This window comes from Ruditapes philippinarum, unplaced genomic scaffold (genome assembly GCF_026571515.1).
Source record: "Ruditapes philippinarum isolate M1 unplaced genomic scaffold, ASM2657151v2 ctg1630_1_1_1_1, whole genome shotgun sequence".
Classification (NCBI taxonomy): Eukaryota; Metazoa; Mollusca; class Bivalvia; order Venerida; family Veneridae; genus Ruditapes; species Ruditapes philippinarum.
The window spans coordinates 362885-423452 of NW_026864902.1; the positions used below are offsets into that span (position 1 = coordinate 362885).

General features: G+C 31.9%; 1 protein-coding gene and 1 long non-coding RNA gene across 6 annotated transcripts; both read right to left on the minus strand.

The window, feature by feature from the left end:
- Positions 1–1712: 1712 nt before the first annotated feature.
- LOC132727217 (uncharacterized) lies at positions 1713–22255 on the minus strand. 4 transcript variants are annotated; one of them, XR_009625315.1, is made up of 3 exons: positions 11893–12172; positions 2477–2770; positions 1713–2037 (listed from the first exon to the last, which is right to left on the minus strand). XR_009625315.1 is itself a non-coding variant. In XM_060712638.1 (3 exons), the coding sequence occupies exons 1-3, from the start codon at positions 10107–10109 to the stop codon at positions 1981–1983; spliced, it is 366 nt and encodes a 121-aa protein (XP_060568621.1). In that variant the 5' UTR covers positions 10110–10197; the 3' UTR covers positions 1713–1980. The 4 variants fall into 4 exon arrangements, 3 of the variants coding, with proteins under 3 accessions (XP_060568621.1, XP_060568620.1, XP_060568619.1); XM_060712638.1 differs by lacking the exon at positions 11893–12172 and adding an exon at positions 10095–10197; XM_060712637.1 differs by lacking the exon at positions 11893–12172 and adding an exon at positions 7336–7600.
- A 23819-nt stretch (positions 22256–46074) lies between these two features.
- On the minus strand, positions 46075–49857 carry LOC132727219 (uncharacterized). 2 transcript variants are annotated; one of them, XR_009625317.1, is made up of 3 exons: positions 49562–49857; positions 47152–47324; positions 46075–46694 (listed from the first exon to the last, which is right to left on the minus strand). It is a non-coding gene; the product is annotated as an uncharacterized LOC132727219 (long non-coding RNA). The 2 variants fall into 2 exon arrangements; XR_009625316.1 differs by lacking the exon at positions 49562–49857 and adding an exon at positions 47544–47866.
- Between the last annotated feature and the right edge of the window lie 10711 nt (positions 49858–60568).

The window sequence follows — 60568 nt, forward strand, 5'->3', positions numbered from 1 at the left end:
ATCATGTTTACTAAGTTAATCGGATAATGCAGTAAACTGAAATTATGCAGTACACGTAATGGATGAAATGGCATCTTGTTACATCTTTTTTACATATCTTACTGCTTTGTTACATTTGCCATTGACAATTTATTCTATTATTTATATTTAAGCTTATGTCTCTTTAAGAAAGATTTGTGAAATGTAGTTGTGCGCTAGAATGATAAATGTTATTTCTTACTTACTTGTGACAAATCATTTAAACAGAAATTGAATTGTGTTTCAGGGAACGTTTTTTTTTTTTTTTAAATATCATTCATATAAGTTCATTACTTTCCATGAGTTGAATAAAATCATATAAGTTCTATTGCCTGGCGATACATTTTTATTTTATTGAACGATTGAAAACGTCAGAGCCGGTGTTCACGAATGAAATATAATTTGACTTTCAGATTATGCAGATATCAGTAATCAATCGCATTTTCCTTAAGACGGAGTCTATTTCTGACGTGGTACTTTTTCCCCACTCGGTGAAATGTTTCCCGATCTTAAACTTAACTTAACAAATATCCTGTATATATTACATGCGTTCGGGGTTTATGAAATAATTATCATTTCACTGATCAACACATAAAAAAGATATTATGCATAAACGACCTAAAACAAATTATTTGAAACGTACTTTTTATTATTCTAGTATGGAGTTATGGAACACTATTCCTTTAAAAATAAGAAATCTTTCAAGTCTTAAATTATTTAAATCACATTTCAAACATTTATTATTATCTAGAGATGAATTATAGAAAATTTACCTATACTATAATATAATATTATGTCTGTCTTCTTTGTTGATTAAGATTTACTGAATGTTGTAATCTTTACAATTGCTTTAATATGTCCGTTGTTATGTTTATGTTTTATTGAAGGCCTTGTTGAAAATAAGATTTTGCATTATATGTGTTGTATCTAATGCTTTGATGTATTGTCTTAATAAGTTACCTTCGTTAAATAAAGAGTTTATTATTATTATTATTATTATTATTGTTTTAAATATTTGACCCCGTTACGTTGTTTCAGTGAAATACAAGCGTTCACAGTACTGGACTCCAACTTAATGACGTGCCGTCGTAAATGACGTCACGTTGTATTATAAGTTGGCGCCCTTTCCATTTAACCCTTTCTTTGCACATAATTAAAAAAAAATTGTAAGATCGAAATAACACTCGTGAACACCAAAAGTTTATATTTCAATATACCTTTTTGTGATCACTCGGGGAAATATATTCCGATCTTACACTGAACTAAACAAATATCCTCTATATAATTTTGATAAAATATAAATTCACTGTCTACTGAAAAGTAAAAAACATCTGTATCACTTACATTTAAAGTGGATCTGTCTAGGTAGGGTATTTTCCCAAAACTACTCTCTTTTTGATTAAAACCAAGGAAAAACAGAAGAAAAATTTGGATATTCTTTCCTAAGTAAATAGATTTAGGACCTTCATATAATATGAGAAAACACTCTGCAGAAAGTTTTTGTACAAACCTCAACAAAATTGGCAAAGTACATGCAATATTTAACCAATAATAATTTTTTTATGATCATATTCACCATTAATACTGTAAAAAGTACCAATGTATTCATGTATTCAATATATCGTAGAATATGACCGCTGACGGCCAGGAACTAATATCATTAAACAAAATTATTAAGAACAGTTAATAGTAAAAAAAAACATATTGGTTTTATTTTACTTAAATCTTTATTTGGTACACAAAATGACAGTAAAACATTAAATCTTTTTGACGTCGCTGAACTTCTATGTTTTGAATAATATTTTAAAATACCATATAAATTTTACAGTTCATTCTTTGTCTGTTGTTTTTTATCCAGATAAAAGACGAATTTAGGGCCTGAAAGTTTTAACTTAATTTCCGGACCTTAGAAAACCATAATTTTAAATCATATAAAAAAATGGCTGGTCAAACATTTAGGTTTCAGTCGTAATCAACATCTTTTGTTGTAATACATTTCTTTGCTGATCTTTTTTCTTTCTGAAAATACAAATAGTGATATGCTGAAATAACTATATTTATTCAAAAGCTTTATCTCTAAGTTTTTAACTGTTAAGAACATAAAAATCTTAATGCGAAAAATAAAAATAGTATATAACAATTCACTACAACTCAAACTATGTACAAAAGTATCTAAACCTGCATCAAATGTATCTAAACCTGCATTTATCTGATATCATTCAGCTCATATTGATATTATATTAAATTAAAACAACATTTATTTTTATGTTTGTTCTTCCATTAAATCATCATTGAATTTGCAAGTTACACTGATATACCGATAAACAAAACAAGCTGGAGCTTGTCTGGTGAAGAAAAAAGAACGTCTAAATTTGAAACCTATGGCTATGACAGTAATCCGACATCGAAGCAAAACAAATAAAATGTTTTGACAAAAAGAAACCTTTGCTTTTTTTACCTCCAGTATTAGAGATATGTACTTCAAAACATTGACTTCCATTCTGTCTAAGCATTGCCATAAATTGTTTTTGTCCCTAAACATCTTTGACAGTTCATAAGGAGAGTCAAAAATAGACGATTCTTTTTCAGTAGCAAACATGGAAGGAAGAGATCTTCCATCTGGCTGACTTTTGAAAATTGATGATCTTTTTCCTCCACCCCAATGTGTAGAAAAGCTCACTTGACAGCTGACTGTAGTAATGTATCCGAGCAACAACGCGGATACTACAAATATAAGTCCCGATGTAGACATCTGTAATACAGAAATAGATGATATTAAATGTAGGTTCAATACTGACTGACATTTAGATGAGTCGGAGGATATAATTTTTCTTAATGTGTATTAACGGTGCTATACATGTCTTTGGTTTCAAATTAATACCTTCAATTGTGAAAATTGATGTTATATATTAAAGCTTAAAGGACTTTAACCGCGGTTATAAAGCATGACAGGACTGGAAATGATTTTTGAGATTAGATTTAGGTCTATGCAAAATTTCAAATCTCAGAATAATTGTGAAAATGACCCACAATTAAAAAGCATTTCAACAGTATGATTTTCAATTCATTTCATTTCTTAATTATCTTTTGCTTATATTTCTGTTTTTTTTTCAGCTTATATCAAGAAAAAATGGTTTTTTCGTGTAAAACCACTAATATATTTAACGTCTGTGAGATTTTATTCCCGTGAAGTTCAAAAAACAGTTTTGCTACATCACTTTAAAGCTCACTCTAAAATAAAATTTCTTCTGACAAAAAAAATATCCTCTACAAAATTATTTTATGATTTCATATAGTACATACCGGATTTTGAACGAGCGCTGGTTAAATACTTCATTTTTCATTGAAGCTACCCGAATTTAGATAATACAGTATGCTGTTTATCACATATGTACAGTGAATAAAAATAATGAGTGGATAACAATTTGAACGCTGTAAATGCTAATATTTTATTATGCAAATGTCGGTATAGAATAGTATGTTTTATTCAATTTTTGTGCCGTGATAAATGTAATATACGTAAACAATCAAATACTCGCTATCTCATTGACGACATGACTTCACTTCACTTCACCTGTCTCCCAAAACAAATGTCCTAAATATTTGATCTGATTTCAACTTTATTTCATTTCAAGTTACAAACGTATTTGTTTTTAATTTGAATCGAGGAGGAAAAATAATCTGTTTCATGATGAAACGGTCCATTTCAACGCTAAATTCGCTAACTGAAAGGGCCGCCAAAACTACATTTCAAACACAATTATAACAACTTCACGTTTTCTGGAAATCTTAACCAAACCAACATTGTTCTCTAAATATTGATATTTGGTGTTTAGTTTACAAAATATATAAAATCAAAGCACTGAATGTACTGATGGGGAGGCTATGACAGAATGTTTCAGACTTATAGTTTCTTTTCTTTTTGCTTAAAATGTGCTGTTAAATAAGAATATATGCACATTGCGCCATTTATCGTTCAACCATTCATATATATGGTTAATATGGTTGACTTTTCATTTTGTTAATATTCCAGAACATTTCATTGAGGTCTACATTCGGATTGTTAATCATGCAAATTTTGAAAAACCTAAAAAACATTCATAAACGACATACCAGCAGGTATGACGACTGTTCATTATAATATCATAATACCATTTTACAACTGACGGTTCCTTATCAAAATATTCTAGGACTGTTTATCATAAATACTTTATGTCATTTTAATATCATTGAATGATAATAACAACTGCAAGTTAAGCAACATTTTAATTGAACATAAAAATTATACATATTTACATGTACCAAAATTGAGATCAATCAGACACTGTCTTGTGATGAGTATTAATATTCATTCTCTACGGACAGAAAGTTGTCTTCTCCCGAAGCAAATCTCGAATAAAATTCTGGAAACAAAGTGATCCCTCAGAAGCATTAATCACAACAAAATTACATAAGAATTGCAGACTTGGTTTGATTGAGTCTGTACATGAGAGATAATGAATAAGTGCAACATCCCTCACGCCCCCTAGCACCGGCTTGAGCGGTACTCAATTCTCAACACTTAATAGTGCTGGCATCAATGATCCCGAAGGACCAGAAAATATAACAACACTGAAGTCGAATAAAATCACGTTTCAGAAAATTATTCCCATTTCATTACTCGTCGCTGGCTTTGACGGCTTCGGATAATAAAGCTAAATATTTCTTGGAAAAATACATATCTGCAAAGCTTATTCAAAATTGAATCAACCTAAGTGAAAATTGATCAGGAAGTTGTATCTTCTTTTTTACCGCCAACACTCAACCAACTTATGTTAATCGATAGATTTTAAACCTCGCTAGCTTGAAATATATACTGCGGAAAATCTGTTGTTAACAGGGTGTGCGGTTATTACGTAGGGTTTTCCTTTTCGACCATTTCCCGCAAATAGATGAGAACATCGAAGCGTCAGTGCTATGAATGGTGTTATAAATAGCGTGTTTTAGAGGTTTTTGTTGAAACTTCTCCAAATCCCTCCAGGGATATGTACGTCGCGGAGAAGCCACACGGCAGGTCAAGGTCAAGTCATCTCAAGTACCAAAGGTGATTGGTTGACCTGTCGTGACTTGCTCTGGAGGTTTGGCGCTAATAGATGCCGTTTTTGTTGTCGTCAGTCAGAAAGTTGATGCCTTGACGGTATTGTCGTCTCCTTTACCACCAAAGAACGAAGAATGGGCTTCCAGGAAGAATCTGCTTGAAAAAGACGTTCCAGATGCTATAATCTCGGACATATGGTTATTCCGGCGCCGAGTATAAATAAACTTAAACACACACACTTTTGTTGAAAACAAAACAAAAAAACAACAACACATTTTCTGTAGTAATTTTTCAAGTGTTGTAAAATGAATAAGAAATTCCTCTTATGCCGCCGATTATTTTTAGAACACAAACATAAAAGTTCTTTTTTTTTATTTTTCAAATAAACATTAATCACTTCAGCGCGCGCAAATATCGTTTTCAAATTAAAGTTTCGTAAGAAGATGTATGTTAATGACTTTCCGATGCTCGACTGTAAGTAATTGTATATGTATGCGTTTTTTTTTTTTTTTTTTTTTTTTGTTTTTTTTTTAATTAAAGCTTCTTATTCTTTAAATTTTTTATGTATCTCATAATCTGTATTGAAAATTTGAATTTTATTACACATGGACTATCAAATTATGATGTATGCCCTAGAATTGAATAAACTTTCTAATTACACAATACGGGGTCATACTGATCTTTGCGTCTTTCTCTTAAATAATTATTTCCTTGTTAAAATATATTTGACCACATATTTCTGTCAATTAACTGTTCACTTTACTTCCGATTTTTGTTGTACGGAAACACATGTTTCTATTTGTGTTTTCTAATCAATTCGAATCTATAATCAGTTTAATGGGATCACCACCGGGTAAACGACTACTAGGTACTTTGGTCATGTTTTTTACCCCAAATATTTGAATGTTTCTATTGGGATTAAAATGAGCATAGTTAACTAAACAACTGGTTGTATAAATCCCTGACCTGTCTAATTCTAATTATGAGATTAGTGAATATATAAGACTTTCACTACAAAATATTCCTAAACAAAAGAGCACATGTTTAAATTTATTCCTATACAAATAAAAGATCAGAGTAGGGATCTGTCAATTGCCAAAGATACTTTTATGTTAAAAGTTTGATTAATGAATTATAAATGTAAGATGAAAATATAAGTATTGCTTTTTTATTTTGCTAATGTAAAATGTAATATTGTGCTGGAATTTTGTCGGAGGGTCCTTAGGGGTTTTGTAGTTAAATAGTTTTTTTTCGGCGATAATGGTTCAAGAATATAATGTTTTCAAACTATATGTTCATCACCATCAGTGAATTTTTAGTTAAATGTATGCAAGCTATATGATATAGCGGTTTATGAGCGTTTTCCGCGTACAGCCTCCTGGGGTGTACTAATAAGTTAGTTTTCCTTAGTTATCACGCAAGCATGACCCATGTCTCTGATGTAAGCGACAGTTTACAATTATTTGACTTTAAAAAATATTAAGGACTATTAATGGTTTATAACAACAAAAGAACATGCATGATATTGAGAATACGGTGTTGCAACGTTCTAGTTAATGACCCGTCATAAGCAGTTGGTCGCTGCGTAGTAATTGGAAAATTGTTATCAAAAATAATAAAGAATATTTGCCACTAAATTAATGCATTTACTTATAAATTTTCATTTATGCTTTTTGTTAAAAAAATATTGATAAAGTTATTATTTTGAAGGGTTTTCATACCAGAACTATTTATTACAGACGTACGTATGCCTAAACCTGATTACCGCGGCAGTATGACGTCACGGAGTAGTGATTTAAACAAAAATCAAGAATTTTTCAGAGAATTATTATCTTTACAAATTGCAGATATGAAATTAAAGAATGAAAATATTTTCATATTGTAAATGTCTGTGATGAGTGATGAGTCAGCTTAGAAAAAATCAAGGTACTATTTTTTGACCTGATTACCGCGGCAGTAAGATTTGACGGACGGTTATTAACATTGGTCGTCATAGCCTCCCAAAAAATGAAAACACTTAACACATGATTTTAGCGACATGCACTAGCTCGAAAGTAGAGATAGATCGATTAACCGTATTCCTCCGAAAGCTGTAGCTCTATCGTTTACCAAGCGTGATATTATAACCCACACTTATAGTGGACTTTGAAATACCCTTCTAAAGTGAGCATTGAGACATATATCTATTTTATACTGTAAATATATTTCCAAAATTACATGTATCAATTCTTCTTTTTTACCTTTTCTTCTTGCATATCGCAATATCGCTTATTTTCGTATATCCAAAAAACTATTGTTACCTTCACAAAAAATCCTTTCCACTTATTTATCGGTAAATAGTGAAAGCAACTATACAAAATAAAGTTTCATATGATAGATACGTGGATAAGATTACAACAAACTGACGCCCAATCACTATATTCCAAATTCGTAAAACAATTAATTATATACTTGGATACTTGAATACTTGGATGTGCGACTATCGCAAAGATTCAAAAGTGGTACATTTTGCTAGCATGTAGTAAATATACTATGTGATGATAATATCTTTGATGAACTAACTATTAAAATCAGTCAGATAAAATCTTTCAATGCATATTAAATGTTCACAGTCTCATTTAATCACTTTAAATATCTTAGTTAAATATCATCTAGGGAACTATTTATTGCAATCGTTCTACTTGATTTATTGAAGTGTTGAATTGTTTATGAAGTTTAAATACGTAAAGCCCATTTGATTCCTTTGGATGCAACAAATATAGTCCTGTGTTATTGATTGTTATTTTATTAGATTAACAGATATGCTTTAAATGCGATTACAGAGAACTTTAGGATTCTAGAAACCCATCCAAATATAGCCGTAGTAATATTGTTTTTCAACGTGATTGCAACATCAAATCTGATAATCACATGCACAAACCAAAAGGGTGTCGATAAATTAGACGTTAAAATGCAACTGCTGATACTTGAAAATATTATCCTTACTCATGCCAATAATTAATGATTCTCATTATGGGCTCGTTTTGCAAAGCCTTTACAAGCAAAAACTTAACCAAGAATTTCTTAGTCGAAAAAGGGGCATAATTAATATGCAAAAAGGAAAATCAGAGTTATGGGATTTGTGCCAATCATGTAAGATAATCACAGAGAACAAGTGTGTGAAGTGCCAACCCATTCCCTTCAGTAGTTATGGAGATACTTGAATTATTCGCTTTGATTGGCTTAAGACAGGCGTGTACAGGAAGAACTTTTCAAATCTCGTTAATTGTATTTATCATGCAACTGCTATGGTAACTGGCTGATAACACTTGCCTGATAATTATTTTTGATATCAGGTAAGTGACCTGATATCAAAATTAGGCTCCGCCCACAATGCCGAACTGTTCAGAATGTATATGGGGCGCGCCATTTAACAGCGCCATTTTGATATACGGAAGTTTTACTTTTAGTTTAGAGGTAAACACAGTTACTAGTAGCAGACGAAGCAAATTTATACAAGAGCCACCGCCGGGCGGGGGCAACGCTCGACTTTTTACTTTAAAAGCAAACAAAGAAATGTTTGAACAAAATCTTAACGTTTCCTTTTTATAAAATTAATCAGTCTGTCTTGTCACATAAGTTTTGTCTATATATTTTGTATATATAAATATACTAAATTATATATATATAAACACGCAATTCTATAAATTGAAAATTCTATGAATAGAAACATGCAATTCTATAAATAGAAACACGCCATTCTATAAATAGAAAATTCTATAAATAGATACACGTGGTAGAGTCACGTGGTGGAGTCATGTGGTAAAGTCACGTGGTGGTGTCACGTGGTAAAGTCACGTGGTGAAGTCACGTGGTAAAGTCACGTGGTGGAGTCATGTTGTAAAGTCACGTGGTGGTGTCACGTGGTAGAGTCATGTGGTGGAGTCACGTGGTAAAGCCACGTGGTGGAGTCACGTGTTGGAAGTCACGTGGTTAAGTGGTGAAGTCACGTGGTAAAGTCACGTGGTGAAGTCAGGTGGTAAAGTCACGTGGTAGAGTCAGGTGGTAAAGTCACGTGGTGGAGTCACGTGGTAAAGTCACAACAAGGTGTTGTCCTAAAGTATGTTCAATGAAAATTTCAATAATTTGAACTTCAAAGTCAAGGACATTAATAGCTGAAAGTCAAGGTCTGTCTGGTTATTTTTAAGGTTTATCCTTGAAGATTATTATGTTCAAGTTTGAAGACAATCCATTCAAAAATAACAAAGTTTAAGCCAATAACAGCATGAACAAGCAAAATTTGGACTTTTAACCTTGAAGGTCAAGGTCATTTATGGATGAAGGTCAAGCTTAGTGTGGTCTTCTGAAAGGTCTTGTCCCAAGGGTTGTTGTGGCCAAGTATGAAGACAATACATCAAGAAATAAAAAAGTTATGATCCAGTTACAAGTTTGCGGACGACAACGGCAACGGCAACGCCGACCCGACTATAACAATACCTCTACTTTTTTTCTCAAAAAAAAAAGTCGAGCTAATAAAACAAGAGCCATCGCCGGGGTCAAGGACAAAAATGGCCGGGTTGCATTTGTATACCAAATAACATGACTCATGAGGCTGTGATGTTACAAAAAATTTCTACCATTGACCATTAAAATGTTGAACATTTAAGTTTAACTTATAGAGAATAACATGCTACTGTATTTTGATATCAATTTTATCAGGCAAGGCTGATATGGGCTAGAAAGGGCGAGGCTTCCCGAGCCCTTTCTGCCCATATCAGCCGAGCCTGATAAAATTGATATCAAAAGACAGTAGCATGTTTTTCTATTTATCATGTAACACATAAAAACTGTCAAAATAACAAAAAAAAATCTACTTTTAAACAGCGAATTTCGTAAAAAGGGGATTTTTGTTCAAAGAAATAATTCTTGACAACAAATTCCTCCGCATGGCGGCCATTTTTTCTTTCGACTCGGATAAAAGATACAACAGAATGTAGGCCTAACATGATAAAATTCTTACCTTTAATTTAAACATCGATCCAAAAAATCCCTTAGAATCACATAAACTTTACTGCACTTTTTGTTTGTCTTGAATTGTCAAATTCAAAGTTCACGATAATTTCAATCAAACAAAAGGCAAATCGGCTATGAAACACAAGCTACACAAATATGCGTCTTATTTTTTAAACGAAACAATTTGTTCACTTATTAAAAAATAATCCGGCAAAATAAAGTAAACATTTATAAGTTCTTAAAGAAAATCGTCAAGCCTGTTCGTTTTGTTTACATGTAGCCCGGGTCTCCACGATACCGGTGTACATATTTTATACAAGGTGTTTTTCAGATAGAATTTTACTGACTTGAAAAAAAGAAGGAATTAACAACTTCATTAACATTTCATCCTCTTAAAAATACATTACATAGTTCTGTTACTTTGAAATTCACGCTCACTACAAATGTAAACAATGGTCGACCATTTTGTATGACGTAGATAAACAGACATCATGCTACCGGTGCAGTGGTAAAAATGTTGTTTATATGGAAAGCCATTGCACTTTTAATAGCAAAAATATCATTTTAGCATTCTTGTATTCCTATCTAAAAAATAAGTTTAAAACAACATAAAAACGTGTGTTTAAATAGTTTACTGTTCATCTTTTATTACCCCCAAGGGATCTCTGTATTAGAATCTTACACTCCCAATTACAGGTGTATATTATACCATATGGCTGGCTTCAAAAATACCCCCTTCACTTTATTTTAGTGTTGTTGTGATTTTTTGGTCCTTTTATATCATTGAATCTATTTTATTTCTATATGATGAAGATAAAATATCAATATGGCACTTAACACAGACTTCCTTAACAGACTAAATGAAACTGACTTTTCAATTTTTCACAAACAGTTTTATATGCATCAATGGCTTTCCATAGATTATTTTTTTCCCGCCAAAAATGATGTCAAAAGGTAAGTTGACATGTAATGGAGGTAAGAATGACGTCAACACCTGTTATTTTTTATTTTTTGGGGAAAAAATGTGTTTTGTAGAGAGACCGATTTATGCAATGGAAGAAAAGGATAGTAAATAAAAAATAAGGTAGGATATGTAAAATATTTTCTTCAGAAACTCATTAAAATGTTTAAAAACTTTGAAATAGCAAATATTACTAGAGCATGTCAATATAAACACTCGGTAGGTGGCGTTGACAATAATATCGCGAGATATGTGAATACACCGATACCGTGTAGCCACCGGTATCATGGGGTTCGAGTAAACTGTATAGTATGACGTAAAAATTGATGATGTCATTTGCGATATGAATTATGACGTCACTCATTTAGTTGGTGTTAAAACTATTCGCTGTCTAATTTATTCGTAATTGAAATCGAAATAATAAATAAATAAGTATTGCATCTTGATTCAAGACTTGTAAGGGTATGAGATAACATTGTAGAATTCACATGCTGATGAAAATGAGAATATAAGCAATTGAAAAAGGTCCGTTAAAAATGGGCGGGGCTTATTTTTGATATCAGGTTACTGACCTGATATCAAAAATAATTATCAGGCAAGTGTTATCGGGCAGTTACCATAGCAGTTGCATGATAAATTAACTAAGTCGGTAAACAGGAATTAAGTGGATAAGCGATAGACCTGAACTTTGGACCACATGTTAATTAAGGCAGTCACAATACCAAATATCAAGAGGCTGTGATATGTAGTTGCTGAGAAAACTGTTACGGAAATTTCCTTCCATTTACAATTAATGCTGAAAATTTAACTAAGTCAGCAAACGGGAAGTGGATAAGCCACATACCTGAAATCATATCCCATTGTATGTGACTAGATGTTGATGCTGTATACCAAATATCAAGAGGCTGTGATGAGTAGTTGCTAAGAAAATTGTTACGAAAAATTCCTACCATTGACCATTATTATGAATTTAACTAAGTCAGTAAACATGAAGTGGATGAGTGACAGACCTAAAATCGAATTCCATTGTATGGGACAATGTGTTAATGCTGTATACTAAATATTATGAGGCTCTGATAAGTAGTTGCTGAGAAAACTGTTGGACAAAAATGGCCCAATTCGCCTGCCTGCCTGGAATCAAGTCTCAAAAAATGATGGTAAACAGTATTTTTTTTTTGCAAATAATTATGTAAATTCTTTTTAAAAACCAGTATTATAGTCGTAACAGATATCGCATTAGTGTTTAAATATTAAAATATTTTTGATAGTGTTTACTTAGGGGTATCATGTTGTAGACAGGTTCTAACCCCCAAGCATCTGTGGTTTATCATATTAGGACACCCCTCTACAAAAACTTCTTCCTGTTCACATGAGTGGCTCTATACACAGGTTTAATCGTAAAATTAAATCTTGTAAAATGTTATAAAAAAACAACAACAACAAACAGCAGGAATCTCAGGAAGGTCAGAATTTCACGTGGCAGACTGTTTGGCCAAAATTTTCATGAGTCAAATCAGTATTTTCTTGTGTTATTTTTCTACATGAATCATTTTCATGTTTCAAAAATTTCTGTTTTGGAAGACATTTTGAGTAGATTTTCAAGTTTGAATTTATAACTATTGTAAATTTTAAATCTTAGTTAACAATATGATAAAGATAATTAAGTATTCAGCACCATGGAAAATTACCATAATTACTGTTCCATTTTCACTTACATTTATTGAGGTCAATAACACATGTGTACATGTATAATTTTAGAAATCATATCACGGGAGGTGATATTTACATAAATACTGAATGTCATGCCAAAATACTTCACAAATAATTAACAAAATACCTGTTTCAACGAAGCACACCGATAATTGTATTCATCTTCGCTTCTTTGTTTTGAAATACGAGTTTATGTTACAAAATTTCTCAATTTCCTTGTGCAAGGCCGCCATTTTGTAATACTTCCGGTTTAGTTTTGTTTATAGGTCAGATTGATACAAATGTTTTCTGAGGCAAAATTGTTGACTTGACATGCATTATTTGATTATTTGAATTGTATGTTTGTTTTCAGAATGAAATATTATGACATAATTCGTTTATCAGTAAGACCGGTGTACACATGTTGAATATGATTTTTCCCACAAACCGGAAGGATGTATTAAAGTAATATCCGTACTGTAAATTAAACTTTTATCTCAATCAGCTGACTTTTGTGAAAAAATACAACATTTTTTTTGTTCACTTACGTTTCTTTGTGCAATATCTTGCACAATAAAATGTGCAAGTCAATGTCAAGAACCGAAATATTTTACATTGTATTTCGGAAATGACACAGTCTCCTTTCTGATGGTGTTACGAAATTGATGGAAGAATCCATTATTGAGTGGGGAAATCAACTTCACTGTAGCTCTCAAATTTGTGCTATTCTGATTGACTTTGTTTTGAATTAACATTCACATTCAACAACATTTTCATCTTTCTAATGTTTTAATAGAAAAATCTTCATAACAATGTCTGTTGAGACAAAAAATACAAGATACACTATCTCAATTTATCCCTACAAAGACAGTCTATATAATCTTGCAATAAAAAAACCCTTTAAACCCCAAAACAGAGACCAATTTTCATCTCTAGACCATAATTTAAATATACTTTGTAGAAACCAACAAGTTAATGCCTTGTGTGAGAAATATCTAAGCTCAAGCCCTTTCCATTTTGATGTATAAGAACTTTTAAGTTTTTTCTTTCAGTTGCCATAGCAACCAGAGTTATGCATGGAATGGCATTCTTTGAACAATCTTGATAGAGCTTCATACAAAGAGTATTCCTGCAAAGTTTCATTAATATTGGCCAAGTGGTATTATAGAAGATGTCGTTTGAATAAAATGTGGACGGACGCCGGACGACGGACGCATTTGGTTGGCCATCCTAAAAGCTCACCTGCACTATGTGCAAGGTGAGCTAAAAATGGAAACACGCAATTCTATAAAAAGAAACGTGCAAATCTAAAAATAGAAACGCGCAATTCTAAGAATAGAAACGCGCAATTCTATAAATAGAAACACGCAATTCTAAAAATAGAAACACGCATTTCTTAAAATAGAAACACGCAATTATATACATAGAAATACGCAATTCTAAAAATAGAAACACGCAATTCTAAAAATAGAAACAACCAATTCTATAAATAGAAAAAAGCAATTCTAAAACTAGAAACACGCAATTCTAAAAGTAGAAACACGCAATTCTATAAAAACAGAAAAAGCAATTCTATAAATAAAAACAGCAATTTTATAAATACAAAAAAGCAATTCTATAAATAGAAACACGCAATTCTATAAAAACGAACACGCAATTCTATCAATAGAAACACGCAATTCTATCAATAGAAACACAAGTTCTAAAAAAGCAATTCTAAAAATAAAAACACGCAATTCTATAAATAGAAACACGCAATTCTAAAAAAAGCAATTCTAAAAATAAAAACACACAATTCTAATCAATAGAAACACGCAATTCTATCAATAGAAACACAAGTTCTAAAAAAAGCAATTCTAAAAATAAAAACACGCAATTCTATAAATAGAAACACGCAATTCTATAAATAGAAACACGCAATTCTAAAAAAAGCAATTCTAAAAATAAAAACACAATTCTAAAAATAGAAACACGCAATTCTAAAAATAGGAATTCTAAAAATAGAAACACGCAATTCTATAAATAGAAACGTGCAATTCTATAAATAGAAACACACAATTCTAAAAATTGAAACACGTAATTCTTAAAATAGAAACACGCAATTCTATAAATAGAAACCCGCAATTCTAAAAATAGAAACATGCAATTTTATAATTAGAAACACGCAATTCTATAAATAGCAATTCTAAAAATAGAACCACGCAATTCTAAAAATAGAACCACGCAATTCTAAAAATAGCAATTCTAAAAATAAAAACACGCAATTCTATAAATAGAAACACTCAATTCTAAAAATAGAAACATGCAATTCTAAAAATAGAAACACGCAATTTTATAATAAGAAACACGCAATTCTATAAACAGCAATTCTAAAAATAAAAACACGCAATTCTAAAAATAAAAACACGCAATTCTATAAATAGAAACACACAATTCTATAAATAGAAACACGCAATTCTATAAATAGATACACGCTATTCTATAAATAGATACACGCAATTCTATAATGTTGTTGCGTTGATGATGATGATGATGATGATAATGATATATATATATATACTTTAATTAAAGTTTTGGCTGAAGATTTGCGAAGAAAGCATTGAAAGCGCTACCGAATATACATAAAGTTTGTTATTTCTCAAACATTATTATTTTATATACATGTACACACACCAATAAATATACGTTGTACATGGTCATTTATTGCACAAATCTGAGAAAATTCAGTAAATTAACCTTCAAGGTCAATGTCATTAAAGAACCCAAGACAATTTGGGTTTGATAAACAACAAGGTCTTGTCCTTAAGAATGTTCTGTTATAATATGAAGTTGATCCCTTCAATAATAGCAAAGTTACAGCCAGTTACAGCCAAAACAATGAAAATTTCAATAGTTTGACCTTCAAAGTCAAGGTCATTTATGAGTGAAGGTAAAGGTCTGTCTGGTTATTTTTAAGGGATATCCTTGAACATTATTATGTTTGAAGACAATCCATTCAAAAATAACAAAGTTACAGCCAATAATAGCAAGAACAAGCAAAATTTGGACTTTTAACCTTGAAGGTCAAGATCATTTATGGATGAACGTCAATGTTAGTGTGGTGTAATGAAAGGTCGTGTCCCAAGGGTTGTTGTGGCCAAGTATGAAGACAATACACCAAGAACTAAAAAAGTTATGATCAAGATACAAGTTTGCGGACGGCATCGGCAACGGCAACGCCGCCGCGACTATAACAATACCTTTACTCTTTTTTTTTTCAAAAAAAAAAGGTCGAGCTAAAAATGGCAAATATGTTATTACTCATCACACATTACATAACTGAATTTCAATATTAATGTCATTTTGCGTGTTTAATGTGCTATATCTCCTTTCTGAAGAGTATTCATTTTCAGTGACGATAGCGCATGGGTTCAAACCCCAGAAGATGCAATAATATTTTTTTCAATTTTTCTTCTTTTCGTTAGTGAGATTTTTATTTTCTTTCTTAATTTATATCTAAAATTTGTAGACATTTTATGTTGAAATAGCATAACGAATTAAAATGATTATAATTTAAAACCGGCAAGGTATACTTTCTCTATATTTTGCACAAATGTTAAGAATAATTTTCTAGATAATTATTATTAATAAACATTTGATGGCCCGATTATATTTGACAAAATCGGATGTTTTTCTTACCCCACCCTCTTTTTATTTGATGTAAAATGACAGGTACCTGTCTCAATAAATAAACAAAACAAAAAATCTATTCATATACAATTTGCATTGATTTACTTGAAGTTATTTAAAAACTATAGTTCATTATAATCACTTTTAAAGTAAGGAAAATATTAAATAAGTGAAACTTTTCTACAGATAATGAAAACATAATTGTTGTTGTTGCTGTTTAAAACCGATATAAAAGTTAAACTTTAATTGTTAATATCTTTCAAACAAGATGGTAAACTTTTGTAATTTTTTGTATTTATATCTAGAATATAGTAAAATGTTTAATAATATAAACTTTTAAAAGTCTTTTTAAAAAGTGTCTAATACCTTAAATAATGTCTTCGCTTTCTGAAAAAACGTAGTGCTATAATATTATAATTATATATAAAGTGTAACTTCTGAAAACCGAACAGTTATGGGACTAATTTGGAAGTTTCCGGAATTCAGAAGTTCGGACTTATCTGAACGAGTGTAGGACAAAAGCCCCCCCCCCCCCAGACGAAAGCCCCCCCCCCCTTCTAAAAATGACAAGGTGGACAAACCCCCCCCCCCAATGAAATTTACACAGGACAAAAGCCCCCCCCCCCATCAAAAATACAGGTAGGACAAAAGCCCCTCCCCCCCCCCAGTACAGCAAACAAAAGCCCCCCTAAGGTTTATAGACCAGACTGGTTTATAGACCAGACTGATAACTATCTTTTATCACACGCCCAGTGTTAGGGAACTTGGGTTATACTTCAAATAAATCTAGACAAGTATGCGCCTTCCACTTTTATTTCCTTGATAAGCGTTGATAAATGGTTCTCTGAAAATATTCATTTACATTTGTACTGTACAATATATAATAAACATAAAAACATATCATCAATGAATTATATACGAATTACACAATAAATCAAATTAGAACTTTTGTACCTTTAAATTTAAATCTTAATGTAAATTATCTTTTAAAACAATTGCATTTGTCTTGTCTCAACACATCAAGTTCTGGAATTAAACTGACGAGATTCTCAATAACAATGTTTCATGGACGGGGGGGGGGGGGGGGGGGCTTTTGTCCTACCTGTTTTTTGAGGGGTTTTTTTTTTGTCCTATGTGTAAATTTAATGGGGGGGCTTTTGTCCACCTTGTCATTTTTAGATGGGGGGGGGGGGATCTTCACAATGTAGGATTCAATTTCTTAATTAATTTTCACTCTTTAATCAAGTGTTTGACAGATTGTGATTCTAATAGGTGTCAAGATAAATGGTTACTGCTAATTGGAAGATAAAGCCATTTTGAATGTTTTACAAACATCAGTATAATATTCATTTACACCTTTTTCAATTTCTGGATTTTGGAAGTAAATTTGAATGGAAAAAACAACAAATTTTACCCAAAAATCGTTCGGAATTCAGAATTTACAAGTTCCATAATTCAGAGGTATTAATTACATAGAAAACAGCAGAAATTTTGGGACCTTAAAAAAGTTCGGATTTCAGAAGTTCCGGAATTCGGAAGTAACAATGTATATATTATAATTGGACGAATCTATTTGTTTATTGCATCAGAAAAGCATCGTTTGGTTTATTGCCCGGTCAGTTATAAGCCAATCAAGTCAAAGGTAACTACATTATACATGATACTGATTAACAGTAATTGAGCGTGAGTGAACGACCCTAGTTGTTAATGAATTTATCGATTACGGCAATTAAGTCGGCATCATGTATGTACATGTCATCAGCAGCATTGTTTTCTTACGATTTTGTTTCTGAGAACACTTTTATAGATCCTGTAACTCATTTTTTTTATAGATTTATATCATGAATATAATGCTCAAATGAAGATTTATCAATATTATAGGTTTCAAAAAGCATATTATATTATAAGCATAAAGATATTATCGAATTTACATTTCATGTTAAGAAAGGGAGGTAATTAGAAATTTGTTTTCGATAAAGTCTAAGAAGAAATGAATGCATATATTTTAATGATTACATATGTGGACAAATATTTGCAGTACATATATATTTTACATATTCTTCGACGTTCTATATATATGCATATAGTCAAATAATGCAAAAATCAGTGAAAACAACAACAACAATTACTTTTATCAATATCAGATTACAGACATGATTCATTTTGTTTTATATTGAAATATGGGTAAATAGATGGGGACAGATATATACAATGTTAATAAGTAAATAACATGTCAATAAATTTAACACAATATTTAAAACTATGTAGACCTTGTTAAAGATCCTGTAACACATTTTTTTGATGGTTTTATATAAAAAAATATCATGCTTAAATTAAGATTTATCAATATTGTAAGTTCCAAAAAACATTATTTATAAAGATATTACCAAATTTAATATTTCATGTAAATTAATAGAGGATATTTGTTTGTTTGTGTGTAAGATGAAATTTTATTTCATCGAGTGGGCTTTAAAAACAGTATTCTCACGAGTGGCGTAGCCACGAGTGAGAATACTGTTTTTAAAGTTCACGAGATGAAATAAAATTACATCTTACACAACAAACAGACAAATTTTCTTTTTATTTTATGCTTTTAAACAAGTTAAAACGAAATTTCCATAATTTTAACGTTTATATTAAAATCTGTTTCCCCCATTGAGAGCCCCATTTAGAGGGAATTTCTCATTAAAAACAAGAAGTCTTGAGCTGAAAAATAAGTCCGCCAGTCAAGGTTAAATGATGGTGATATTTATTCATTTTATTAAAAAAATATGATTGATCGCTTGTTTTAATAATAAAAACAAACAATTCTTGTAGGAGAAAAAGTCCAACCATCCATCCATTTTTCTGTTACTTACTGCGAATTTATATTAGACCTGGCTTTGTAAAATGTAAGCGGCAGCCATTTTTTAAAGTTGTGTATTTCATGGGAGGAAAATAATTGTGTAAGATTCAGGAGGATATAATTTGGATTTGTTAGTCATACACCTTTTTAAACGAAAGAAAACTTATTTGAGGATTGTAACAGACAAAAAATAAGTGTTGACAGAAGTGAAAACATTCAGAAAAGGAGCTAGGAAAATGGAAAACTTGGAAGCTTGCTAAGGCATTGTAAGGAACGCTGGGTTGTTTTACTTATTTTACGAGTGATGGCTGTCAATGCTTTTCAATTTTTCATAAAGCATACGGCAGTTATTGCTCGTAGGATACTTTAATATGCCCAAATGTCATCAAGAGCAGTTTAGCATGGGGAAGGAATGTATTTTTCAGACTGTAAAAACGAAACAAAAAAATTTAGAGACAAAATTTTGTGATTGGAATTTGAAGGAATAGAAGTAAGTTTTCTCTCTTTATTACTTTTGACATTTAAGTTATTTATCTATTTCCGCTTTGCTATTTTTTTTAACAGCCTGATATTGTCAGAATTGTCAGTAAAAATAAAATTGAGGTACCACATGGGGAAAATCTTAAAAAAGTAGTTTCGTCATTGAAAAAAGTGAAATTATATTTTGATAATTTTCACTGTGAAATTATCAAATATAATTTTCACGGATAAATCAGTAATCCACTGAAAAGCATAAAATAAAGGGAGGTAATTAGAAATTTGTTTTCTGTAAATTCTAAGTCAAATTTTATAATAAGAAATGAATGCATATAATTAAATGATTACATTTATTATGTACAAATATTTGCAGTACATATTTTACATATTCTTCGATGTTTGAAAATCGTTGTATTAGCATAATGATATACATATATAATTTCACGTCAGTGTGGTATACAACCTCGTGATCAGGTAAGTTATTTCATTGACTAGTGGATATGTTGGGAGAATTATACCACGAGAAAAAACATAGTGGAAAACGTATGTCATTGACATTGTACGTCGTTGAGAAGACATCGGCAGATGATTGAAGAACCAATGCTAGATGGCAAGTTTGCATGTTTTCTTCAGCTCGGGGTTACGTTTAATGCGACACGACTTAGCTTTCATGAAGTTAGCTGCCGGTGTCCTGACTAAAGCCGAGGGGAGTGGCCCTACAAAGTAGGCTCTGAGTCGACGAGGATGGTGTGCTAGGGTGCGTGAGCCCCTAGCACGGTTAGACGGATTGAACGGCAGGCCTTTTCCTGGCACAAACAGCCCTTTTAGAATTAATAGTTCCAGTTGTAGGTTTTAAGTTTAAGATGTAGCAAACCTATTATAATTACACTTGACATGAGGTAAAACGGCGAACCTCGATTCTTAAAAAAAGATTCTGCCGTGGGGAAATATATGACAAATAATTCATATAAAATGACATGAGACAAATGTGCTTTCTTGTCCCTTAAAAAACATGAGACAAATGTGCTTACTTGTCCCTTACAAAACTTGATCGGAGCACATTTGTCACACAAATGAGTTCTTTGAGGTAGACATTTGAGGTCCCATTTGTCTCATGTGGAACAAATGCGACCGCATCGGTCTTACGTAAGACAAATGTGTTCCGAGACAAATGTGCTCCTACAACGCTCGCTTTCTTCATTCTAGTCACTTTCGATAACGACTGTTAAGCAGTATCCACACTAGCCATAGCTTTCCATCCACCGCAGCGGCGGTGGAGTATTCGTCGCAGAAGCGGTGGATAAAAAATGGCCGGTTGATGTTGTTGGTAAGTTTATGACTGAATCTAATATTATACGGGAAGCACCTAGTAAGACTGGAGCCCACATAATTATGTACCCGTCCAACTTATTACAATCATACAATGTAATTTATTGCCATTTATGCAGACACTTCCGTACAGTTTGACGACCCCTTAATACACCGGCATCACATCAAGCATAATTAATTTTCATGTATCCAGTAACGCAGGAATGTGCAAATAACGTAAAAGTAATGCCGAATCTGTGCAACGCTTTTGTCAAACCGAATAACACAGAAAGTAAACGAACCAAAATATTTTATTCTAAATAAAAAATAAAGAAATGGATAAGCGCATACGGCTGCTACGACATTATACTTTAACCAGCATTACTTTTTTTCAATAGTATGTTTACTTCTTTAGATCATTCGCGAGAAAGACAACCTGATTACCGTTTTGAAGGTGACTTTTGTGTTTCGTCTAATAAATAAGTACATTTAACATATTTAAAGCATGATTTTTTCATATTCTTGTATACTACAAGTGTCGTATAACAATAGAAGGAAGCTGGTAAAATACGGTAAGAATTAGCTACTTTTAATTAGATAACATCTGTTGCTTCAGTGCTTCATTCACGAATTCGGCGTTACCTCGTAAAAATGTTCTTATTTACGTTTTATGTGCTAAATTAAGTGTAATATGACACGAGTAGATTGGAAAATGTCTCCGGTTCACCGAATATAAAAAATCATATTTGACTTTATAAGAAATAAATATGTAATGAATATTGAAATTCACCAATAAATGCCATTTTCCGAATCATTACCGGTAGTTTTTTCAAACAGTGATAGAATGAGAAAAACACGGATAATTAATTCTTACACATAAATTAATCAGTTATATAAATAAAATGTTGCTAATGTCTCGGTTCACATTTATACTACTGCCTCCGAAAATGTGTTAATTAAATCTTCGCATCTTTTAATGTCTTAAAGTTCTTGAATATCATGTAATTTGGACAATAAAATATTTTGTTGTAGATAAAACATGAAATCATACAATCTATATCATATCTAAACAATGTACATTAATAAACATGCCACATTGAAAGAAAGCAAAAGTGAAAAAAAAATCGCAAATTCAAACCTTATTACTCCTTTTCCAGAATGTATTCGTGGTCATCACTTGCTGTTTTAAAAGAAATACTACCCTACCATCGTCTTTAAATATTGCCTCGATTCCGTAATATAAACTAATGAATAAATAATAGGATCTCTAATTAAAACACGGCTGTACACGATACCGAGTGACATTTTATACCTCCGAGTAGCGCTAATCAACAGCTGACGAAAAAATTAAGATGTAGGCCCAAACTCCTGATTGTCGTTTGGAAACTTCATGTTTTGGCAATTAATGAAATTACCACGGAAACGAAATTTGCATTTTTAATAAGTGAATCGAAATTAATAAAGAAAAGTGGATACGATGAATAAAACTCTTTTAGAACATTACATGGCAAGAAATATTAACAATGTGTGTTCGCTCATCCCTAATACACCGTGTATATCCAGTAACGGCGGAATGTGAAAATAACGCACGATTCGTGCAAGAAGTAACGCAGAATTGTGCAATAAATGGCGGATACCTGACAGGATTTCCAACGCAGTAAGAAAACTGGCCTATTTTACCGAACTGAAAAAAAATCAATAGCGCATACGGCTGCAAAGACATAACTATTTATCCCACATCAAGATTATTTCCACGAAATTGTTTACTTTTCAAGATCATTCGTGAAAATGATGGCTTGACCACCGTTTTGAGCAAGATTTTGACTTTTGTCTGCTCTTATAAGTACAACAATGCATATTATACCGTATAATTTCGATTTTTGGTAGGCAAGTGACATAAACCTAACTTCTTGTGATATAGAAAGTTGAAAATAAACTGATAAAATGTGATACTAGACGTTTTATGAGGTAACGCCGATGTACGTGAATTGGGCTTCGCGGTAACGCCGGAAAATGTTATTTTTTCTTATACATGGTACAGAATTATTACACAGGTTTAACGCCTTTTATTTGCGACCTATAGTCAATGTATCTTCTTCGTAACTTATTAAGAAATATATGATAATTAGATTACAATAGTTTCCTGAAATAAAATTTGTGAACATGTCTGATATTGTTACAAAATAAGAACAATAAAGTTAGTTTGCAAATAAATTGAATATAAAAATAATAGAAAACAATCAAGAGAAGAAGTGTCTGTTTATTTCATGCCTGAAATAATGCGCCAGTAAAACATATACCCTTTATTGTGTTGGCTTGAAACCTAACCAACACACATTTTTTGGCAGTAGCAACTTAGAAATTCAACAATTTGTAGTTTTGATATATTGTTAATTGAACTGTTAAGCAAATGATAAGAACAAATATTTTTTTTAGAACTATTTTACCACTGAAATTATATATACATTGTATATTTATTACTAACCACATTTATTCATGTTAACATGAAATGTGTGTAATAAAAGAAATTTGACCTTGACCTTGACTTTGACCTGGGCCGTTCGGTCTCTCATTAAATTTATTTATTTATTTATTTATTTAAGTCTCATCTATATACATGGTACAATATAAAAATCAAAGCACAGAATGCGCTGAATTTGTTTGGGTCTCAGAATGTTAGAAAAGTGAAGGTTGTAAGATTATAATCCAATTTGTTTTTGTATAGTGCCACCAATGTTTTTCAGTATTTTAACTGTAGTAAATTTGCTATTACAATCTTTACGCAGTGATCTCCCCTGAATTTTTCGGCGTTAGTTTACATATAAAGGAAAGTAACGGCTTCAAAAAGGCGGACTACTTTCGGCATTTGCAATTAACAGCATCAGGGTCTGAAAATTCGCTACCATTGTTTGTTTGGTCTGACGACCCAAACAAATAATCAAAGTGCTGACGGCACTGCAGTTGGGACATTCTTGAAGGATCAAATTAACCAGTTTTTACTATTTCGGGGGCAGATAATTCAATGAGTGAAGGGTGTTGCCGGTTGATAAATATAAAGTGCACAATTCAGTAAATGAACAGTAGGTGATACAATTATTCTATGACATAATTCAAATATAATATTTAGGTTACATGTACGTGAAAGTCCATCACAAACCATTATTGGCCCTTTTTGACAAGAGCAACAAGTGAAATAAGAGCTACCAGAGGAAACTGCAAGCTCGACTTTTTTAACACATGACATAATAAAGGGAGACAAAGCTATGAAAAAATAATTGTGATATAAATATATTAAATTTTCTGTATCAGTATCAAGAAAACACTCAAATGGTCAATATTTTTGCATCACGTTATATGAATGTGGCCATGTCATTAGAACTTATGATGGCTTTAAAGTGTTCACTGCACTTCTCATGCTAATCTCTTTCACTGTATGAAGTTTCAATCAAATTCATTCAATATTTTAATCCTTTCTCTGAACATTCAAAAACTAAGTAAAGTAGAATTTTGGTTATTTGACACAGCACTTCTGCTCACTAGTCTCTACAACTGTATTTAGTTTGAGTGAGATATCATTGAAAAGATTTACTCCAGACAACCAATATTTTAAATGTTGATGTATTATAAGAGATGATAATTGTAAAAATTAAGCTAGGACAAATTATGGTTCTTTGAAAATACACTTCCTTTCACTTGAATGTTTTCGCTGTGTAAAATTTTAATCAAATTCCATCAACTCTTTTCCAGTATTTCTCTTGGCAAGCATAATTAAGTAAATGTATTATAAAGGGAGATAATTAAAAAACTAAGGAATGCAGTTATGGTTCTTTGACACTTTGGCAAATTTGATTCTGTACAACTGGGTGTAGTTTCAGTGATAGTTATGAATAAGCATTTTTAACTAAATAATTCAAACATAAAGCAAGGTATTCACTTTGTGAAGTTTACATAAAATCCCTTTAATACGTATCTAGTTATATTCATATTCAGAACAAGAGTGTGAAGGAAGGATGTCTATCTAAGTTCACAATGTGGGTTTTTTTTCTTTAATCATCTAAAATCTCAAAAACACCATAAGAAACATATTTTCCTCCCATGACTTCCCAACAAGTACAAGTATGTATAGAATGAACACGGATATTTATCCATAGTATTAATTGAGTCCATACAGACAGATGGTTAAGACCGCAACTGTATTCTCTCCCTTTTGGAGAGCATAAATTATAATAACATGCTAAATCTTTGTATGGTTCTATATCAGATACCAGTCCGATGAACCTTGCTTTTGTCGGATTTCATTGACATACAGAAAGGGGTCAGCCTTTAGTCCCCCTCTTGGTGATAACAGAAGGGGACTAATAACAACAATTTATTCTAGTTTCAATTCTCAGATTTATTACTTTTCATTAAACCATGCAAGCTAAGATACATGCTATAACTTATGAAGTATGCTAGCTCTGAATATATTTACACAACATTGCTAAACATTACACAATATTTTAATACATTTTGGAATGTGCAGTCATATGTAACACAAGTCCCGGGAGCTTCAATTCATGGAAACTTTTGGGGAAAACAGTCAAAATATCACATTTAATTTATTACTGCTGGGTAAGTGTCATGGTTTTGTTTGAAGCCAAAACAACTAGATTTAACATTTTCCTTCAACACAATGTTCATGACTGGCCCTTTACTATTGACAGGGGATTCAACTGAAGTGCTAACTCAGACTTCCCCTCTAAAATAGTCCAACTAGTCCCAATTGTTCATATTGGTGCCTATATAGTTATGATCACTACATCTAGAAACTGGAGATTCCCACAGACTGGGGTGCTAATTTTCATTTGGTTGACAGTGACACATGTCTACCTTAAAAAATGCAATAACAATTATATGAAGTGCAATAATTTGCAAAAGATGATTATCGGCATACAATTTAAAGGTATAATTATTTATTGGCTACAAATAAATGTAAATTATGGTTAGTTTATTAACCAATATGAATGTTTCAAAGATTATCCCTTTAAACTTTAAAAAACAGCCTGTCAATTAAGCAGATCTTAGCAATTAAGGCACACTAAGCAGACAAAAATGGTCAATCAAAGGGTAGGGAAACACTTTTATACATATTTAAATCATTTGGTGGGGAAACAATCACTTCACAGCTGTGCTTTGCTATTGAATATTTTCATTTGTTTCAATCTTGAATAATCAAAATGTAAACAATGTTCATAAGGATGAACTGTAATTGTAAATTTTGCATAAATATTGAGGTCTTGTTTAAGGCAACAAAACAGTATTGTAAATTTTGCAATTCCTTGTAGGATTGATTTGTACCACCTTAAAATACCATACTATGAAATTTCATGTAGTAAACAATGTTCATAACGATGAACTGTAATTGTAAATTTTGCATAAATATTGAGGTCTTGTTCAAGGCAACAAAACAGTACAAAATGTATTGTAAATTTTGCAGTTCCTTGTAGGATTGATTTGTACCACCTTAAAACACCATACTATGATATTTCATGTAAGTGATCATTTTCAGCAAAGGAAAAAGGCTGTCATAGGCAGTATCTGAACGCCAATTGACAGAAATTGTTGAAGTATGTTCTTAACTAGCACTATAATAAACTGTGAGCATGCACTGACACTCTTATTTCATATCTTATATATGAACAAGTCTTGGACTATTTCAGTATGTAGATTAGGAATGCAAACTAAACAATTTCAGTTTCAAGCCTTTTCCTTGACATTTTGGGAAAAATTTCTTAGCACAGGTTAGGAAATTTTGCATCTTAATTGGGAAAAATATTCAGTACCATGTACAAAGTTGTGAATCCAACAAATTGTATATCATTCAAAGCATAAAAAATACATAAACAAATGATAATGAAATGTGTTTTTGAACATCATCTGTCTCAGGTACCATATTGGATTAAAATGGAATGAAGAAAAATTGTCAGCTTTGATAACAGGTATTTTGACTCGACTATGATTTCTTTTTAAACTTGGAAAAAATAAGCATATTTAACAAATACTACGTACATGGCATTGAGGGCAATATGCAAGTTTATGGACTGATTGTTCACACTGAGGAATTAAGGTATATGGCCCGAAGCGCAGCTGAGGGACATATACCTTCCGAGGTCTGACCAATCAGTCCGTAAACTTGCATTTTGCCCAAAAGGCCATGTTTTATTTGCTATATTATACCGAATCTAAATCCTTTCATCCCTTTTGTTGCTGACATTTTTACTATAATTTACTTTCAAATAATAATTTATTTGTTCAGTGTGTGAAATATTTCAAACCCTAGTCGGAATTATTATTTTCAAGCGATACAGCAAAAAAAATCATGCTCTTTTGTTATTCAATTTTTGTTAATCAAATTAAACAGGCAAAAAAAATCCAAACTTTAAGATTTAATATGACGTCATCCAGTCCATATAAGAATTATGGACCGCCCCCGGTCTGTATGCGGTTTATGGACCGGATGACGTCATATTAAATATAGAAGGGCGTATGCAAATGAGGTATAATATTTGGCATTATTTGCCACTGGTAATGGGTCTGGTAATCTGGCCCGTGGTGACACTGGTAAAAAGGCATATTTTTTCATGAATAATTTTTGGAAAACAGTTTGATTTGTGAAATATACATCAAATATTATACAAGTACCTGTTGTTTGTGATCATCTTCTTGTCTTTCTTTAATCTTATACTTTTTTTTTCTAGCTATGTGTACCGGCCTTTCCAAGTGAATATTGAGTAAATGATCTTTTATTTCCCTGAAAATATCAATTTAGAGATTTCATCTTCAAAATTATCTAATACTACTCTCTTAGTGTGTGTATATATACAATGTATATATGCGTATATACAATGTATATATATGTGTACACTATAATATGATTGTGTAATGATTGTGAAATGTCAGACATAAAATTTGAAAATTTATGATAATAATATTTCTTCATATTACTCCACAATATTACCACTAAAATAGAAAATGTTCTTATCATTTTATTATGATATTTATTTATTACATGTAGATATGTGATTAAAATGTGAATTGTTAAATGAAAAAAATGTTAAATGTCTAATTAACACTGATTAAATTATTTCGAACAGGTATAGATCATTTCCAACAGCCTTGCTGTTGTGTTGACATTTTCGCAACATGGTTGTGTGTCTGCCTTGTAATCAAGAGGTCTGGGGTTCAGGTTGACAATTATCATGGTGGCAAAGATTTTTTTTTTCAATTTTCAAAACAACCTGTGGCTTTCTGAAGGGGAAAATATAGCTTGATAAATCAGAAAAGGGGAAAATCAAATTCCAGCCACTGAGAATGGAATTTACCCAAACATTTCAAAAAAAATCAATTCAAATTCAGTTTAACCCATTACGCGATATACACGCCTTTTGACGCCTTTTTCACCACCCCCCCTTTTTTTGTTGTCTCTAATTGTGAAAACACGCCATTAGGGGGCTGCCAGAAGGGGGATGTGCCCCAACAAAATTAGTTTTATCTACTTTTTTCTATCCTTTAAATGATTAAAATTTACTTTCTTTTTGCAACCAGTGTAAATTAAAGAATGATTCTATTCTGTATTTAATGCGATATGAAAGTGTTTTTCGGCAAAGTAACAGTCTAGCTTCAAAAAACATGGAAAAGCCAAAAAAAACACATTTTTTACGGGCGTTGAAATAGTCGTAGTTAAAACAAGAGCCGCTATTTTTTTCAAACTTTTAAATGAATAACTATTACTTTCTTTTGTTACCAATGGAAAATGTCAGTGATATTAATTTTATAAATACAGTATGAAAGTGTTTTTCGTTTACATAACGGTCTAGCGTTAAAAACATGGAAAAGCCAAAAAAAAAAAAACACATTTTACTGGCGATGAAATGGACATTTTAAAATTAGAACTATTAAATAAATTTTTCAACCGTCTAAATGAATGATTATAACATTATATTTGTAAGCAATATCAGCAATATTTTTGTAATAAACATTGTATGAAAGTGTTTTTCGGCTATGTTACTGCCTAGCGTCAAAAACATAGAAAAGCAAAAAAAACAACAAACAAACAACATACTTTACTTGCGATAAAATAGATATATTTAAAAAAAAAGTGCTGCTAAATACATTTTTCAACCGTTTAAATGAATAACTATTACATAAAATTTATTACCTTTGTAAAATGTCAGTTATTTTTTGTAATAAGTACAGTATGAAAAACTTGTGTTTTTTCGGCTATGTAACAGTCAGCGTTAAAAACATGGGAAAGCCGAAAACCACATTGGACTCGCGATTAGAAATGTATATGAATAAAAACACCCATAAAATTAGACTTTTCAATCGTTTAAATAATTAACTTTTACTTTTTATTTGTTTATAGTAAAAACTAATCGAGCAGTTGTTTTATATTTATAGGCTACATGTATATGAACGTGCGTAGTTACAATAGAGTAAAGAACATATATAGAAAAGCAATAATTTACCTAATCATTACGCAGTATCTTATTGTTTATTTTAGTGGTGAAACTTATAGGCTGGCTCAGGGTGAGGTTTTAGATTGTTGAATGTCGGCCATCCATCTTATGTCAACTATGGTCTGTCCACATTTAGCATCGTCGGTTACCCACGGCCGAACCATTTACATTTATCAGTTATGTCATGTTAAATGTTAATCAACCATGTGTATCCGACGATGGCATTACAGTTGTTAACAATCTGCTGGTCATTTAGTTTGTTAACACTTTACTGGTCACACTTTTGCCCCAATTGTCACACAACATCGTAAGAATGTGTGTGACAGGTTTTGCTCGAATTTGAACATGGATCACCTCGGTTGAAAATCAGAAGTAAGTCACAGTAGCCAAAAAATAGAAAAAATGTTTAGCTCAATGGTTCATCTAAAGTTAAGAAGTTGGTAACACAGCCTGATTGTGGAAAAAAAAACCTTCTTAACTTGTTGTCCAATGTAAATGAATTTCTTGGAAAGGTTGTATATGAAGACTATAATTTTTATGTAACAATTATTGAATAATGAAAATATTACAGTACATCTGAATTGTTTTGATTATAGATTTCATTTTTATTAATAAACGATAAAGTAATGCATTTGAAAATTAATGTGTAGAGATGAATACAACACACCAGAATATATGTATTAATGCATCATAGATGTACTATTATTTGGTAAATAAGTCTTGTAGGATGATTCAATTAATTGACTTTGTATAGAGTTCAAGCCAGATCATGTATTTTATTAGATAGCATCACTGGAAACTCAGTATGACTGTTTCAATATTCTATACTGCAGTCCATTTAACGGGTGTTTCAAAAAATGATTTCTTTATTGCTCATCTATCAGCTTGCCTAGCAATACACATATGGAACATCACATCTTCCTTGTCTCATAAATAACTTTGGAAGAAAAAAGCCTTGGTGCATGTGAGTCACTTGTTAGGGACATTGACCTTGGTCAGAAGATGACCCCTATTGTTTTCGAGGTCAGTAGGTTAAAACTGGGACATACGATAAGTATCGTATATCCCAGGTTAAAATCAACATAGCCTTGATGACAAAAAGGATTATATTATCAAGCAATGTATACTTCAGTAATTTAAGTGCTTTGATTTTTTTATTGTTAGTATACGAGAATGTGGTTGGATACGTATTTATATATTTAAAGAACGCATATACCTTTTAACGACGCGGTCCGTTGCTATGAAAAACCGACCGGAATAAGAATTAACTCGCGCATGCGCAATCTGCGTAGGACAAAAATTGCTTCGCCCTACATAGAAATATAGTAGAAGTTCATAGACAATTCTGAGTTAGTTCAAGGTAAACGGTAGAAAATTATATAAAATAGCTTTTAACAAATATAGAAAAGATGACTTATAGCTTTGTGGCGAAGAATGTCATAAAAAGACATGGAAAAAATACTTGTTAACAGTTTAAGAATTTACGAACACGGACCTGACACTGAGATCATTTTTTTAAAGATGTGGAAATGTATCTATTAGCAAATGAAAAGTCAACTTATTTGCTGTTGAAATAGTTCATATAAAAACAAAAGAAATTTTAAAACATGAAATCGAGATTAATTACCATTCTGAAAAAATATCAGAACAGGTGATAATGTATTTTTTAATATGTTCAATATACCTGATTATATCCGATTTGCCTGTGATGCAAACAGAAAAAATTTAAGTCACATAAATAGATTTTAAATAATTTTTTTTCTCAAAATCTTGAGAAGTTAAGATGGGTTGTTTAGAAGAGATATAACACACATTTTTATCCGCTTCTTTGTAATACATGTTATTTTTAATAATGCACGTCACACAATTTTTCTCTTCTCAAAATTCATAAACATTGATCGGTATATTTAAAAGTTACCTAAATTACCAGTTTAATAAGCGTAACTGATTAACTTTATCACGGTATTAAACGTCCCGGTTCAATGAACAACCGCTCGCGTGCCAATCTATTTGACACTTGCCGCCTGACCAATCCAGTTATTCAAAGGAAGTGTACAATACAAATTGTGTAATATTATGTAATACAGGGGTAATTAAAATTTATCTATAACACTCTGCTGTTTTAAATTACTGATGGAAAAGTCGTCTAATGATACCTTAAACAAACGACATGTGTGTGCTCTTTTTGACCATTGAATTATTAGTCCCGCACATTTTCGTAGATCTGCTAAAAAATAAATTCACGTTTTCAGTACTTACCGCCTTAAGTCATCCCAAAATTAATGGGTTTTTTTTTGGGTGACATAACATGAAATCGCATCTATTAAAGCCTTAAAGTATGATAAACTGTAGACATCGTTATTGCGTTTTGCCCTACGCAGAATGCGCATGCGCGAAATGCAACATTCGTTGCTATGGAAAATCGTATTGTAAAAAGGTCTATACAAATCACGTGAATATCGTGCCAAAGATTGTTTTTAAGTTTTTATTCGAATTTGTTTTTGATGGTGTATGGTCAAATATATGATAAAAGGTTGATTAATTCAATACGTTGACTTGCATTATAATACAAGAAATTCTAGAAATCGGTTTATTACAGCTCTTCTTTGAGATAAGTGTAAAGCTTTACTTATGGAAATTTAATATTAATCTTTAATAATTATTACATGGTTATTGAATATTTGGTAATTATTTTATCGATAAATGTTTTCAACTTGTTAATATCCACTGCAAATATCATTGTACGGATTTTTTATTTAAAAAATAGAAAATAATAATAATAATAATACATGTACTTACTCTTCCAAAAAGCATGTATACATACGTATAACAATTGTCATGTTTTTATTTGACACGCTCTTTCAATAATGAGATCAATACGCACCGACATGAAGTTTTTAGCACTTCTAATTTATGTTAATCTACCGTCAGTCTTTAATCCGTTTAGGGATGCGGTAAAAATCAAAGAGATGGACAAGATTTTAGTTCTAATTATCATTAAAACTCCCATGAATTAAACATTCAAGTTGTACTTGATTAAATGTTTGCAAACTTACCTGTCTTTGTAGTTTTACATCAAAGCTATGCACGTGCGCTTAGATAAAGAACATTAAAATGCACGTAAAAAGACGTTATGTTATTAATAATTCAATCAAATTCATCAAGAATTTACATAAAAGAACTATTTAAAGACATTGATTTATAACATAATAGTGACGAGTTGATCAAAAGTAGGGGACGATTTGACCATATTATGGACGAGTTGACTCTTTGAGGACGAGTTGACCAAAAGTAGGGGACGAGTTGTTCACGGGACGAGTTGACCGCATTGCGATTATCTACATCTCTGGCTATTTCTATTTCAATATTCACTTTGCAATTATCAACTACAAAATTTATTCGATAAAATTGTCTTTTTTCAAAAATTTCTGGAATATCATACAAAAAATGTGATGATCGGGCGCGTAAGTGAGTAAGTTGAATATTGCGAGCTGTCTCCATTCATATAATTACTATGAACAAATTACTATCTCCATTCATAGAATTACTCGACCTTTCAAATTATATCTGCTACATTTCTAATACCGTAATTCAAGCTCAATTGCACATGATTTTCAAAAAATAAATTTCTTATCTCCTCTTCTTTTCGCAATAAATCAAAGTTTTCAGAAATACACAGCACTATTTTTCACTCGCGGCGGTTATGCGTCGGATGATCACTATGAATTCAACTTCCTTGAAAAATGTAAGAATACAATATAGCATATATAGTGGTGATGAAACGTCACTGCAGTGGGCGTTACCCTGAATGGTTGGAAATTTCGGGTTTGTAAGTACATAAAAACCATAACTTATATAGCCATTCTTTAAGACTAAAAATGTATTAAGCACATACAAATATTTAGTGAAACATGAGTAGGCCTACATATGCATTTTTACATCAGACAAACGACCGCACTTTGGGGTCATAAAAATTCAACCAATAAAAATGAATTTCCATAATGTTTTAAATAATATATTGTATTCAATGCCAATGGTAAACGAAAATCAAAAATATGCCTGACAATATGTTGAAAGGGCCATTCATTTAGCTGATCTAAATCTGATATTTAAGAAACTTGACTAGATGTAGATGTGGCCTTAAGCAGTAGTACGCATAGGCAGAACACAATTATATCATAAACTATTTTAGTCACACATTAAGAGCGAAACTTCATAATAATATAAAGTTCTCACTGGGGGATCTAGAGGGGATGGTGGGGTTTCGATCTCTTGTTATCTAAAAGATATATAAACAAAGGATCAATTTGAGAGATCTTTTATCATTTTTGTGAAGGTAGCGGCCTGAACTTGTCATATGTATGGTTTGCCTGGGATTCAGGCGTTGATATTTTTTGCATATTCATATCATTATTTCATACTTATTTGTGTTTTTGATAATATCGATTTGCCGAACAGAAGCTCATAAAAAATTGACAGACTGGAACACAGGCTAATATATGGTGAACTATTTCTGTAACAAATATGAATGGTCCTTAATGAAGTTTAAGACGTTTTTTTCGGATCCCATCCAATTTATTCTCCCCGTCCAAACGATGAGTATAGGTCAGGTAATCATCATTTACTAACCTTACAAAATACCTTTTGCTTAAACATTTATTAACAATAACTCATGATTATAGCATAAGGTTTATGATCATACTTTAAATGATTATGTTGGAAAAAATGGATAAATAGTTGGGATTCCGATTACTAGCTCAAGTGTAAAGTAGTCGTTATTGGGGTGAAAAATCGTTGCCAGGTTGTATTGAATGTTTCCGTGTTGTCATGTTAACGCTATTATTTGTTTAAGTTCAATACATGATCTTGAAAATTTTAAGAATTGATTTGTATTAACATTTGTATATGTTGTATTTTGCGAGTAAATGTATATAGTTGTTTAATTTATTATCATGAAACACATGTTTGTCAATATATCATTCTTGCTATTGATGTATTTAAACACTTCTTTCCTATAGTGTTGTTTACTTCATGAAATGCCGCTTCATTGTTTAAATAACATTTCTTTAACATTAAAATTTTTGGCCGCTCACCGCTGGGCTGCCCGGCCGCCAACTTCACGCCGCCAGCCACTGGGCCGCCCAGCCGCCAACCTCACGACGCCAACCGCTGGGCCGCCCGGCTGCCAACTTCACGCCGCCAGGCCGCTAGGCCGCCAACATTCACACATCTTATGACAAAACCTGTTTAACTACTTTACCACTTGTCTTTTAAAACTTGTAATTAATTATATAAGAATTCGTCGTGTCAAAATAATGCTTTATAGATGAAACGAAGACATTTTTGTTAAGAAATTCCGACAGCTGGCTTCAGGCAGATATTTTTACATTCGAATTCCTGTTGCGATTCGTAATCGATGGGATAGCGTGTTTCCCTCACTTACAGAAAAGCCAAGGCGTGATGCGCACTAACAATGAGAAATCTACAAAAACCTTATCTGTATATGATCTACGATTAAAGACTACATGCAATCCTAGAATTTCTTATTGATGGGCTTGTCTTATCAACATCTGTGCATCACTGGCTGACTCAATTCAACTGACATTTTTAAAGGTCATTTTTTTGTTTATTTATTTACGTGTAGTTTTTTATCCTGTCAAATGAAGAAGAAAAGAAACGAATCTGAGTTGAACACACACACACATATAAATATTTTTCCTCTTCCATTATATGTTAGTAAAATTAAAAAAGGAAAACTTAACATTTTTCTTTTCGATTTGTTTAAATCGTTTATTTCTTTGCTTCTTTGCTTTTAGAAAAAGTCAAAAAAAGTCGAGCGTTGCCCCCGCCCGGCGTGTATATATTGATGTATCTTTATCTTCAAATATATATATATATTTATTTAATTTTACCCATGAAATATGGTGCTATATCAGTCAAATATATTTCATATTTTTAAAGATATATATGAAATATAAATATGAAAATGGGCGGAGTCAAAACTCATATTTATCTTAACGGACTTCTTTCGCCATTTTGTTTGAAAAATCTGAAAATACAAAACAACTGTTTGTGGAATTTCGTTTTGAAAACTATCTAGAATGATAAAAAATGGTCTAACTAAGAAAATAAATCCGAACACCAATATCTTTATTTCAGTCATTAACGCTGTATAGGCGTTTAAAGAGTTGTTTACGCGACTTACAATGTAGCCCCAAATATCGCGTGCAAAACAAGACGCATCTATATTACTGCGCGCTGTACAATTGCAGTTGCGTAGCAAGCAAGCTAGAGGGTTCGTAACCATTTTTCTTTGATAAAAAGGTTATTTTTTCGTTTTTCGTGAAATATGGTATATATGGTCCCGGCTCGTGAAAATATGTGGCATTTTATCATGTTTCGTGAAAATATATTCCATATTTAACTCAAACAAAAAAATATCCTCTTAAAATGTATATGAATAAATGTTGTTGTTGTTGTTGTTGTTGTTGTATATATATTGAAAGCGCTACCGAATATACATAGAGTTTGTTATTCCTTAAACATTATTATTTTATTTTATATATATATGAAAGAAAGAAAGTCATGAGCGGGAATTTATACATAGAAAAATCGCACGAAAAATCGGCACGCCGCAGCTGGGACTCGAACCACGGGTCTCTGGATTGCCGGTCCAGTATGCTAACCACAACACCACAGCGGCCGTTGTTTTTTCTTCGTGCTAATTGGCCTTATATATTTAAGTGACTTTTAACTTTATTGTGACGTCATCACTTTTATTACCATAGCGGCGAGCTATTTCATATATATTCATTCTTGGGCGGGAATGGTCTTGTAAAACAATAAATGTGTTTGCCATAAGATATTTGTAATAAGAAAATTAATAGTGACTGAGTCGGCCAACTGCGGTAAAAGAAGCTATAAATAGCTCGCCGCTATGGTAATAAAAGTGATGACGTCACACTTATTTAGGCATTAGGGGACCATTTCTTAAAACATATTTTAAGGGGACAATTTGCAGTTTTCCTTAGAATCGATTTTTTAATGATGTGATGACATATTTGTAGCCTTCAAAGCCCAATTAATGTTTGGCTGTATTCATTTTTCCGATACACCTTATAAATAAAAATATACAAAAAAATTGGTCTCCCTAATATTTGCTTAGTATAGTATATTCTTTAAGGTGACCGGTATATATATCATATATAACACATACATTAGAGTGACCATGTATATATACAAATATATCACATGCATTAGGTTGACCGAAGCACATTTCAGGTATTAAGTGGACATTATATAAGATGTTTTCAAAACATTGCTACTTTCCACTGTAGGTAACAAGAGTTCTCAGGGAGACAACACGCTCAACTATTCGAGTACAGCTTACAAAGAGTCAATATTTCAGGATAAAAATTCTTGTGCATAATTTACTGTCTTGAAAGTAGGCGGGATTATGATTATCAAATGTAGTATAATAATTCAAATGGTAAAAATAAATTACTTAAACAACAAATTAAAAGGATATTCAGGCAAAATGATGACAAAAATATTAAAATGATCTTATGTACTCAAATCACGCTAAAATAACTTTTCTTGAAGTTTCAGCATGAATTTCTGTTTAAATTCTATATATTTTAGGTTTGAAGCGTAAATATATCTATATATGTTGAACAAAATTTAGGCGCCAATAGAATCACTACATAGTTTTAAAACAAGTCAGGTGACTTGAACAAACCCTTCAAGTTAAAATAACAGATATTGTGGGTATTGCATGGTTGAAACAAGCCTTAGTCATTCATTTGACATGTTCTTTAACGTTTCCAGAGTTCACTTTGACAACTATTGTGAAATGCTAGCACTCTAACCTGACCCACGCGGGTCAAGTTAGGAAACCACCATTTTATTCTTTATATGGAGAAAAGTTGTGTTCCTTTGACTGTCTAATATATTCATTTTGAGGGCATTTACAGAATAATGAATGAAAAATTCAAAACAAAGAAATGAAAATTTTGCCTGTGTCTCCCTTTAAGACAAACAAAAGAAAATCGATTTAAAGGAGCTTGTTGACACAGTTCACTTAAAAAAAATATATCAAAGAATGAGTTATGTATTGATTCAGTTACTTTATAGTCATGTCATAGAATAACACTTTTGACCAGAAGATACTAACTGTATTTAAATCAGGGAAATTTACTTGAGATTTGACACATCTGACAATGAGATACAGTATAAAGTTGTTTATTATGTGTTACCTTGACATATAAGCTGGGTCTTACTTTATTGTGTACAATATTGTTATAGCTGTCCGAGTCACTTTTAAGCTCATGTCATTTCAGATGTTTTCTGAAAGTTTTAATTAGATAATACATGGGAAGGTTCATTATGAACTTTAGGTTAAGGTTCATGCAAGCTATCTCCACTAATCCAGTTGTCACATTACTTTTTTTAAAGTAAGAATAGCACTAAGAGGTAATATAAGTTTATTTTGTCATATAATACATTTCATCATTTCCATACAACACAATATGATTCATCTCTTCCATACAACACAATACATTTCATCTCTTCCTTACAACACAATACATTTCATATCTACCATATAACACAATATATTTCATCTTAACCATACAACAACACATTTCATCTCTACCATATAACACAATAAATTTCATTCTTTCTACAACACAGTGCATTTCACTTTTACCACAAATCACAATACATCTCATCTCTGCCATATAACACAATATATTTCATCTCTACCATTTAACACAATACATTTTATTCCTCCACATGACAAAATAGGTTTCTTCTCTTTCATATGACACAATATCTTCTATAACACAATGCATTTAATCTCTACCACGAAATAGAATACATTTCATCTCTTACATTTAACATAATACATTTATCTCTTTCATGTTATGTTATCTCTTCAATATTGCACTATTCCATTTCTTCCATGTAGCACACTACATTTCATCTTTTTAATGTAACGCAATACAGATCCATATAACACAACAGATTCCATCTCAACCATAAAGCACAATGATTTTCATTTTCTTCCATATAACACAATACAGTACATTTGTAGTTTATTTCTACCTTAAGACAAAAAAAAATTTCATCTCTACAATATTACACAACATTATAATTCCATCACATTCCAAAATATGAAAAATAAGAAATTTAAGTTTGCTTTACAATGGGATATCTGACGATAAACACTTATTATTTATTAATTAACTTGTTTTTACTTTGAAATGACTTTAAACAATTAATATAGGTTTTGAAATTGCACTTGTCTGTGTGAGAAAATGAAAATTAGACTAAAGCAACAAAAACTATTGGAGGACAGTAACGCTCGACTATTCGAAAAGTTGTCACAAAGGTGTTTCATTGAGTATAATAATGCTTACCTATATGAACACATAAAATTTTCCGAAAAGGTACAAACCCTGCAGTAGTTATGGAGATACCAGCTTACAAGTAAAAGTTTACCTAGAATTTCTAAGTCGAAAAAGGTGCATAATTATGCAAAAAAGTAAATCAGAGTTATGGAACTTGTGTCAATCATCTTAGATAATCACAAACAACAAGAGCGTGAAGTTTCGATCCATTCCCTTCAGTAGTTATGGAGATACCAGCTTACACGCAAAAACTTAACCAAGAATTTCTAAGTCAAGAAAGGGGCATAATTATGCAAAAAAGCACCTTCAGTAGTTATGGAGATACCAGCTTACACGCAAAAACTTAACCAAGAATTTCTAAGTCAAGAAAGGGGCATAATTATGCAAAAAAGCAAATCAGAGTTATGGGACTTGTGCCATTCATCTTATATAATCACAGAAAACAAGTGTGTGAAGTTTCAATCCATTCCCTTTAGTAGTTATGGAGATACCAGCTTATATGCAAACACTTAACCAAGAATTTCTAAGTCGAAAAGGGGGCATAATTATGTTAAAAAGCAAATAAGAGTTATGGGACTTGTGCCAATCATCTAAGATAATCACAGACAACAAGAGTGTGAAGTTTCAATCCATTCCCTTCAGTTGTTATGGAGATACCAGCTTACACGCAAAAACTTAACCAAGAATTTCTAAGTTGAAAAAGGGGCATAATTATGTAAAAAAGCAAATCAGAGTTATGGGACTTGTGCCAATCATCTTAGATAATCACAAAGAACAAGTGTGTGAAGTTTCAATCCATTTCCTTCAGTAGTTATGGAGATATCAGCTTACACGCAAAAACTTAACCAAGAATTTCCAAGTGGAAAAGGGGGCATAATTATGTAAAAAAGCAACTCAGAGTTATGGGACTTGTGCCAATCATCTATGATAATCACAGACAACAAGAATGTGAAGTTTCAATCCATTCCCTTCAGTAGTTATGGAGATACCAGCTTACACGCAAACACTTAACCAAGAATTTCTAAGTCGAAAAAGGGGCATATTTATGTAAAAAAGCAAATCAGAGTTATGGGACTTGTGTCAATCATCTTAGATAATCACAGAGAACAAGTGTGTGAAGTTTCAATCCGTTCCCTACAGTAGTTATGGGGATACCAGCTTACACGCAAAAACCACAGGTACGCCGACGCCGACAAAATTAATGGGTGACTGCATTAGCTCGATTATTCTGCGAATAGTCGAGCTAAAAATTCATGATTTCAAAGACATATATCAAATAAGACGCAGACTTCAGATAAGATTTTAATGTATTGCACCCCTCTATCTAGAATTCGCATCCAGGACCTCCAGATCATGAGGCAATAAGTATAGATCTATTTAAACTTTTTCTTGCTGTCTATGATAATGTAAACAAACACTAAGCAAATGTCTAGCAAGACTTTTGAAATCAAATTATGTACAAGTTATTACATTTCGCAGTTCCATATAAAAAGGGCTGTTTCTTTCTAATCTTAGTTAAGAATTATGTAAACACATCTGGTCAAAATTAGATACAGTGCATGTATCTTTAAAGATATATTATGCTCAATTTGATATTTTAATTTAGACATTGATGATAATTCCTACATAGTCTCTTTGTTAATGTGAATTAAGCATGTATTGAGTACACGTTTTGAACTCCACACACTATAAATAAATACAGTATGAATACATAGTATTGTTTAAGAAATGACCATCTTAACTTGATCCATACTAAAAAGAATGCAGCTTTCAATACACATTTTGGGTGTTCTCTTACTAAAATTAGACATATTTAGTATGACTTTCATAGACTTCAATAAAGTCTGCATCAAAAGTATTTTACTCAAAGAAGAGCTGAGAACATCTTTAAGAAAATCTAATAATTCACAAGTCACTTAACAAAGATGAAGAAAAGAATTTTAATGTTTTTTGATAGCCATTTTTTCATGGCCTTACAAGTTTTTTACCTTGCGGTTTTGTGTTAAATAATTTTGTGTTTTAAGTATTTTTCTTTTACTGTGAAGGTTTTGAGTGACTCCAGGTGATTTTGTCTGATTTACCTCAGTATCTCCTCTTTGCCTGAAAAAAAATCAAATTAGGTTTTCTTAAAAGATCCATTTGGCTTTTTCATATACATCAAATAAATATATGTAACCTCTACTTTTTTGAAACTGTGGACCAAAGTGACATTTACATTATGTTCATATTTAACCTTTATCACCCACTTTATTTTCTAAGACATTGAATGAGTGTCTATCATACATAACTTTGTTTTACACAATCATTTAATTGAAAATTGGTTAACAAACAGGACCTCTAAACTAAAAACTAAAAAATTCAAACCATTTCCATTAAAATATTACAAAATGTTACAGATCTTATTGATAGCAAAGTCAGTTACAAAATGATACAAACTTAATGTTATGTGAAAAAAGCCTTATACTGGAAGTTAAAGCAACCTTAGCCTTAAACAAAATGATCCCAAGTGCAATCCAATGTTTTTTTTTAAAGCTTGTCTAAAGTTTAAAGAAGTCCATGTCTTGCTCTTTTTATTTATTGGAAATGGTAACCCTTACTACAGGGATGTAAAAACAACTCTACCCTTTATTTTGATATATATCATAAAATACCTTTGCAATTCTGTTGATCAGTCTAAGTGAGACAAAATGGCTCAATGTATGTCAAACAATATGTGTGTCTGTTTTCTGACCATTTCACTGAAACAACAAGAATAAATGAAAGTGAAAAAAAAATTCTTCTTCACTCAATATTGCAATGGCAGGAAAACAAACATGCCTAAGCATAATTCTAAGCAGTTCTAAAATTTTGAATGTTTGACCTACAGATATTTTGACCTTTTGGCTCCATGGATACAAAGTTATATTCCAAGTTAAAAGTTTCACACAACACCAAACTAACTATGAGAGTACTTGTCTTTCCTTAGTATAACAGCTTAAAATGCAGATATCATAAAAATCAGATAGGGGTTTCCAAGGCCTGATCATGAATACAATCACACAAAAAACAGATTGATATTCTTTGGCCTATTCTAAGTTCCTTGCGAACGCCAGTAAGTAAGTAAATAGTATTCTAAGTTCCAATTACTAATATTTCATCAAATGCTTTTATTTTCAGGTTTAAACATCCATTAACAAATGGAATATAATCAAAACTCAAGTTTATTTAATTATAATTACTTTAAAAAAAAGCATTGCTTAGATATTCTTGGGATCCCTTGCAAAAACAGCTAGTGTTTGGTCATCTTGTTCAAATTGTAAATGATATTGTTGGAGCATGCAAGTTAATGATTTATATGGATTATTTATCAGTTTCTATCATAGAAATATTTTAATTACTTCACTGAGGTTACAACAGGTATAAAATGTCAAAGTCATAAACAAGTATTAATCTCATAGATATGTTTCTACATTTCCACAGCTATTTGAGTGCAATCCAGATTGTTAAGTTTTACATTAATCATAAAGTAATTGATAGTGTGATTTTACCATTTTATATCATTTATCATAAAAATGCTACTTAATGGATTAATGCATGATTATAAAAAATAGTTAATTAATTGTTAATTGATCAAATTTACAATTATAATAACCCAAATGAGTCAGTAAATAAACATACCACATTACTAAAAGTCATTAAAGGGAACAGTATATTTACATAAAATGATTTTTTTTTCATCCAAAACATTTATTACCTTAATCATACAATTTAAGAGATGGCACCACTAAAGTACTGATCACCTCTATTTGATGAAAAAAATGCAAAAAAAACAACTGTTCTAAAGCTAAGAATCACAACTTCTAGATCTATTTGTGTAATTGTAAATAGTCCTTTGTTGTATCACAAATTAGCTCTTGGGTTTATGGTATCTTAGGAGAGGATTTTTGAAAATTTCTTTTTCTAAACCTATTTTTGACCCCTGTGACTTATCTAGGCAATGAACTGAAAGTTTTTAACAACTTTGGTAAGGGACCCACCAAGGATCACTTCTAGAATTTAGTAAAAATCTAGTAAGCGGTCCAGAAGATGGTATAGTAAAAATATTGATGCACAACCAACAATTCACAGAATAGCTCACACTGATGAGCCTAAAAAATCTCAAATTTTAAGACTCATTGTTTATACAGATGATATAAACATACAAATACAAAAAAACATTACGAGTAACATTATATAAACACTGCAAGTATAAAACAGAAAACTGTTATTTAAAGAGGGCCAGTATATGAAAAATAAGTTTAAATTAATCATTAAGTGGACAAAATGTAAAACAGTCATTAAGGAGACCAGTATATACTTATACCAAGTTTAGGATAGTCATTATAAAGAAGACAAATATATAAATTCAGTTTCAGTTTCAGTTTATTTCTAGTAATATAGGCCTCAGGCCCAAAATACAAAGTACAACAATACATCAAACAGTAGAGTGATAAATTGCAAATACATTTGTTACTAGATGTAATGAATTGAATTTGTAAATAATTATACAGTATTTATCTCTTCCTTTCTTACATTCATTGCATAATATATATATTTAGCAATAGATATTACTTCATTTATTATTGTTGATGACATGAGAGAATAAAATAAATGGTGGGAATGATGATGTAACCATGTATCTTTAAAATAGACAGCTCTGATATTGTTATATAGTGAACATTCAAAGAAAAAATGATATTCATCCTCAATAACATAAATATTTGTCTTTAGGCAATGAAAGCAATATCTTAAATCTCTATCTATTCCAATATGTCTACCTTTCTCTATCATAAGATTATGATATGAACAGCGAAAATTAGAAAAAGCTCTTCTATACTTATATGCTAAATCTAAACTTAAATATCGTTCAACATTAAGTAAAGTCTTAAAGTACTTGTAATGTAATGCTTTAGGAGAAGAATCAACAGCATTATGCCAGTTTTGTGAATAACAATCAAATAAGCGTTCCTTAAACATATTAATGAAATTTAGGTCATCACCGACATCATGAGAGATCCATACGTATCCAAAACCAAATTGAAAAAGCATATCTTTAGTGTTGCCAGCCCATGTTTTCCGTCCAGATTCGTGTAGTCGTTTTAACATCAAATAACAATGTTTTGGGTACCTATTATCTCCCATATGTGTCAGTTTTAACCAGTATTTAACACAATTTGTCATATAGATAGTACAGAGAGGTAATCTTCCACATTCACCAAGAGCAAAATAGCTTGTTGTATTTTGTGACAAGTTACAATATTGTTTACAGAATTTAACTTGTACAGATTCAATCTTATCAACATAATTATAACCCCAGATTTCTGACGCATAACACAATATAGGTTTTACCATTGAATCAAAAATTTTGAACATATCAATAGGATCAATGTGACCAAATTGTCTTTGAAAATTGAATATACAAGCAGAAGCTTTAATTAAGTCCTTGTAGTGCAAGCATCTCTTGTGTTTTGGACCATACTAACTTTGGTGTGAAAAATACACCTAAATATTTGAAAAATGGTACAACTTCAATAGGTTTATTATTAAACAACCATTTTTCAGTTTGTTTCAAAACACCGCCATTTCTAAAAACAATGATTTTCTTACAATAATCGTCAATATCATCTATTTGCTGCTGTAGATTAACAACGGTGTCAGAAAAGCTAGGCACATACACTGCAGTGCAAACATAAGAGCTATTAACATTTCAATGTCATTGGATACAAAAATACCTCTATTACATTTCTCATAAAGACATGTAACTAAATCATTCATGAAAACTAAAAAAATTATTGGACGTCCAACACAGCCCTGACTTGTTCCAGTATTACATGAGAAGAAGCTTGTTAGTTTGTCATCAACTTTAACACATGATTTAAGTTTTGCATACATAGATTTTATTATTATTAAAAATTTTCCATTGATCTTATTTCTAGAAAAAAGCGTCCCATAATTTTTGATGCTGAATACTGTCAAAAGCTTTTGCAAAATCTATGTATAAACAATAAAATCTACCCCGTTTCTTCGACAGGTACTTCTGGATCAAAGACATTAGAGTAAAAATATTATCAATTGTTGAATAGCCTTTCCTAAATCCAGCTTGAGACTCATCAATTACATTATAGTTATCACACCATTTAGTAAGACGAATAGTTAATATATTAACAAATATTTTACATAGGGAATCTATTAAAGAAATACCTCGATAATTATTTGGATCTGATTTAGAACCTTTCTTATGTATTGGAGTGATAATACTTTGACTCCATTCTTCTGGGAAGTTTCCGTTTTCAAAAATTTCATTAAAAAGAGCATTCAAAAATGGTAAAATTATATGAATAGAATGTTTGTACATTTCTAAGCAGACACCATCAGGTCCAGGCGACCGGTTAGCACGTAAATGGTCTATACTTTGCATTATTTCTAGATCAGATATAGGAACGTTAATTTCGTCACAATTTAAGTAATCACGATTCACATTGACCACGGGCTGCTCATCGATAGAACTATTTTCCCCAGTTACAGGATTCAAGAGTAATTTAAAATAATCATACCATTCATTACATGTTATTAAAGAATCTGCATTTTCTTTACTATTACCTTTTTTAAGAATATTCCAGAATTGTTTTGCATTTTTCCTGGAATCAACCAACAGCTTCCGTTTAGCTTTGCAGTGAAAATACTGTTTATTTTACATAGTGCTTTAAATTTGTTTTTGGACGTTTTATATTTTATTAAATCATCTCTTTCATTGAAACCCGGAACTGTCTAAGAAAACGGGTTTTATCTCTTTTTAGAATTTGACATTGGTTATCCCACCATAAATGTTGAGATGATACGTTTTTGTGATGTTTACATTTCATATCATCTGCAGAAAGTTTTAAGATATCTAAAAAGTCTGGAAGAAACGAGGACAAAGTTCTATTCTGTGAATTAATACGCATTTCATCAAATTGTTGAAACTTAGGCGTAAGATTATTTATAAAATTTTCTTTGAATTCTGGTTTCCACTTATACTTCAGCCATGGTGACATATTCTCACCATTTTCAAAATTATACTGATTTTGACTACCTATAGAAGGGAATGAAAAATGGCAAATAATAGGAAAATGTACAGACTCGTCATTATTATCAACTTTAAAATATGTTACATATTTAAACAAACTAGTAGTAGCTGCCATATAATCTACAACACTGGCTCCATTATTTGCTAAACAAGTATAGTTACCAGGAATATCATCAAAAAATCTTCCATTAAAAACATGTATAACATAATTCAATAAGTGATAATCCAAAACGATTAAACTCTGTATCTTTAGATAATCTATGCATATTAAAATCATCTTCTGGGTATGGTACATCATCACCAAATATAAACAATAGATTATCATCTAACACAAAGTCATTGAAGTTTTTTATACGTGAATTTAAATCTCCCGCCAAAAATAATTCTGCATCGGGATATTTACCTTTAATCTGACTAATACTTGTATTCAAAATTTCAATACCATTATTATCTTCAATCGAATAAATAGACGAGTATTCTGGAGATACATATGTAAATATAAGAATAACATCATTCACATAAATCATAGATTCAGCACTAATTAATAGCACTACACATTCAGTAATATTATCAAATATATGTTTTATAGACCCACGTTTGATCAACCAGTCTTTAACAAAAACCGTCACTCCTCCGGAACCACGTGCAGATGTATTCTTCTTTCTTCTACAAAAGTTAAAGTTTGTATATCCAGGTAAAAAGTTTTCGAATTCATCATTTGAAACACCCCAAGTTTCACAGAAACTTAATATATCAAAGCGTGAACAGTATGACTGAAAGCTAATATCATTATAATATTTTTTTAATCCTTCAATATTCCAGGAACACATCTTTAAATCAATATTAATAGAATAGTCATTTTCATTGCGGAAGTGATGCCCAAAGTTTGTTTCATGGAGAATAACATTAGAGTTTTGAAAAGACTGAAGACAGTTGTCAGTAAACATACCAAGTAAGAGTCATTGTTGGGACCAGTATATAAACACACCAAGTTAAACATGGTGCAAAATGACAAAGAATCCAATGATAATAGCCTGGCCAAATATAGAGATAAACTAACAGATAAAAAGGACACTAAGTTGCCAGCTTGACTTGTAACAAATGAGCAAAACATAAAAGTTACCTTTTAAGGATTCAGATTTTCTTTTGCATGAGCTTTCATTGATGTTACTTGATGCTCAGCCTTGTCATAGTGTTCAGCAACTTCCCTACCCTCGACATGGTGCTCAGCAACTTCCTCAGCCACATTAAGGTGTTCCGCAACTTCCTTAACCTCAACATGGCGTTCAGCAACTTCTGCAGTTATTCAAAACTTTTTGTTTAAAAAAAAGTAACAGGAATTGGCTTTTTTATACAGCAAATTTTACAAATATTACCATGGCAAATAGACAGTATTATGGAGAAACTTCCATTTTTTACCAGAAATAATTCATTAATAAAAAAAACACAAAGTGCACCTCTATCAAAATTTTAATCAAGCAAACAAGAGGTTAAAACTATATTCAAACTTCTTACCACCATTTCCTGCCTTTTAATATGTAAAAAATTGTTTTCTGCATGGCATTTTTTCATTCTATTTGTTGTTTCCTCCTCTGTTATTTTCTCACCAAAGTACTGTAGAATAAAGTCTCCTGCCCTAAAAGGCTCTGTAGTGAAAACACCATACCCTACAAAATAAATATGTCTTTTTTGGCATGCAAATACAAGTTGTGCACCAGTAAGTTACAATGCTCCCCAACCACCAGGCAAGGGCATGGATTATGTTTCTTGACTTTCCTAACCATGGTTAAAACTTGTGTACCCTGTATATTAATTTTCATTTCCTAAAAATTTGCTTAAAACTTTATTTATATTATGGTTCCCTTAAAATCTTAAAATTGAAATTTTGTATATTTATTGTCTGGTCCCCTTAAAGTATGATTGAAATTTTATATTTATAGTCTGGTCCCCTTAAAGTATGTTTGAAATTGTGTATATCTATAGTCTGGTTCTTGAAATTTTGTATACTTATAGTCTGGTCCCCTTAAAGTCTGTTTGAAACTTTGTATATCTATAGTCTGGTCGCTTCAAATTTTGTATATCTTGAAAAAACGAGAGGGACATGATGGTCCTAAAATCGCTCACCTGCATATAGGCCCCTGGGCCAAGGCCAATTTTAAACCAGGGGCTTTTATTTGAACAAACATGGTAGACACCCATTAGAAGATGTTTCATGATAAATATCTAAGCTCTAGCTCTCTGGGGGTTTTATGAGAAGATTTTTTAAGATGTTACTATATAAATATAAGGAAAAACAATGACCGTCCCTCGGAGGGGCCATTTTTTACCCCAAGGCTTTTATTTGAACAAACTTTGTAGACACCCATTAGAAGATGTTTCATGCTAAATATCTTAGCTCTAGCTCTTTGAGGTTTTTAAAAGAAGATATTTTAAGTTTTTACTATATACATAAAGGGAAAAACAATGACCCCCTGGGGCAGGGTCAAATTTTACCTCAGGGCTTTTATTTGAACAAACTTGGTAGACACCCACTAGAAGATGTTTCATGCTTAATATCTAAGCTGTAGCTATTTTGTTTTTCTAAAAGAGGATTTTTAAATTTTTACTATTTATAAATAAGGAAATTCAATGACCACCTGGGACGGGGCCGATTTTTACCCAAAGGCTTTTATTTTAACAAACTTGGTACACGCCCACTAGAGGATGTTTCTTGGTTAATAGCTAAGCTCTAGCTATTTGGATTTTTTTAAAAGAAGATTTTTTTTAATTTTTACTTTATACAAATAAGGAAAATCAATGACCCCCTGGGGCGGGGCCAATTTTGACCCCAGGGCATTTATTTGAACAAACTTGGTAGACACTGACTAGATGATATTTCATGTCAAATATTTAAGCTCTAGCTCTTTTGATTTTCTAAAAGAAGATATTATAATTTTTTTCTTTCGGTTGCCATGGCAACCAGAGTTCTGCTTGGAATTAAATTCTTTGAACAATTTTTAAAGTTGACTACCAAAGGAACATTCCTGAAATTGGCGTAGCGTTTTATGAGAAAATAAGTAAAAGTTTACGGCCGGACGCCAGATGAAAAGCGAACACAAAGAAAATATGTTTAAATGATTAATTATTTGATAACAGTTATGGGACCACAGCATATGAATTATTTCACAAAGCCCATATGGCTGAATGATTAAATGAATATATACATCCAAAAGGAAATTGTGAAAAAATTTCAATCATGAAACAAGCTTTATTGCAGTTTCATCAACTTGTTAGGAATTTCCTTAGCCTTGACATGATGTTCAGCAACTTCTGCAGTCATTCAAGTCTTTTTGTTTAAAAAAAAGTAACAGAAATTGTTTTTTTTTTTTTTGGTACAGCAAATTTTACAACTATTACCATGGCAAATGGACAGTGTTTTATTATGGAGAAACTTCCAATTTTTTTACCAGAAATAATTCATTAATGTAAAAGCACAAGACCATCATTCTCTATCAAAATTTTTTAAAAGTTTAAACTATATTCAAACTTCTTACCACCATTTCCTGCCTTTGAATATGTAAAAAAATGTTTTCTGCAAGGCATTTTTTCATTCTATTTGTTGTTTCCTCCTCTGTTATTTTCTATGTATAAAATAAATTTTCAAGGAATATCTGTGACTATTGTTCAATCCTCTCGCAGTTAAATATTTGTCTGAAAAAAAGTTTCCAACAAGAAATGCGTGAACTACATTTTTGCAACTAAAATGCGCTTGAACAAGATATTTTCGTGTATTAAAATTTATTTGGAATATGCAAATTTAAACATTTACACAGTATTGGCAGATACATATTTTGCCTTGTTTGGTAAAATTTTAAACCACTTACAAAATGCGAAAAATGAAAAAAAAACCCCCTTTCCCAAAAAAAAAATTTTAAAAAATTTTTTTTTAAAAATTTTGTCATATCAGAAGCCCCCCTTTTTGGGGGGTTTTTTTTCCCCCCTTTTTTAATTTTTTAAAAATTTTTTAAAAAAAAATTTTGGAAATTTTTGGAAATTTTTTTTCAACCCTTTTTGCTTTAAAAAGGGGGAAAAAAAAAATTTTTTAAAAAAAAAAAAAAATTTTTAAAAACCCCCTTTTTTCTATTTTTTCCCCTTTTTTTTTAAAAAAAAAAAAAAAAAAAATTTTCCCAAAAATTTTTTTTTTTTTCCTTTTAAAAAATTTTTTAAAAAAAAAATTTTTTCCCCCAAAAAAAAAAAAAAACCCTTTTTTTTAAAATTTTTTTCAAAATTTTTTTTTTTGGGAAAAAAGGTTTTTTTTTTTTTTTCCCCCCCCCCCCCAAAAAAAAAAAAAAAAAAAGAAAAATTTTTAAAAAAAAAAATTTTTTTTTTTTTTTTTGGTTTTAAAAAAAAATTTTTTTAAATTTTTTTTTTTTTAAAAAAAAATTTTTTTTTAAAAAAAAAATTTTTTTTTAAAAAAAAAAATTGGGCCCAAAAAATTTTTAAAATTTGGTTTAAAAATTTTTTCCCCCCAAAAAAAAAAAAAAAAAAAATTTTTTTAAAAAAATTTTTTTCCCAAAAAAAAAAATTTTTTTTAAAAATTTCCCGAAAAAAACCCCCCCCAAAAAATTTTTCCCCCCAAAAATTTTTTTTTAAAATTTTTTTTTCCCCTTTTTTTTTTTTCCCCCCTTTTTTAAATTTTTTTTTTTTTAAAATTTTTTTTTTTTTCCCCCCTTTTTTTTTTTGGGGGGGGGTTTTTTTTTAAATTTTTAAAAATTTTTAAAAATTTAAAAACCCGGGGGTTTTTTTAAAACCCCTTTTTTTTTTTGGGGGGATTAAAGAGGAATTGTTTCAACAGAACCTTTACCCCCCCCCCCCCCCCCCCTTATTTTTATCTAAGAAGACATATTTACGAGATTGTTATGGTAAAATATGTCACAACTAGTTATCGTATTTTAAAAGTGCTGCTTCATTTAATTCTAACTGATTATATGAATATAATTTTATGAACTTGAATATAAAGATATATTAAATAATAATAATAATATCTTAACACAGCAATGTGTATGAATGTGTTCAAAATCTGTATATATTTAGGTTCGAGTGGGAGCATCTCTGAAATCGAGTCCGAGTGGCAGCATTTTTATAAAAAAATTAAAAAAACAACTGACTTTTGAATATAAATGTTCGAAACCAATCTAGAACAAGAGGGCCATGATGGCCCTTAAGTCGCTCACCTGCATATACGGCCTCGCCCCCCCCCACCCCTTGGCAGGGCCAATTTTAACCCAAGGGCTTTTATTTTTAACAAACTTGGTAGACACCCATAAGAAGATGTTTCATGCTAAACATCTAAGCTCTAGCTCATTGGGGGTTTTCTATACACATTGCCAAACCCCAGGGCTTTCAGAACAAACTTTGTTTTTAAAGTTTTTAACCCAACTATTTACACATATAGTTAATAAATGACACCCCATATAGTTAATAAATGACACCCCTGGGGGGGGCCAATTTTGACCCCAGGGCTTTCATTTGAACAAAACTTTGTAGACACTTACTAGAAGATGTTTCATGCTTAATATCTAAACTCTAGCTATTTGGGTTTTATCAAAGATGATTTTTAAGTGTTTGCTATACAGATGTAAGGAAAATCAATGACCCCCCGGGGCGGGGCCAATTTTGACCCCAGGGCTTTTATCTGAAACAAACTTGGTAAGACACTCACTGGAAGATGTTTCATACTAAATATCTTAGCTCTCGCTCTTTGAGTTCTTTAAAAGAAGATTTTTTTAAGTTTTTACTATATGCATATAGGAAAATCAATGAACCCCTGGGGCGGGGCCAATTTTGACCCCGGGGCTTTTATTTGAACAAACTTGGTAGACACTCGTTAGAAGATGTTCATGCTAAATATCTTAGCTCTAGCTCTTTGGGTTCTTTATAAGAAGATTTTTTAGGTTTTTACTATATGCATATAGGGAAAATCAATGATCCCCTGGGGCGGGGCCAATTTTGACCCCTGGGCTTTAATTTGTTCAAACTTAGTAGACACTCATTAGAACATGTTTCATGCTAAATATCTTAGCTCTAGCTCTTTGGGTTCTTTAAAAGAAGATATTTTAAGTTTTTACTATATGCATATAGGGAACATCAAAGACCCCCTGGGGCGGGGCCAATTTTGACACCAGGGATTTTATTTGAACAAACTTGGTAGACACTCACCAGAAGATGTTTTATGCCAAATATCTAAGCTCTAGCTCTTACGGTTTTTTAAAGAAAATATTTAAAGTTTTTTTTTCTTTCGGTTGCCATGGCAACCAGAGTTCTGCATGGAATTAAATTCTTTGAACAATTTTTAAAGGTTACCACCAAAGGAACATTCCTGTGAAGTTTGGATGAAATTGGCTTAGTGGTTTATGAGGAGATGTCATTTAAAGTAAAAGTATACGGACGGACGGACGCCGGACGAAAAGCGATCACAAAAGCTCACCCTGTCACTTTGTGACAGGTGAGCTAAAAATGTGTAAACATGCCTCGGTTTATGTTCCGGTACGTTAAGAATGATTTTAGCCTTGTTTCTTATATCTTACGGAAAAGTCCGAGTGGGAGCATTCAGAGAAAACACTTATCCCGTTTTCAGGCCTAAACCAGGCAATTAACTTTATTTACAATTATCTGAAGTACTATAGCCATTCTTTGGTGCGCTTATATGATTTTTTGATACTCTTACGTTTTCTTATAATTAAATTGTTTTTAACCTTCGAGTCGACGGATTTTCTGCAAAAAAAGGTCCAAGTGGGGGCATTTAGCAGTTGCCAGATGTCGTAGTATCCTTCCATGGAAATATCTATTTTGGATTGCCACAAGCAGATTTTAAATTTTTTACTAAATGCATATAAGCTAAATCAATGACACCCTGGGGCGGGGGTCAATGTTGCATTTGCACATACTCTGTAGACATCCACTAGTAGATGTTTCTTGCCAAATATCTAAGCTCTACCTTTTTTGGATTTTCACAAGTTTTACATATTTATTTGGAAAATCAATGACCCCTGGGGCCAGGCCAATTTTGAAAGTAAGGCTCTTATTAGAAAAAAAACTTGGTAGACATTCACTAGAAGATTTTTTATGCCAAATATCTAAGCTCTAGCTCTTTTGGAATTTCATAAATAGATTTTTAAAAGATTTTACTACGTAGAATCCCTACTTAATTAAGACCAACTCAGATTTAAGACCACCCCGCTATTAAGACCATTTTTTTAAAAGAACGGAATTTTCTGTTCTTTATGTCAATAGTTACATGCTCCAGAATTAAGACCACCCTGGTAATCCACTTTTAAGACCACTAAATTCAGTCCCAATTCCTTGATTTATTCTTTATTCGAACTCACTATTGAGACCTATGACTTTAAAGTCAACACCTACCAAAATTACATATTTGTTATTATCTGCTTGAATGCTTGCTCTTAGGCATGACACTTGATTTAACAACGTGTCACAAGAAGATTTTAGTTTTTACTATATACATATAAGGAAAATCAATGACCCCCTGGGGCGGGGTCAATTTTGACCGTAGGTATTTTATTTGAACAAACTTGGTAGACATCTATTAGAAGATGTTTCATGCCAAACCTCTTTCGGGTTTTTACAAGAAGATTTTTTAAGATTTTTGTAAAAAACCTCTTTCTGTTGCCATGGAAACCAGAGTTCTACATGGAATCAAACTCTTTGAACAACTTTTGAAGAGCTTCATGCAAGAAACATCCCTGCAAAGTTTCAATAAATTTGGCCATGTCGTTAGGGGAGAAATTGTTGACGCAAGACCGCACGATGGACAATTGGCCATCACAAAAGCTCACTTTGAGGACATTGTTTTCAGGTGAGCTTAAAACACCTTAAAAAGTGTTAACCAAACAATTATATGCTAGTTTTTCCAACTGAGAATATTTTAATTTTAAGTCAGGCGGTGCTGCCAAGCCTCCATTTCTTAGAAATTGGTTCAAGTTTTTCTTACTAAATCTTTCTTTAGATTAAACAAGAGCCATGTTAACATGGCCATTCCCCCACATGTGTTTGCTCATTGGAAGAATGTATATGTAATAGAGCAGAATAATTCAATTTCAAGAGGTCTTTTGGTAATGAAAACTGATGGCTAAAATGATTACAGATTTGAAACCTTTGTGAATACTGATGGCTGAAAATAACAAGGGCAATAACTGAAAAATAATGCAGGGAAGGGTATCATTCTTGTGTGCTGCACTCCTCCTCAATGAGATCTATCCCTCTATGAAGTTTTAAGTTGATACCTGATAAGCTCCGGACAAAAAGTATGAAAAATAACAAAGGGTGATAACTCAAAAATTATAAAGAGTAGAGTTATCATTCTTGCTTGTCATTTTAATTTTTAATGCATCCCTGAAAAGCTTATTAAGTAATCTTTCGTTTGATACTAAAATTATTAAAATTGATCAAGGAATAAAAAAGGTTAGAAGGGGGCGCCGTGTTTTCCTTCAGTTTTATAAAGAAAAATAGGAGAGGCGCCGGGTATTATAGAGACGACCCCCAGCAAAGCCCGTTATAATCTGCGGCGAATGCCCGAGGATTCATGACGACAGGCAATCACGAATATAATATCTGGTATTGAAAGAGCGCGAGAAAATCAAGATGATATTGACTGTATTTATGACAACCTTTTAATATCCTTCATTACTGTAGTCTGCTATTTATAACTATATTGCATGAGGGTAAAAGAGTACTGAACTTCCGGTCAATATATAACATGGCTTTCTAAATAAAACGTAGTTAAATCAAATGTGTTTCTTATAATATCTATAAACTGGACATAAACATCTGGCGACGAGGATATCAAAAATATTGTGCTTAACTGTTTAGGAATTTAAATCTAGTATAATAAATTTTACTAGTTTATGGATGGATAAACGAAGAAAGTAAAAACTAATAAAAAAAATGAACAACTTGCCACATTTTCCAAGTTTTCGATCTTGAGACGGGACAAAAACAAATTCAGCGAGCACGGTTGGAAAAATGGAAATTAGTCGTTTTAGAGAATTTATTCAAGGGAATGTAGTGGACGATCATGACCAAAAAAGAGCTTTATTATTAAACACTTACGCCGGTGAAAAGGTTTATGATATTTATGACTTGAGAAAAAAGAGACGGAAGAAACATATGACGCAACAAAAAAAGGGTGTTTGGGGGACAAATTTTTCGCCACAGAAAAAACATCCAAATAAAGATATACAATTTTTCAAAAATATAAACAGCAGAAGAACAACCCCTTTTGACGAATATGTGACGGAATTACGGAAAACTAGCAAAAAACCTGGGGGTTTTTACAGATATTGATTGCGAAATATTGAAAGCAAGTTATAAAAACACGGGAAAATCAAACCCAGTTACTTTCGTGGGGTTTTACGTGAACCTGAAAAAAAAAAAACTAAATGTTTTTTAAACCCTAGGGGAAGGAAGGGCTTAAAACAAAGTGACCAACCGGCCAAAAAAATGGAGAAAAATGCCCAAAAACTTAGAAAGGGAAATTTATCAAATTACACACGAAGAGGGCGAGGTGGAAAAAACACGTGGGAAAACGGCGGGCAAGCGTGGATTTAACTCGCAGAAACCGGGGAATTTTTTCGGTCGAGACTGGCCAATCGTTGATCAGCGCGGGAATTATCGGGCGCGCGTGCCAACCAATTTAAATGCTAGGAATTGCGGATATGAATTTCCACACAGAGGTACCCCTTGTCCAGCCAAAAGGGAAAAAAACCTGCAACACATGCTCAAACAGATGGCCATTTTGCGCGGGTGTTGTCTGAAAATCAAAACGAGGAAAGCAAACGAAGTAAGCCGGTGAAGAGGATTTACAAGTCCCAAATTCAGAGGAGAATTCCTCTATAACAATAACAGTTTTAAAAGTGGTCGCAAAAGAAAACAAAAGGAAAACGCCTCAAACAAAAATAACAGTGAATGAAAAGAAAATAACAGCAACGATTGATACAGGTTCAAGTGTTAACATTATAGATGGAAAAGGACTTATAATTACATTGGCAAAACCTAAAAATTCAACCGAAAATATTTACCAAAAAACTTTGCCTTTACGGAGGAGGCAATCCGCCTTCAAGTAAAAGGGTACATGAATTTATCTGGTTGAAAAGAATGAGAAAATAAACCGTAGCAAAATTTTATCTTGGTGAAAAGGAAATTAAAATGGAGTTTTGATCGGCTATGACTACATCATTTGAAAAATGGAATCTTAGTCCAAGATAACACAGAACATCTTCCTTGAAAACAAAAGATTGAGGATAAATACCATGGAATTTAAAAGGATTGGAAAACTAAAACACAAAAACCGTGATGAAATTGCACATCAATCCAAATGTGAAACCTGTAGCAACAAAAAAATAGAAGAACACCATTTCATTTGAGAGAAAAAAGTAGAAAAAGAAATTAAAACCTTGTTAGAAAAAAATGATATTATTGAAGAAGTTTATAAATGAGCCTACACCTTTTGGGTTTCCACGCAATTGTCACACCTCCAAAACAAAAATGGCGATGTTAGACTCTGTGTTATATTGAGAAGAGGCCAATAAAGCCATAGAAAAGGGAAAAGACATCAAATGCCGACGTAGATGAACTAATTCATGAAGGAATGGAGCAAAAATATTCCAGCAAGCTTGACCTCAAAGCCGGGTACAATCAGCTTGTCTTACAAGAAAGAATCGCGGTATATCACAACAATTTGCTACACACATGGTACTTTATCGGTATAAACGTTTTGAATTTTGGGACAAATTCCCTGCTCGTTGAAGGTATTTCAAAAGGGACCATAATGAAGAATACAGCGGGTATAGAGGGATCTAAAAACATTTCGGATTGATATTATTGTATCACGCAAAAAAATCAAATGACACGATAAGCATTAGATAAAGTTTTCCCGGGGCGCGCTATACACGAAATTTTGGCATGGACATTAAACAGATCTAAATGTTGAGTTCAAATTAAAAAAGAAATCATTTTTTTTTGGAGTAGTATTCGTCGGCAAAATGGAAATGTCACCTCACCTCAGAAGTTAGAGGCAGCTTCAAACAAATGCCTGGAAAGCCTACAAATGTGACGGAAAATGAGAAGTTTTCGGGGAATGACGTCATAATTCGTCGCGGGTTTAACGAAACTACGCGTCAATCTCTGAACCTTTTACGTACGTCTATACAAGAAATGACACTCAAGGGGAATGGGGCAGGTGGCAGCAAGCAGCTTTCGAGAAATTAAAAAGGAACTGAAGCAGTTGGAAAACTGAAATTTGGGCATACTTCAATCCGAGTAAAGACATTGAATTTAAAAACAGATGGATAAACCTGGGGGGAGTCTGGGGAAACTCACACAAAAAAGGGAAGGTGGGGGGCTTATGCATCTCGATCCCTTTTAAAACAAGTGGAAACCCAGGTACAGTTTAGGGCAGAAAAGAGAAGCACTGGCTTTTGGGATTTGGGCATAGCCCAACATTTTTTCGATGTAAAACTAAAGGGGGCACCAACATTCACATTTCCCTTACTGATTGCATGCCGTTAACTAAAATTTGGGGAAAAGAAACAACCCCCCACTAAAAATCAACGGTTGGGGGGTTTCCCCACTTCAACCCCTTTAAAAATGAAAAAAAAAGATAAAGGGCAGGAAAGTAATCCCTCAGACTTTATGTCCCGTTTTATTTTTATTAAAAATATGGAAAACGAAATTATAGCAGAGGAATAAAGTGTCATTTGTCGCAGAACAATTTATTACCAAATGCAAACAGTTTGAGAGGGGAAAAAAAGGAATCATTGAAAAATAAGGGCAATGCAAAAAACAGTCGAAATTTTCCCAAAAAATGGTAAAAAAGTATGAATTGAAAAACCCTGAATGACCAAAATTTGACAAAGAAGAATTATTTATTTTTCGTAGTAAAAGGACGAATTGACTGTTTTAAAAAAACATTTTTTTGATGAAAAAAAGATTTAAAATAGTTATTCCCCCAAAAACACTCCGTGAAAAAGCAATAAAACTTTTGGGCATTTAAGGGCACCAAGGAATTGTGGGAAAACAAAAAATTACATAAGATCGAAAGTAAATTTTTCCCAAAAATAATTCTGAAAAACGAAGCTGCAATTTTTAAAAGTGTTTAGCATGTCAAAACCAATTTTTAAAGAACAAAGAAACCCCGTGAACCTTTGAGAATGAGTGAATTTCCGTCGGGGGCCTTTTGGGTCCCAATTTTAAGGGGCTGACTTTTTTTAGGGCCGTTAGAAAACCGGGGGGCTATTTTTCTTTTGGGTAATTTGACCCAGTATTCCCGATATCCCAAAAGTTGAAATTAATAAAAAATATTTTTAGCAAACACCCGTTTTTAAACCCGGGGTTCGACAAAATTGTATCAAGTTTGCTATACCGAAAGTTTATAAAAAAACCCACAATGGATTTTCCATTTCAAACAAACATTTTTCTGACTTTTATGAAATTTTTTGGCATAAGTCATCCGGGAAAATCACACCGAGATTTGGGCCCAAAAAAGGGAAATGCCCCCAAACTGAATCCCTTTAAAAAAAAAACCACTGATAAGAAAATTTTAAAATCTTCATTTATTGAGGGGCGAAACTTTCAAAAAAAGGAAATGTATTTATTTTTTTAAGGGGCAATAACCCAAACGACACCACCCCGTATCAACTGGTTATACGCCATTCAATTAATGGTTTGGGGAGAAATCCGGGCGACTCGAATGCCAAACATCGGTCATTGGGAAAAAAGGGGAAAACTTTTAAACGAGAAAAAATAAAAGCAACAGAACGACGATTTTCGAAAAGAAAGCAAAACGGTATGGGAAAACGAAACGGATACATTTCAAGGGACAGATAATTAACGTAGGGGTCGTGTGTTTTTAGAAATTTAAGCCAGAACAAAAAAACTGATTTAATATTAAAAAACCTACGCCATATACGGGTTTTTGACAGAAGAGGGGGCAAAAGATAAGTGTTTTGGAAACCCCATGCCTTTGGCATTGATGGGCTCGAAATTTCCTTCAGTTAATTTAAAAAATTTGATCCTGGAATTTTTCGCGGGAAAGGAAACCCGGAAAAAATTTTGAAAAAAGACCCCGATGAAGGGGGGATAAAAGGAAATGGGAAAATAATTCCCCACGCGAGTCCGCAATCGTGTTTTGGCGGGGGACAAGGCCCAAAACGTGACAGACGTTTCCCCCACCATACTTAAAGATTATGTGCCGCGCAAAAAGACGTGTTTTTTTAAAAGAAAAATGGAAAAATTGGGCCCTAATAATTTCCAATCGTATGTGTTTTTTTTCGATTGGGTTTCATCATGGATATAATGTGTTTGATTAAATTTAGAAAATTTTCAAAGTAATTATTATTTTTCGAAACAAGAATAATTAATTAAAGTTAATAAAAATATATAATACCCAAATAGCGAATTATAAAAATGAAAAGAATGTTGGGCAATACACACATTTTAGTGGAGCATTTCTGGAATTCCCCTCTGGAGTTTTTATTTAGGGTTTATATTTTTAAATTTCTTTTTTTATCAAATTTTAAATTTTTATCAAACTTAAGGATATCAAAAAAAAAAATATAAAATAATGGTTTAAATTTTAATTGTGATGTTGGAAAGGGCCCCAAAGGGAAATTTTTCCATGTTTTTTAAAGTGTGATATTTTCTGATATTGCTCAAAATAGTAGAAAAGTTTTTATTGTTTTTCATTATTCATTGGTGATAAAGCTGTTTTGTTAAAAATACCTACAAACGGTTGGGAATTTGGACAGTTCCAGTTTTCCCCCATTTATTAATTGGTTTAGGGGGGGGACGGCGGGCATATTCGAATGATGGGCCCCCGGGCAAAATTTTTTTAAAAAACTCAGACATGGTGTTTTTAAGGTTTCTTTATAACTTTTTGATATTTCTCTGTCATTGTTTAATTTTTTCTTGTTTTTTGGGGTAGGAAATGAGAAGTATTTTTGGGGTTTTTTTCCCGAAAATAAAACATTTTGGTTTGCTTTTATATGTATTTCTGACTCTCCGAATGGGGGTGAAAAAAGTTAAAAATCAAGGGTTTGGGCAGTTGGCCCCCAAAACAAGTTAAAGGAAAAATTTTAGATAAATTTTTGTGAAAAAAACAAAAGTATGACAGACACTTTTGGTCATTTCTGAAAAATGCCATAGCTTTCAAATGTTGTTACTGAATTTTTTAAAGGGGAAACGGGGGGGATTCGGGGGGTATTTCTGCCCCCTTTATGAAGATTGCCCAAAAATAGGTATATTTTTGGTGGATTTTGGCTGGGTGGGGGGAAATATAAATTGCTGTCAGTCATTTTTTAAAAAGCAATTTCATCAAAACCTTTTTTTTCTTCCAAAGTATTTTAATATCATTGAAAAATGCTGTTCAACTTGTTTTTCCCGGAAACAGAATTTTTAAAAAATTTTGGAAATTTGGGGTTTCTGGGCACACTGAAATTTCAAAAAATTTTTCATTTTTAGGGCCCTCCCCCTTAAGGGAAAAAATT

Coding starts and splice junctions, on each gene's coding strand:
- LOC132727217 (XM_060712636.1), bottom strand. CDS start 22,210: ATGACCACGAATACATTCTGGAAAAGGAGTAATAAG. Junction 2,771..22,174: donor TCTGGAAAAGGAGTAATAAG/GTTTGAATTTGC, acceptor TCTGTATTACAG/ATGTCTACATCGGGACTTAT. Junction 2,038..2,476: donor ACATATCTCTAATACTGGAG/GTAAAAAAAGCA, acceptor TTGTATTTTCAG/AAAGAAAAAAGATCAGCAAA.